The 72,089-nt window shown below is 38.2% G+C and overlaps 1 pseudogene; it reads right to left on the bottom strand.

The window, feature by feature from the left end:
• Positions 1 to 42,465: 42,465 nt before the first annotated feature.
• LOC148511750 (5S ribosomal RNA) lies at positions 42,466 to 42,584 on the bottom strand (annotated as a pseudogene).
• Positions 42,585 to 72,089: the final 29,505 nt, after the last annotated feature.

Here is a 72,089-nt window from a genome sequence, read left to right as displayed (position 1 = left end):
GAAGGCACCAAGGCAAGTAATTTATTTTGCATTTATGTGGAGTGCCAGCCATTTGACATATATATTTATATATATATATATATATATAGGCACTCCTGGTACAGACAACAACTGATAGACAGTGTGTAGAGACTCTACACGCTGTCTATCAGATGTCATCTGTACCAGGAGTGCCGTTTGTCTTTGTATTCTACATGAGTTGTTTACAGAGTGATGGACCTCTGTTGTTTATATATATATATATATATATATATATATACACACATACACACAGTGGTCGAAGTGATAATTTTGAAGTGGGGGTATGGAATATATAAGGTTGTACTTATGCTCCGGAACAGGGGACTTGGTAACTCTGAAGGGGTGTGTTATTAAGATGAGCCCCTTTTCTTCAGTGTAGTGAACCACACCATAGTACCCCTAACGCATATTATGCCACACAACAGTAGTTTCCCTTATAACACATTATGACATTCAGTAGTAGTGCCTCTTATACATTATGCCACAGTAATGCTTCTTATAACACATTATTCCACACAGTGACACCCTTTACAAGTGATGCCACACAGTAATGTCCTCTACAAATTATGCCACGCAGAATTAGTGCTCCTTACGCATTATGCCACACTGTAAAGCCCCCCCTACACATAGCCTCTTTCTACCCCATGTCCCATTAGCATCCTCTCACCTCCATATCAAGCAGTGGCCTCAGACCTCCCTCACATGTGTCAGCAGCAGTTGTGGATTTGGTGCCAGGCCCAGCAGACATCTGTGGAGAGACAGCGGCACAGTGCCACAGTTATTTTGAATCTAGCACTGTCTGCTAGCTCACAGACCGCTACATGCGCATCAATCCAGTCTCCCTGTATAGTTGATAGTAGGTAAGTGAGCGGTAGCTCGGTAAGTAGTAAGGTAGGCAGTCAGAAGGTGGGCGGTAGGTAAGTAGACAATTGATAGTAAGGTTAATAGCAGGTTGGTAGTATATAGGCAGGATGTAGGTAAGTAGAGAGTAGACAGTTAAATAATAAGGTAGGTAGTAGGAAAGTAAGTAGTATGGAAGACAATAGGTAGTTAGGTTTATAGCAGGTAGCTAGTATGTAAGCAAGTGGTAGGTAAGTATGTATATAGTAGACTGTAGATAAGTACTAAGGTAGGTAGTAAGTAGGTGGGCAGTTGGTAAGTACACAGTAGGTAGTTAGGTAGATGGCAGGTAGGTAGTATGTAGGCAGGAGGTAGGTAAGTATAGAGTAGGCAGGTAGATAGCTATGTAGGTAGAAGGAAGGTGGATAGTTGGTAAGTAGATAGCAGATAGGTAATATGTAGGCAGGAGGTAGATAAGTAGAGAGTAGGTAGATAGGTATGTAGGAAGGTGGGCAGCTGGTAAGTAGATAGCAGGTTGGTAGTATGTAGGCAGATGGTAGGTAGGTAAGTAGAGAGTAGGTAGATAGGTATGTAGGAAGGTGGGCAGCTGGCAAGTAGATGGCAGGTAGGTAGTATGTAGGCAGGTGGTAGGTCAGTAGAGAGTAGGTAGATAGGTATGTAGGTAGGTGGGCAGCTGGTAAGTAGATGGCAGGTAGGTAGTATGTAGGCAGGTGGTAGGTCAGTAGAGAGTAGGTAGATAGGTATGTAGGAAGGTGGGCAGCTGGTAAGTAGATGGCAGGTAGGTAGTATGTAGGCAGGTGGTAGGTAGGTAAGTAGAGAGGAGGCAGGTAGCTAGGTATGTAGGTAGTAGGCAGGAAAGCAGATAATATGCAAGAGACAGGTAGTATCGATAGCAGGACCCCTGCTCCTCTGCCCTGAAACAGCAGGAGCCCCAGTGGGACTGGAGAGCAGGAGGCAGCAGCCAGGTGATAGATGCTGGTGGCAACAGGGGGAGTGACAGAGCCAGTGGGCATGGGGAAGGTGAGGGGAGGATACATTTTGGCACAGAGTCTACAACTAAAAATCCAGGGGAAGGCCAACAAGCTGCTCCGAGATGAGTAGCTGCTGTGCTGCACTTCTCCTCCTGCGCTCTGCCAGGTTTCCCAGGCTGACAGCTCCACGAGCTCTAATTGGCTCGCAGACCTGCCAGCCTGGAATCCCTGGCAAAATGCTGGAGGAGATGTGCAGATCAGCTGAAGGACCTGGCAGAGTGTGTCCTGCAGTAGTAGGGACTTGGTCCGTCGGATCTCTGCACCAGGGCGGGAGTCAGCAGCGGGAGAAGGCGGGGTACACTGTTCCCAAAATTGAGCAGGCTGGGGTCAGAGCAGCGGAGTGGGCCAGCCTGTAAAGCACCAGTCAACCCCCCTGCATTCAGCTCACAGGCGCTAATGGCTGAGTCCTGCCCCCACCACGCAAAGAACTCGGCCGCGTCATGATGTCTTGACACAGCTGCACTTAACACCGGGCAGGACAGGAGCCTCCAGCTGCATGGCTGACAGGCGCATAATTACGTCATGACGCGGCCGCCTCATGACGTCATTACACACTGATGTAGCTGCGGAAAAGGTAAATGCTGAAAACTGCAGTGCCGGCCAGGTAAGCCTGTGCTCAGCGGCAGCCACATCGGCCCATCTGCCCATCGGCCCTTCTGGCATTTGCCAGAAGTGCCCGATGGCCAGTCCGGCCCTGGTTATGATGGATTCCAGTGGGGATTAGCTAATATGTTGTGACAATGATCTTAACATAGATGAGGGTGATAATGATAACATCTTGAAGTTTGAAGATGATTAATACTGTTAGCCTTAAGCCCATTGGTCTGTATCTTGCAAAACCTTATTTTTTTGGTGTCTGGATAGTTTATTAGAAATAATGTAGACAACTGAAAATAAATTCCCTCCAAGATCAACTTGGGCTTTTCTATCTCAATCAAAGAGAAATAAAACAAACAAAACAGAGTACTGTATTTAACATTATTACTCTATCATTTTTAATAAATACTGTGATAGTGCAGATATAATTTAGTCTAAATGTACAGACTGATGAGAGAAACAATCTACAGTTGTCTACACTCTTCCAAAGGGTGAAACATAACCATTTGTAGAGGACTCTCAGGGTTAGGAAATGGATGGTCTGTATAATTAAAGGTCTAATAATCAATGTGCTCAGTTTGCAGGTTACATTATAGAAAATTACAATATAGAAGATTACAATTATAATTTTCAGGTCACTCACTTTGGATCGAACAGTGCTAATAATAATCCCTATTTAGTATCCACAAATACTACAACATACATTATAGCAATTCTGCAGAATTTTAGTTACCTTTTACTGTTAATTAGCTGTTAATTTATTGGTAGCAGAGGCAGACAACACAGCATTATAAGAAGTAATATATCTAACATACTGCTGCAGGTTTAATCATTACTCTTATCTAACAGAAGTGACCAAAACTATCCATACAAACATGTACTTTGTAATTTCTTCTTTCTATGTTCGAATATTATCAATTTCTATTGTCCTAAGGCCTCTGATATGTTGTTTGGAGAAGTGCGTTGGTAATATATTTTATTTATTTCTACTAGGCTTTCACTTTTAGGCTATTAGTTCTTGATTAATGAAAACATTTTATAGGGTTGTATAGTTCATTAATGTGCCTTCTTGTCTGCCACTGCTGTGCCACTATGTTTCACTATTTTTAATAAATGTGCTATATTATTTTAAACTGCCATGTGTTTGTGCTGCTGCTTTGTTGCTTAGTTTATCCAGTCAGTTCACTGTAAGCTTTGATCAGTATTGGTGAAAACAATATTGTGAGCTGTGAGGTGGTCAAAATTGACTGTAAATGACTGGAAGTGAATGTTATTGATGTTAATAATACTGATTTTAACTGTTTTAATACATTTAAAAAAAAAACCAAAACCAATACATTTAAGGGCGGTTTTGCCACAACCACAACATGATGAAGATTTAGAAACAATTATTAAACAAGGGGTTCTGCGCATCCCTAGTTTCCACATACACTAAAAATCATTGATACATTTTGATCCTTGTGAGGATATCACACAGATTTACCACTCATTTGTGTATTTAATACTGTTTATCAGTTTGACGTATACTGTATGTGCATTCTGCATTATACTGTATATGACATTGTGTATGACGATGCTCATTTGATTTTTAGGGATGTTGTTGTTTAATTAAAATTTGCGTATCCAATACCTAAAATGGACACCTAAATTTGACCTATGATATATATTTACTTTCATCATTGTATGTGACATTGTGTATGTGGATCATCACTTGTTTCACTGGTATGCTGGTGGTCAATTTATATAAATATTATATAAATATTTGTATAGATATTTGACTGCCTTGCCACTTCTATGCATGGCAATGTGGTATTTTTCTGTGTATTTTTTGGCATAATTGAACCTTTAAAATAATACTTGCTGAGTGGTTAGAGATGATACATTTATACTGTAGCTGATATCACAACTTACTCTGGGTGATCAAACCCACCACTCATGTATATCTCTTTCCTTTAAAAAATCTGAAACTTATCAGTAAGTATCCTAACCCTACTCCTAACCCACTCTCTTACTGTTTAAACCTAACCTTCTCCTCCACAGACTAACCTCCCCCTAGTGCCTAACCCTAACTCTCTCCATAGTGCCTAACCCTAACCCATAACCCGAACTTTCCCCATATCCCCTCTACTTACCATTGGTATGCCAACAGTTGGGATGCTGATGCCGGGATTCTAACTGGTGTCTGGAGTCCAGTGCTGGAATTCTGGGCGCCATCATTCTGACCACGGGGATTTAAACTACATACTGTAAGGTGCACTAAGTGTGAAAAAAAGGAAACTTTAAAGCATAATTGTTATTATATATGATAAAAAGCAGAATGTGTAAACCTATTGGATAAAATTTATTTAAATTTGAGAATACTTAGCCAGTTTTTTTATTAGTCTGATCAGCCCCTGTCCCATCCCTCAAACACATGACATCACACAAGGGAGCAGGTCCACCAGCAGGAAATAGTATAGAGCTGCCCAGATGCTCTGGGCTGCTCTACAAACTGCAGGGTATATGCCCAGAGCATCATTTTGCTGCAGCGCTACTGGCTGCAGGGTGCCTTTCCAGGCACCCTGCTAGCATGCAAGGGCTATGAATCAGCAAAGATGCTACCCTTCGGGCCCTGTCCACCTGGTGATGGCACTTATCACACATTCTTGCCTACATGTCAGAGTCTGACAAAGATGTGGCTAATGTTTTACACTATGTGTAATAATATATATACACCCACAATATGGATGCAGGTTTATGCTGGGTTGATGCCAAAATCCAAATACACTGTATTACATATTGTCCATACTTGCCTACCCTACCGGAATGGCCAGGTGGCTCCTGAAAATTAGGAGATGCTCCTGGCAACCTGGAAAAGTGGACAAGTTTCCTGGATGTTGGAAAAACCTTGCCACAGCTGCCCATTTCTTGAGTTAGGTGGTACAAGTGGCCAATGATGCAATTCATGTTGAATTGAATCATCGTAGGTCCACTCCTGCTTCATAATGCCAGTCATCTTGGATATATATAGTGGGGGGCTGGGCTACAATGAAACAATCACTTTGTCACACCCCAAGAGCCACCAGCTCCATTGCATCACTACCCCAGCAGTGTCAGCCCAACTGCCCCCTTCTGGAGGAGGTACCCCTGGTTCCCCTCACACACTAACCGTCTTCCCACAGTCTTAGATTGGCTTTCCACTTATCCTCTACAACTTATTAGCATCAATGAATCATCCTTTCTCAATCTTCCATTTACTGAGAAGAAGTTCTTAGCTGCTATTAAAGTACAGAAATCCTCCAAAACCCCAGGCCTGATCAGCCCCCAATGTCATATGACAAGTCATTGCACTCTGTTCTACTCTCAGTTATGACTGACAAATTTAATTTAATTCTTGAGGGCCAATTATTGCATCCTCATTTGATTAAGGCAGGTATCATTTGCTGTAACTATCGCCCTATATCCATCCTAAACACTTATCTAAAGATTTTTGCCAATGTGTTGTCAAATAGACTAAATACTCCCTGATCCATCCAGACCAGACCCTTGTCATACTCCATAACATAGTGCAAAATTGATACTTCACATTACATGCGCAGCAAGGTACCAACTTGCTGGCAATTGGAAGCTGCATAACTCCCCTCTCCAAGTAAGAGGTGGTAGGTCGGATATGGTTTATATCCTGAATAGTGTATATTTATAGGCTACACAACAATTTTATTGATAAGTTCCATTTAGTCTGGACCCTGTGGTTCACACATCATCAGATACCCTTGCCTGGTTCCTGCTGACCAGCCCATGTCCCTCCCCATTCCTCTTTTTCACCTTACCCTGGCTCACTCCTCTATACTCTCCTACATTCTACCTCCTTTCCCTGCTTCCTTCCCTTTCACTCTACATGTAACCCTAACATGTAACCCTACATACCTTCCTTTTTCCCCTTTCCTTCTCTCTACTCCCTCCCACCGCCTCTATCTTTATTATTCACTCTCTACATGCTCCCAACCAGGTATTCATTACTCTTGACCATGCATACATTACTATTTGGAAATGTGACTGTTGAGCTTGGCAATCGCTGTTATGGAATGTACATTTCCCTACCCTTTCTCCCTTACATTGCAATACTTGATACTTTTATTGTCTGTTTTTTTTATATATTTAAAATCACAGCAAGGTGAGAGAGGATGCAGCAAAAGTAACAATGGTAAAATTATGAATATCTAGCGGAATGGCATCTCAAAAGGAGAAAGGCTACAAGGGGTAACATCTGTAGTGCTAATGTGAGAGCTTAAACAAAGAATGAACACTTTCAGTCCATTTGTACAAAATAGTCCAGTCCATTTGAACAAAATATAAAACAGCAGTAGTATGAAAGCAGGGCTTCATACAAATAATTAAGTCAGTGCAGTCTCAAGCAAAGAGACAAGGGAACGATATCTGAAGAAAACATGTGCAAGAAGCATAATTATGCTGAACTGGTAACATAAGGTAAACGAGGCCTGGACAGGCAATGAGTCAGCTGTGTATTCACCACTTTCCTCACGTAAATAGGCCATTGCATCTTCAGGTATCATAAAGTCTTTAGGAGAACCATTAATGAACAAGCATAGTCTTGCTCAATACCATAGAAGAAATGTTTGGTTTTCTTTAACAAAGCAAGCAGACATAGTGAAGTAGGCCTGGCAAACATGGGTAACCTCAGCAGAATAATCTTGAAAAAAATAGATTTTATGACTTTCCCAAGTTAAAGACCTCTGTCTCCAAGAAGCAGACCAAATCAGTTCTATGTGAAAGTAATTTAAACAATGAAAAATAATTACCCTCAGTATGGCATCTGCATTATCCCAGATGGGGCTTGTGCAATGCACTCGTTCCACCACAATATTACTACCTTCACCACTGAGACCCAAAATATCATGCAGGGTTGTATGCACAAAATGAGAATGGACAGAACCCTTTAATGACTCAGGCAGGCTGACTACATGTAGATTGTTTTTCCTACTTCCATTTGCTAAATCATCTATTTTTTTGTGGAGATCAAACTTAGATTTCTGCAAACCAATAAAAACTGTTATTTGAAGTCAGCTACATCTTGAAAGGATTCTCCCAGATGTGTCTCATTAGCTAGTACTCTTGTGAGCCAGTTGCATGAATGGGTGTAAATATACCTTAGCATGCTCTTGTAACAAGAGAAACATAGGTCTGGACTGTCAGGTTCAGAGGATTCAAATGGGAATCTCCTACCAGAAGTCATGGCAGCCATGTTGGACTTTCCCTTTTTCTTGTCCCCTCAGGAGTGCTGGTGCTTCAGCAGCATGGAGGAGAAAAAACCTTTCCATATGCCCAGGACATATAAGTGGGGGAGTCAGCTGGTTGTCCGAAGTATTTGGAGGTGTTTAGGCACCTTGAAATAGCAGTATAGCTGTGGCAATAAAAAGCTTCTCACTACATGCCCGCCAAACCCAGAAGTCTAAAGCATATGATTTTAACACAAAGAAACTTTTTAGGTCTTAATATATTTGATTATTTACTACGTTATTTTCAATATTATTATGTATAATTTTTTTATTTTTAAGCAGTGTACAGCTAAATATTTTTTTGCATACAAATTTAGAGATGAGCGATTGGGTTCTACTCATTTATGTTCAGATCTGAAATATGACATCTTCTTGGCCAAACAGCTCTCAAATGTTTTGGATAGCCAATAAGATAGATCTGAACTTGCACTAATTTGGCAAAAAAAAATTACTAGAACCGAACCGCTCATTGCTAAGAAAAATAGGAATGCTGGTGGGAATGTGTGGTACTGTAGATCACTAGTAGTTTTGACACATGAAAGAAGATCAAAACCAATTTTAAGCTGGACATGCCTGGTCTAAGTCAGTGAGCTGATCTTGATCAATGTTGGTCTCTATAAGTCTTCTAGACCTGATTTTAATAAAACAAATATATGGCATTAAATCTTACCTGCATGGAAAGTGTGAATAACTGCAGCCAATCAAAAGTGCTTTGAGAAACATTTCTTAAAGATGTGAAAAAATTAGTGTAAACATCTTTGTCTCAAACAATCATTTCTTAGTTTCGTAGCAAAACATGCTAAACTGATACGAATTCCTATGCAGCATTTTTCATAATAAAAACTGTTATTGCTGACACCTTAAAATATTTTGCAGTGACATTTCAAAAGGCTGAGAGAGAACTTGGAGAAATAAATAGCAAGATAAGTACTACATTTTTATACCGCCTCAGGGACTATATACCGAAAACATGTTGTATACTTACATTGCTAGTTATTAATGTTAATACTGAGTAAAAAGATGTGTAAATATACTTACAGAACTAAATAAAAAGGAATTAAAGTATATTCAAGAGCTAAACAAAGTATGTGTTTTTTAATAAAAACAAATTTTAGTTGGTAATTTTTAACTATATACTATTAATTTCTAATATTTTAACCAGAAGTTCTAAACTACAGTGCAGCATGTTCTTTCTTAAAGAATTTGGAAATAAAAAAATAAAAAAACTTAAGCTATTGAGAGCACCACCTTAGTTATTTTACTTGAGAACCTGTGATGTAAAGCAAACATGCACAAAAGAAAACTCTTAAAATACCACTGAAGCTCACTATTTAAATAAAATTTATGTTCTACTACAAAAGTCATTTGAACTCCTGAGATATCTATAACTTTGCTCTGTGTATGAATCCACCAATACACCCAGCTCTGTGTATGAATCTATCAATATATTCTGGCATCCCAACAGTCAGTATCCTGATGGTCAAAATGTTGGCAGCGGGGTCCTAACAGTGAAAATTTTGGTCAATTTTGGAAAGTATATTCATGCTAACCCTAACCCTTATCCTACTAACACTAACCCTCCCCTTTTGCAGCCTCCCCTCTCGCATCCTAAACCTAACACTTCCTATAGCTAACTCTAATGCTAACTCCAGTACTTACCTTTAGAAATTGTCAACATACTGTCAAGATCCCACTGCTGGAAATGTGAGTGATAGGATTTTGGTTGTTGGGATGCTTTCTACATCCCATACACACAGCAGGAAATAGCACTGTACCTGTACATATAGCTGGAAATAGCACTGTACCTGTAATCATTAACTGTCTAAGAAAAGCCATGAACTACTGTAGCATGGTAACTGTGATTATAAACTTTTTGAAGCCAGGAAGATGGATGGACCAACAATCATCAACTGTCTGGAGCTAGGTAATTGCACTGTACATGCGATCACCACATAGTGTCTGCATTTTGGAACCGTCACTATACCTGTAATTACCAACTACCATAGCTTGGTCTGTTGTTATCAACTACCCTGAGCAAAGAACTAGCACAATACCTGCATCCACAAACTGACTACATCCAATATTACTATATGCACAGTGGCTCTATCTGTAAACATGTTACTATACCTAAGTACAAACATGTTATTCCATGAAATTACATACCAAGAGCCTGAATTAGAGAGACAAGCAAATCATATCTGCATTTGGCTCTCATATATCATGAGCCAGAGCTTACATATGCAACATTGAGCAAGTATGGGTGATTCATAATCATAGACACATCTCCACTTGTGGCTTAATTAGAGTAGCTGAGAGATAACTCATTGTTTACACATAGTATAAGTGTAAATTGTCATGGGTGCATAGAAAGAATTGTAGGCTAGTCAGGTTGCAGGTGGATCTCTTGCACCAAGGATATGGCTGGAACAAGTCCATATTGACAGTGATGATGGCTACTTTCATAAGTTCAATAGATGCAGCCAACTCTGGATACAGGTACAGTAGATATTCACATTTATTTCTAAGCATGCATTGAGTCACACCTAAAAGGGCTATTTATTGTGCAAGGAGTAAAGATGTATGTGAACTTTTTTTTTAAATCATACTTACCAGACCCATGGGAGGTCTCCTCTTGGGAACATGTAGGTATTCTTGGTCTTCAGAAAACAATAAACCACAAACCCGATCAATCTGTAAAAATAAAACTAAGATAATGACTTTGCCCGTGATTCAGAGGAGCTCGCTATTTGCGAATGCTCGCTCTGAATCAGGACTGGCTATTTTTTTTTTACCCTGGCGTCCAGGCCACTCACTAAGCTGTGGGTGACCATCCACAGCTTTAGTGGGTGGCCTGGCACTGGTCGCGATTATTGCGACCATCAGGCTTGCAACAAGACCCTTGTGGTAGGGTCTCGTCCAACCAAGCCCCAGTGAACTTCCTCCTCTAATAGAGCAGAAAGTTCACTTCTGACATCACATGTGATGTCAGTAGGGCCACCCACAAATGCAGACATTCCTAAAGGAATGCCTCCATTTGTGCACTCAACCCCCCCAAGCCATCTACAAAATGGGGCAACCTGTCGATCAACATTGACAGCCACCCCATTTTGCTGCGAGTTAGTGAAGTTCTCACTCATTCTGGGGCTTGCACATGTCCAGTGCACATGCCGCGCATGTGCACTGCCCGACCATCAGCCCACTTGCGAGCACTATGCGCTCGAGAGCGGGTCTGAATCAGGAACAATATGTTTTAGTATTTTATAAAAAAAAAAAATAATTCTTACCAGACCTATGAGTGGACTTCGCTTAAGTACATTAAGCCCTTGCATCTATTTTATATGGCATTGGTATTATCCTTGGTCTTTAGAAAACAAAAAATGGCAAACCCAATCCATATGGACTTGCACTAAACTTACTGTTCAATCACCTACCGATTACTGACAGTCATTCATAAGAACCCCTCTCAGACAATCAGCTCTTCCCTTATTGAATCCTATGGTGTGACCACAAGTAACTGGTCATTCTGGTTAGGCCCTTGTACAGTTAGTACAGTGCAAGTCCATATGGTTTGTGTCATGCCTTCAGCATAGGGTTTGTTATGTTACACTATTTCATATTAGCAGCCCCACCTAGTTGTCAGGACAGCAGCAGTTTAAATCTGATCCATTTTGACCTTCTTAGCATGTCTAGCAATGCATTCGGGGCTAAAGGAGCTGTATTGTAGATCTGCTTAGTCAGTAATGCATGTTAGCTGTACTATGTGACATTGCAGCCTGTACTTTGCATACTGTATGTTTCATGTTGTTTGCATATCCCATGTTATCGGTATGCTTGCCTTGCTTTCCCATGTACATATAGTAATTGCTTTTCATTGTTTGTTTCCTGTACTTTAGAAAACGGACGTCCTTCTCTATTTCAACCATGTCACAATCACTTTCTCATAAAGGAACTACCACACTGCACTGTCATAGACTCTCCTAGTGACAACCACATCTGTGACAGCTACCAAGAACATTTGGCTTGCACAGTCTTCCAAATAAAAGAAGGGATGACCAAGTCGCAATGTCCATAGAGGACAATCTATTCCTGGAAATAATGAAAAAGGGACTAGTCAAAGATGATGCCAACAGTTGGGTTGCACCTCAACCCTTTAAAACACACAGATGGTGCCTACCTAACAACAGAGAACAAGTATTTAAATGCTTCTCTTCACTAAAACGCAACTTCCACAGGAAGCCAGTAAATGAAAGATCACTTCTTCTCTTTCATGGATGTAATATTTGAGAATGGTCTGCTGAGATAGCTCCCATTCTTAAAGACACAGATGAATGCTGGTACTTACCAATGTTTGGAGTATACCACCCAAAGAAACCAGGTCAGATCAGAGTCGTGTTTGATTCCAGTGCCAAGTTCGAAGGTATCTCCTTAAATGATGTTCTCCTGACTGGACCAGACCTTAACAACAAACTCCTTGGAGTACTCATACATTTCTGTAAGGACTCTATTGCCTTCACAGCTGACATTCAACAAATGTTTCATTGGTTCCTTGTGAGGGAAAGTGACAGGAATTTCCTAAGATTCCTTTGGTTCAGAGACCATGACCCCTCTAAAGATATTGCAGAGTACTGCATGAGGGTAAACATCTTTAGTAACAGCCCTTCCCCTGCAGTTGCCATCTACGGACTCACACGTTCAGCTCAAGAGAGCAAGCTAGAGTATGGTTCTGATGTTAGACAACTTGTGGAAAAAGATTTCTATGTAGATGACTGTTTAAAATCTATGCCAACGGATGAGACAGCAATCAGCCTCCTCAAGTGAGCTCAGGAAATGCTTGCCTGCTCTAATCGCAGGCTGCACAAAATAGCTTACAACAGCAAAAGAGTGATGGAAGCCTTCCCTTCTCAAGATCATACCAGTGACTTAAGGGATTTAGATTTAGGAACTGAGGGCCTGATTCAGAGCCGGACTCTATTTGCAGATGGTCGTTCCAAAAAAGGGGCCGGCTATTTAAATTGAGCGCTCGCTCTTTGCGTTTTTTTGATGCCTCTATGTCTGAGCGAGTGAACGAAAAATGTGCTGGCTAATTTGTAAAGACGTTTGCATCACACGTCATCTCCAGTATTTAATACATTAATCAGGTAAATTGAAAGGCATTTGAACTGCTTGCAGTGCTTGTGGGAGGTTTTTCTTACCGCTATCAATGTGAGCAGTTCAGGCTAAAAGACAACAAAGTGACGTGGTCGATGACGCTCCTTTACGAATTATGCACTCCCATTAAATGCCCTTTTGACCGTTAGGCACGCCTGCGTTCGGATCTCCACTCCCCCGTTTTCAAGCACCTTCCCCTGTTACCACCCACAAACGGTACATTCTGTCAATCAAATTAGCAGCCCCTCGCTGTTTTGCGAGTGCACGATTTCCGACTGCTATGACTGGTTTGTGCATGCGCATTACGACCCATATGCATGCGCAGTTGTGCGAACATCGCTCAGAGAAAACGAGCGGCTGCTTACAAGCGGCTTTGAATCAGGCCCTGATTCTCCACCAGCTCAACGTAACCTTTGACTCTTATGGGACTTAAAATCTGACTCCTTTACCTTCCAAGTGAACAGTGGGGAAAGACCCTACACACGCAGAGGTGTCTTGTCTGTTATAAACAGCTTGTACAACCCTTTAGGATTTGCTACTCCCGTCACTATCCAAGGTAAAGCCTTTCTCTGAGACCTAACCTGCAAGTCATCTGACTGGGACGCACCACTGTCTCCTCAGAAAAGAGAATTGTGGGAGGAGTGGAAAAGTTCTCTGTCCACCTTAACCAACCTTTATATTACACGTTCATATGCTCCTGTGCCTTCTACAGAAGAACAAAACCAGAGACTGTGTGCATTTTCTGATGCTTCAATCTAAGCAATTGCTGCTGTTGCATATCTTAAAACTGTGGATATTAGAGGCCAGTGTCATATTGGGTTTGTCATGGGCAAAGTGAAGTTAGCACCACTTCCAGAGCATACCATACCCAGGCTAGAACTTTATGTTGCAGTGCTAGCTGTGACTACAATCCATCCATACCATGATCTCACATTGTCAACTTGAGCCACACAGATTCCAAAGATTCTCAACTTGCGAATCACTTCTTAGAGCAATTACCTGCCTAACTCATACAGCCCGTTCATTTAAACATGCCACATCTCTAAGAGTGAATGAATGTAAAGGTTGGCATCACTGTCAAAACATTTACGCAACTACAAATTCACTCAAACATCAACACTAAAGGTATAGAAAGATACCTCAGTGAGCAAGTTGTACATGGACTTTCAACCTGTCTCATTCTTCTCATATGGGAGGTACATGGGAAAGGATGATTGGGATCATACGCAGAATCCTTGATTCCATATTCCTACAAGTACGTACTGTAAGACTTACTCATGAGAGTTTAACAACTTTCATGGCTGAAGTCTCAGCTATCGTCAATGCTAGACCTTTGACTTCAGTTTCTAATGACCCAGAAGATCCGCTTCTACTTACTCCTGCTACTCTTCTTACTCAGAAGACCGGGACTATCTTTGCTACTTCTGGAGAGTTCACCAACAATGACTTGTTCAAATGACAATGGAGGCAAGTTCAAAGCCTAGCAAACACCTTTTGGGACTGGTGGAAAAGACAATATATCTCTACCCTGCAGCCAAGGACCAAGTGGCAAGTTGCCAAACCCAACCTAAAACCTGGTGACATTGCACTTGTCAGAGCTTGTCAGTCACAATGTAACGAGTGGCCTTTGAGTATTGTCACCAAGACGTTCCCGAGCAAGGACAGAAAAGTTCGTAGGGTCAAGGTCAAGAACTGTAAGCAAGGAGAGACTAAGTTGTTTCTCAGACCAGTGTCTGAACTGTTTTTACTGTTACCTACTTAGAGTTTAAATTTGTGGTATCAATGATACCAGATGGGTAGTGTCATGCCTTCAGCATAGGGTTTGTTATGTTACACTATTTCATATTAGCAACCCCACCTAGTGGTCAGGACAGCAGCAGTTTAAATCTGATCCATTTTGACCTTCTTAGCATGCCTTAGCAGTCTAGCAATGCATTTTGGGCTAAATGAGCTGTAAGCAGCCATTTTCCTTTTCACATGGTCCCAGACAGTCATCATTACATATGTTCAACCTGGTACAGCATCCGATGGTGAGTTCTAAGCTTCAACTATGCCATCATATTGTAGATCTGCTTAGTCAGTTATGCATGTTAGCTGTACTATGTGACATTGCAGCCTGTACTATGCATACTGTAAGTTTCATGTTGTTTGCATATCCCATGTTATGTATACGCTTGCCTTGCATTCCCATGTACATATAGTAATTGCTTTTCATTGTTTGTTTACAGTTTTACCACATCACTTGTCATCACATCACTTATCATTAACATGCAAGTTCCTCTATCGAATAATAACTCAGTTCTTCAGATCACATCTGACTGGATTATTGGAAGATAGAGTATTGGTTATGCTGGCTGCTCCAAATTTGTCAGACACTTAGTGTGGCGCAGTACAGTTTAGGTTTGCCAATTGTTGTTTACGCCTGAGGAAGTCTAGAGGAGAGGACAGAGGGCCTGATTCAGACCCACTCGTGAGCGGCTGTCCACTTGCAAGTGGGTCGATGGTGTGCACTGAGCATGCGCACGATGGAGGGAGCTCCGTCATGTGCATGCGCGAGACGCGACGAGCGAAGGAATTTCCTTTGCTCGTTGTGTCTGATCAAAGGGGGCGTGCTGTCGATGTTGATTGACAGCACGCCCCCTTTGGTGGGCATGCCAGGGGCGTGCCTCCCAGACGGGGGCGTTCCCAAGGGAACGCCTACCGTCAGAAGCCGGCCCACTGACATCACTAGTGATGTCAGTGGGAGTGATTTTGGCTCTGATAGAGCCAAAATCACTCCGGGCCTTGCGGTTGAGAAACTCAACCGCAGGCTCCGGCTCGCAGTGGCGATGGTTGCGATGGTCAAGACCATCGTGAACATCAACCTGCACGCTAGTATAGGCTGTGGGTGGTGACCCACAGCTATACGAGCGTCCTGGAGGACGCTCCATAATTATGGAGGTGGGCCCTGATTCAGAGCGAGCGCTCTGGTCAGAGTGTCTGGCGCTGAATCAGGGCCAGAGTTCAACCTGGATGAAACAAGTTTGGTACTTTGCTGTATGCTGATTCTTAGATAAGCTCTGTTTTACAATCTCAAAAGTACAGGCATTCATATACAATATTTAAGCTCTGAAATTGTAAACTGTGTTACACTATGTATGTCTACTGTTATGTTTTCATCGATTTTGGATTCCCATTAAACTGTGAAAAATGCTACTGATGTCAGTGACCTTATGAGGATCTTCACAAATGACACATGGTATGGGTTCACTCTAAGCCCTCTTCACACAATTTTGGTGTTGTTTTCATGGTTATTGCACTGGGAGGCACCCTTGTTTTTTTGTTTTTTTTCAGATTGAAGTAGTTGGTGTGCTTGACAACAATGAGCTTTGTCTGGCCAATAAGAGTGGATTTTTCTAAGCACAAAATAAAGACTTTTCCAAAGACTTATACCCATATAGGGTGCTTTCTATTTGTATTATTGGTTCATTTCACATTGTTATATACTGGCCTAGTTCTGAAATTAATTTTATTATATATGCACTATTAAACACATTAAATATAATCTGCTATGTGAGAAAAGATATGGAGGGTAGTGGAAAAGAATGGCAATCTTAGTTTGAGGATTTCCCTGCCAACCACCAGCTTCAGCAAGTCAAAAATCTACAGTTTTGGGCAGCAGATAAGTTCCAAAATGCAGTTAACATACTTCCAACCTAACCACAGTTCCTCCAACAATACTGTAAGGTACCAGTGTTGTATTTTTGATGTTTTTCTCAGGTAAGATACATCATATGAACAACCTTGAAGCATTTCTGAATGATTTATACACTTAGACATTCTGTACATATTCTGCAGGATCAGCTCCCACTCCTCATCATCCAGATATGCAGTTCTTGTTCCCATTTTTGTTGAGCTTTAATTTAACTTCCTTAATTGGAGACAAAAGCATCTTATACCATAGAGTTATTCCATGAGAAAATGTAAGTACCAGTGACGGATGAACCGAGCCAGTGTCTTACTTACAAATTTTTATAGAATTGCCAGGAATGGATATTAAATTGGTTTGAAGCTGGGTGAAAAACTTAAGAAACCCACTTTCAAATAAGTCCTGGCAGGTAATAATACCATTATTATGCAAATTAGCCAAGTGGAGGTTTGGTATCTACAGATGAGTCCACATACATCTAGCCTCCTTGTGCATTAAACAGCCCTTCTAGAAATGCAATGCCATGGCATGACTCAGTAGCACAGACCATATTTTGGTGTTACTTTTTACCTTTAAATGCGTCTTTGTCATATAGCAATCCTAATAGAATGCCTATGTTCTGTGTGTGACTGCGGGTGTATCTGCATGCAAAACGCTATGTTACAGTGTCACAGCCGCTTACACTTTGTAAATGTGTATAACAACAAGAACTGTTGGTACTTTATGTAAGTTTCAAATTATATATCTCAGGACTAAATCTTGGATTTAGGTGTAATAACCATGCATTTGGGTGAGGGAGCAAAGTAAAATAAATTCTGGGTGCATGTGATTTTGTGACCTATTGCACCATGCAGCCAAGCCTTTGGGGAAGATTTAATACAGCTTGGAGAGTGCTAAAATTGTGAGAGATAAAGCACCAACCAATCAGTTCCTAACTGTCACTTTACAGTCTGTGTTTGAAAAATACATAAAAACGATAAAGGAGATACACCAATAGGAGCAGAATTCAAGATCTATACTATACTTATAATAGAAAGCCAAGACACAAAACGTCCCTTAGATTAGGGGTATGTCCTCATATGCATATTTTGTTCCTCCTTTGGAATTGTAGACGTCTCTCTCAGAAGCATATATACATTGTAAAAAGAGACATAGATAGCATCAATGTCATGTAATCTTTATGCGATGTCTTGAGATGAGGTGAGTATCAAGTAGTTGGTGCAGTAGGTAAAGCGCACCCTACTCACAAGAGGAACATCATAGTGAATCCTATAAATGTTTCTTTATAAACAGGGAAATCCATCACCCCACGTGTATACCAAGGTAAGAGGTACTGTGTACCGTTCACTCACTCAAAGATAAATGATGGAAATAATACAAAGGTTTCTTTACTCCTAAGAATGATTGTATACCAAACTCACAATTTTCAATGATTAATCTTTCACATCAAGGTTTCTTTTAATCCTTTTATTTCTTGTACACCATCACCACTGATATACATGATCTCAGGGAAAAGGGATCTCAGAGAAAAAAGCTTTGATAGTCCACTTAGGTTCCAAAAGATTTATTCATAGATAATAGAGAATCTCAAAAATATGAAGACTCCAGTAAATGATGGTTCAAAATATAGCATGACATAAAAAAATGATTAAAAACAAACAAGTGTAGATAAAAAAATGTAGATAAAAAATAAAATATAAAATATAATGTGAAAGATTAATCATTGAAAATTGTGAGTTTGGTATACAATCATTCTTAGGAGTAAAGAAACCTTTGTATTATTTCCATCATTTATCTTTGAGTGAGTGAACGGTACACAGTACCTCGGTATACATGTGGGGTGAAGAATTTCCCTGTCTATAAAGAAACCTTTATAGGATTCACTATGGTGTTCCTCTTGTGAGTAGGGTGCACTTTACCTACTGCACCCACTACTTTAAGTTTGATACTCACCTTATCTCAAGACTTCACATTAAGATTACATGACATTGATGCTATCTATGTCTCTTTTTACAATGTATATATGCTTCTGAGAGAGACGTCTACAATTCCAAAGGAGGAACGAAAGATGCATATGAGTACATACCCCTAATCTAAGGGACGTTTTGTGTCTTGGCTTTCTATTATAAGTATAGTATAAATCTTGATTTCTGCGCCAATTAGTGTATCTCCTTTATCATTTTTATGTGTTTTTCTATGTATATGGATTGGGTGATATCCATTTAGATTCAGGAGATCCCTGGGCAGCAGTGTGCATTCAATTTGAAACCAACCACACATTTATCTTTATATTGTGCTTGAAAAATGACAGTTAGGAGCTGATTGGTTGATGCTTTATCTCTCATAATGTTAGCACTCTACAAGCTTTATTAAATCTCCTCCTTAGTCTCAAATGCAGGAATAGCAATGGATTGCAATGTAGGACCTTACAAAGGGCAAGCAGCACCCACAAAACAGTAGTGCACACAACATTACAGGAGACAATAGAGGAAATTGTAGGTAGGCCTCCTCAATGAGCTGGCCTTGTCCTCTTCATGGCTTAGTCCCAGGGCTCACTATTTATCCTAGTGATATGTGCAATAGAACTTATTATGTTAAAGAAATAGCTGATACAAATGTTTACTAGTTAAATTTTATATACTTAGAGGAGCCGCTGTACCATAGCTTTCATTAGGCATTGAATTTGCATCATAGTCTACCAGAAGAATAACTTTTTTGTATTGGCTATTTGGTCACCCAGTGATGTGTTGGAGTTAAAATCAGTTAATTAAATAAATTAATAACTCACATCTCCTATATGCTAAAGGAATAAACCAGATTGTGTTATATAAGAAGAGTTAAAAACACTTCAATAGAGATGATAAACATGTCCTTGAACCAGTATATTAATCATACTAAACCACAAAATGAATTTCATGACAGATAAATGAATCATCAGAAAACATAGTGCTCATTACATACAAATATGCTTTTATATTAATAAATGACACAATTTATAATACTTTTATTTAATTTTTCCTTCAATATATTTTCAAATGTTTGTATGTGAATTTAGGTAAACACATTGCATGAAGAGTAATTTGATTTTGGAAATGTTATCTTTTTATATTAGCTCATTAGTTTAACTATGAGATTGTTATACTCTATATATAAATGTAATCCCTCTACATTTTGAATTCACCCATTGTAGTTGTATCCTAGTTTTATTTTTTTCTTACAAAACTTGTGAAAGCAATATTACATTAATTTCCAAGTCTTGTTCCACACAACACTCCTCTTAATTAGATGTATTAAATTTCTTAACAATGTTCCAGAATTTATTATAAATGTATTTAATGTTGCAACAGTTTGAATAAACAACCCATTGATGGAATGTAACACAGTACTCCTTTACAGATTTCCAATCTTGTATCACATTGCTAAATACTGTATTAGAAAAATCTGCTCAGTGCAGGCCATCACACAAGGCCTGATTCAGATCTACATGCAATGCAGATATTTAAGCAGTTTGAGCAATTGTTAGCCATTGTGCATGTTTAAAAGTGGCACTGCGCTCATGCAGGGATTGTTTCATAATCACGCACACACAGAGGATTCACTCGCAGAGCGAGTGATAGGTAGTCAATGTTTGGGGGAGGTAACGGGGGTGGTTAGAAAATAGCAGGCATGTCTGACCGTTTAAACACTGTTTTCAGGGCATGAATAAATTAGTCACTACATCCCCACTCACAGCAGGAAATCCCTCTGAGTGTCTGCAGCACCTTAAACTTACTTAAGTCTGATGGCTGCCTGGTCTACTTAGAATTATTCTGGTTTTGTGTGTGAGCAGCAGATGTGAGATGCATTCAGTGGGTGTCTCTTCGCACTGGGCAGCGTGTGAGTCATTAGCATATTTTTGCAATTGTGAACCTTGAGATATCGCAGAGGTGATGGCATTTGTGTGTGGATGAATCAGGCCCATAGTGTAAAAAATCATCAACTGGGGCATAGCTCAATCTTGTGGATCTAAACCAAATGGCAAAATCTATGAATTCTCAATGAATGTGTATTTTATTAAGAAAAATCTCTGTAGTTAATACTCTGAAGACCACAGTTTTCATGGTCAATTTAAGCTTTAGTTTTGACTTAATTTCAAAACTAAGAAGTGTACACAGCAGTTTTGTGTCTAAAGAAACAATATTTTACAATGTATTGATTTTGACTGTAATTTAAAATCCACAGTTGATACCCATCAGTTTTAAAGCCCCTAACCCACTGCAGACCTGAAGCAAAACCAATGAGAATCTGCTATCAATCAGCTGTGAATTTCAGGCCCTGCACAGATCACACTATGACACACAAGAGGCTGCAGTGATGCAATTCAGAGTTGAAAGTTCAACAAAAAGATTCCTCCTAGAAATAAATACAAGCTTTCAGTGGACCAATTAGATCATGACCATAGCACAGGATGCAGTTATATTGCCGGCAGTTGGGCCGCCGGCCGCCGATATACCAACACCGCCATTATGCTGCCCAGCATAATGGAGATGATGATATCCCAAAAGATATCAGGATACTGGCGTCGGCCTCCCGGACCACCGTAATACCGAATGTACACAGTCGGGTAAGTATAATAGTTTCCCTGGGGATGAGGGGTTAGGTTTCGTCACCCCCAGAGGTAGGGTTAGGCACCCCCAGGAGGGTTTGGGTTAGGCTATGGGAGGGGGTTGGGGTTAGGCACCACAGGGGGGAGGTTATTGTTAGGCACACCCACAGGGAAAAGAAAAGAGGGTTAGGCACCACCAAGGGAGGGTTAGAGGGGTACAGGAGAGGGTTAGCATACTTACCTTAGTCGGGATGTTTAGTCTTTGGGTTTCCAGAACTATTCCCCATAGGACAGTATACCTGCAAAATAACAGTGAGTTCCTTAGGACATGTAACATATATACAGCAGTGCAAGTCATGGACTGCACCACAACAGGACATGACATGTTATTTAAAGCTGAATAAGATTAATGAGTTTCTGTCAAAAATGTTTAACTATGGAAGGATACAATATAGATAAGTAACAAAAAATAAGGTAGTATCACTGGCAAAAAATAAATTAAGGAGGCAATCATCAGTAGACAAATATGCAAGTCAGACTCCAGGGCAGTCAAGCTAAAACAAATAAAAAATCAGTATGGTTCAAATTGTACAAATCTAAGCAACTTAATAATTCCATGATATTCCAAGCATAACATATTATTGCTATATGAACACCAGGCCTAAACTACAGTTAACTTGCATACACTTACAGTACCAGGGAGGTCAACTACATATCTACATCATCATGCTCCATAGATACTGAACATGCTGAAAACCTCACATCTACCAACTGTTCATGTGCAGTTCCACATGCCCACTAGATAGGATGGGCAATAATAGATGACCAAAGGGACACATGCCTGTCACATTCTGCACTTTGCTCTTTTAGTATAAAAAATACATTCTTTGGGTTGTTGGCCAAATGTTATGGCTGTCATTTTTCTGACAGTATTGTCCATGCTCAATGTCCATGTGTACAAATAAGAAATCTGTCCAGATCAATAGGCACACCTCTTTTACCCTTATAAGAGTAATTTACCATACACATGCTCGGTGGTTAAGGTTCATTCTCATATACTGCCCTAAACATGTCACCTGTGTGCTTGACTAGTGCTATTGACCTCTGGTTACTGTATGTTCTGATTCTCCCTCTATCTCTGCAATTGATCTGGTAATCTGTGTACAAACCAGGCTCATGACTGGACTTTGAAAAATGTGATAACCAGTTTAATTTTGTCTTAAGTATACCCAGTTCTTCGCCAACCAATAACCAATCATATAGAGATGCAATTCCCCAAAATGCAAAATTCCCTAAAATTCTAATTTCCCCAAGATTCTTCTTTACAAATACTATGTAAAATGGAAAAAGAAATGCAGAATTTTAAGATAGTTTTATAAGAATTTTGCAACCCTATGAAATTTGATTTTTACTAAATTTTGACACAGTTTCTGTCATCTCTAGTTTTTATTTGTATAAGCAATTCTGCACTTTGTTAGCTTTCCTATACTACATTTGGTTTGTTAAACTGCTCTTAAATACAATTTACTAAACCTTAAATGGATAAATTGAATTTTTTTTTTATGTTTATATGTTTTTCTGTTTTGCATTGAAGTATTGAAAGTTGCAATTATGTGGTATTACTAAAACAACTAATGTGTTTAAAATGTGCATGATAAATTATTTTATGAAAAATAATTGCAATGTTGACTTAAACTATCAAAGAATAAAAATAAAGGCAATCCATCATCTTAACATGAAAAAGCCTTTAAATTTAATAAAGTTTTTCTAATTAAAAAATAAACACTTTTTGAAACACTAATCTTATAAATCTATTTGAGCAGATTTTACATTATAGTCTGCCAAGATAAAGATTTTCTGTCAATTATGTATAACATCCAAAAGTAACAAATATATTGTATACAAAAATGTCCAAAAATGTTTTAGGAGCAGCTACTCAAAAGAATGGTAGATGGCCATGTTTGTAAACTCTAAAAGTTGGAATAAAAAACAAACAAAATAACAAATTGAAAATATACTTATAAAAAAGTACATATTTCCTAGTTATAGTTTTGCTTGTATTAGTCAAACTTGTCACAGATTTAAAATTATTATTATTATTAATATTATTATTTTTTATAAAATAAATACAGACCCAAAAATATTAGGTTGGGAGAGTTTATTTTGGGTTTTTTGTGGGAAGACAATCTGTTTGTTGTATAAGTAGTTTGTGATGTACTGCTGACTAATGGTGGTTTTCTGGTGTTCCAGTCCTTTATTCTTAGTTGTGCTATTCAACCGTGGTGTATCTGGGGGATGGGTCACTTTGGGTATGGGGAAAAGGTTTGAAAAAAGAGGTAAGTGCAATGCTCCTACCATTGTTTGGTTGAAGTGATTTTTCTGTTTAACAGTGATGAATATATTGGTTATCCTTCTTATACCTGCCCACTACCACCACCCACCACTCTGCCTCTCTCTAAGTCTACTGCATTTAAACTACACAGGAAGGGATATGGAAAGTTTTAATTATACACACCTATTAACTATAACTCTGCAGTTGATACAAATCAGCTTTTGGAGATGTGTGATGGGATTGGGAATACATTTGACATATGTTGAATACACTATAATTAAAGCAGGGCTGGTCAACACCATGCATACTTTTTTATGTTTTGCCAACCTACCTACATGACTTCAGGCCACATGACCAAACCTGATTCATATAAAAACATCATCAATGCACAGTAAGTATTTGTATAAATTACCAGACTACTAGCATTGTTGATTACAACTATTACGTTCAGTACTGATGTTATCATCTAAAAATAAGCAAGCCACATTGTACAATATATTACTGAAACTGCAACAATACTACTCTGAACTATTTTCTCCTCAATGCACTTGCCCTAATTACATATGTCACATGACCAGAATCTATCAATAAAAATCATTAATAGTACACTTATATGTGAAAATAACTGACCATCCTGAAACAAAAGGAGGCTGATGCATAGCTGGACCTACACCAGTTTACATACCTTGAATTACCGTTGAATTACATAAATATAAAACATAGAGAATATACAGTATAAAATACATACAAGATAAATACATACAATAAAAACATGAATACATGCCCATTAAACATACATTTGCAGATTTTCTTTTAACTGACCTTTACAAACACCTGCACCTGGAGAGGAGGGACGGGGGAAAGCTAGAGCGAGATTATTGTGGGACAAATACAGTATGAGCATATTACTGTAATTACTAATACTGCAGACCGGTATATAGATGCATACAGTATACATCTGTCCAAGCTATACTTTTTACTATTGCTTGAAGCACTTGCAAATGTACAATGATGTTGATGATGATGAAGAGGATGTGGAGGAGTAGAAAGATGATGGTCACCAGCACTAGTGTATCACTTTATATTGGCTTAATCCAAAGGTTCTCAAACTTGTCTTCAGGACTCCAAACAGTGCATGTTTTTCACTCTCCTCACAGAAACACAAGTGAAATAATTATTACTCACTGACATATTTTAAAAGTTCACGGGTGGAGATAAATACACCTGTGCACCTGCTAGGTGACCTGGACAACATGAATTGTGTGGGGTCCTGAGGACCGAGTTTGAGAACCGATGGCTTAAACTACTATATTTTACACATAATTTACCTGTTAAGAGCAAATAAAAGAAATGTTCAAAAACAAGTAATTTGCTCCTAGAGAACAAAAATGGGGAAAATGCATTTATTTTTTCATTCAGAGAAAATACTGGTTGCTTTTGCATGTAGTGAACAACTACTATGTAGCTTTGTTTTTACAGTTACATTTAAAATTATGACTGGGACCACCCTTTCTTAACTATAAATCTTAATGCAAATTTTACATTTTAAACCTCTCCCAGCTACAATGCAACATAGTTTTGACAAGGTGTACATTGATCCTTCTATTGATTTGCACTTAACACTGAATCAGCTCTATGGGCCAAATGCAATAGGGTGAGAGTGTAGAAAAGTGAGAAGTTTCTGACACTTTTTAAACTTTGCCAATGTAATAAAGTCCAAAAACGAAGTAGCAGAGCGAACTTGCATGTTTTTTTAGACTTAAAAAACTCTCACGATTTAAAATCTCATTCAGATGTTTTCCCATTTTGAAGATAAAACTCAACCAATGTGAGAGTTTACTGCTAAACTCTCACATTTTCTAAACTCTCACCCTATTACATTTGGCCCTATGTATTTTTTCATTTGCAAAACAGATGGATGAAAACATTGACAGAAAGGTGTATGATGTATGACTGATGTAAACATGGTGTACATGTTAATGCGGCAGACGCGCAATCAACTTGCGATATTTGCTACTTTACATACAGTATGCTCATAACTGTGGACTTTACTAAACACATTTTCACATGTGATTTGTCATGCAACTGTGTCCAAATTCAACATCAGCTCCAAAGCATTTATTGTATAAATCTATTGCTAAAAAGTTTGCAACACATTTCAAGGTGCATACAAGTAAATATTTTCTGGTATAGTATGAAAGCAAATGACAATAAGCAATTTGCTTACAAATGCCAGAAAATGCACAAAAACTGTTGTTTGAACAAATTGTTTAGATCAAACACTTAACAAACTTGTCTGATGACCATTTTCATCTGGTTTCTGGCATTTAGGAGCAAATTGCTGATCATCATTTACCCCCATATGTTACCAGATTTTAATTCCAACCAATCAACTAGTTGTATGGCTGGACAGAAAATCTTTATGTGTGTACCCAGAATTATGTCAGTCTTTCAGACTAGCAACTAAAGCTGGGTATACATTGTGCAATTATTAACCCAATCCATTGTTTATCAGCGGATCAGGCCAATAATTGTATAGTGTATTTTCTGTGACCAATCAGCGATGAATGGAAGGTCGGACATGAAAATATTTCCAACATGCCCGACAAATCCGATCATTGGTTGGCCAAATCTGACATTGTTTACACTGCCCCAGCCAACCACCCAACATTTCTCCTGTTCCTTCAGTGTTTGGAATGAACCTGCACAATTTGCATGAGACCCTTAGAGCTCGCTGATGGGACTCATGAAATAGGCAGAGATCCACAGAGTAATAAACCTGGTGGGCCACTACTGGGACCACTGAATAAGAAGCACTACTGGGAGCACTGCATAGGGGGGACCACTTCTGGGGGCACTGTATAAGGGGCAATGCATTGGGGGACCACTACTGGGGTCACTGTATAAGGGGGGCTGCATTGGGGGACCACTACTGGGGGCACTGTATAAGTGGCACTACTGGGAGCACTGCATAAAGGATTCCAATACTGGGGGCACTGTATAAGGGGCAACATTGGTAGCACTGCATGGGTGGACCACTATGGGGGGCACTGCATAAGAGGGACTACTATTAGGTCCTTGTATAAGGGCACTGTTTAAGGGGCACTACTGGGAGCACTGTATAAGGGGGAACACTACTGGGGACACTGTATAAGGGGCACTACTGGGAGCACTGCATAGGGGAAACCGCTACTGGGGGCACTGCATATGGGGACTGCTCTATAAGGGGAATTACTGGGGGCACTGCATAAGGGGCACTACTGGTGCCACTATTGGGGGCACTGTATAAGGGTGCATTACTGGGGGCTCTGTATAAGGGAACTACTACAGGGGGCACTGCATAAGGTGCACTTCTACTGGGGACATTGTATAAGTGGCACTACCACAGTGGGCATTGCAAGAGGGGAACTACTACTTGGGGCATTAAGGTGCATATGGAATGGAAAGGAATGTTCCCAGAGTGATGAGAAATGGTGGTGTGTCAAGTTGCCATGCCCCATTTTCCAGTGGCCATGCCCCTTGTGGCATGTGACCACACCCACTTTTTCAGCATGAACCTTTGGTGTGCTCACCTACTTGGGAGGGGTCTGTTTTTTTTACTTGCCCTGGGCTCCAAATACCCTAGTTATGCCACTGGAGATCTGACCAATTTTCACTAATGGCATAATAATAAATTAGGTACAATTCTAAACATGCAGATGAACACACACAAAGTGAGCCACCAATAACAAGTTCAATCCTGTCATATGCTTCTCTAGCCACAATATCATAGTGATTGGAGTTACTATAATGACTGTGATATCTAGTAATTGGGTAGGAAAACAGGAATTTCATTGGATTAAATTGTAAGGTATACTTTGTATTGGTTGTAGAAACTACTGAATAATTAAACTGGTGCTGTAAGATAGTCATTGCTCCAGAAATGCAATTGTCATTGCGAACAATTGCAATGACTGATACATAATTTTAAGAAATTGCAGGCAGTTAGTTGACAGTCATATAAAAGTTTTTCTAGTATTGTAAAAGCAATAATAACATACAGGTGCATCCAGAAAGTATTCACAGCACGTCCCTTTTTCCCCATTTTGTTATGTTACAGCCTTATTTCAAAATGGAATAAATTCATTTTTCTCCTCAAAATTCTACACACAATACCCCATAAAAAGTTTTTTTGAGATTTTTGCAAATTTAATAAAAAAAAAAAAAACTAAGAAATTACATGTAAATTATCTCATAAATGTCATATGGGAAGCACTCTGGTGAGCCAGGTGCAGAACACAAGCCAGTTGAAGGGCTGGTCAAGAATAAAATGCTGCCATAGATTTAGGCATATTCTTCAGATCCCCCTCCCCTCTTCCCAATTTTCCAGTATCTAATCTAGTCCTATTAAATTGTGAAGAATGCATTTATATTTCAATACATGCTGTAACATCTTTAGGCACAAAAATATACACCTACATTTTCCTGCATTTAATACATTTTCATGACAATTTTGATTCAGAAAGAAAAACTATTCAGTACTCCTCAGATAATTGTGTGCTATAACATGAGTTTATATAGAGTTGCAGTTTGGGTACTCTATTTCTGGCAAAACATTTCTAAACAGTTTATAACTTATAATTATTTGGAATTCTTTACTCATTAAAAATACCTGTAGTTCAGAAAAGGATTATAGTTTCCAGAAACTCTGTTGCATTGTTTTTTTGAGTGATTTGCTAATTGGGCCTACTGCTTTCTGGGATAAATTGATTGATATATATTTTATTGGTGGTTCAAATTAAAAAAAATGGCAAAACATTTTGAGGCTGGTTCTGAGTTACATATACAGTTAATGTTGTTGCTGGCAGTTGCAGAAGCCTGATTTATGACTTTATGCTAATGTGAGAAGTCAATCAATTATATGGGTGTTCTCGTGCAAGCAGAAACCCATGCCACACATTGATTATTATTGACCAATGCAAAGGTCATCATTAATATCTGCACATGCACCAGCCCCATGGTGGGAGCAAGAAATTTGAAAGACAGGCTTCCCTAACCCATAATTAAGACTCAGAATTGTACAGAACCTTTGATACATGCCCATGGCAGTTCCACAACACTCCAATGACACTCCAACAAGTCAGTATCACTTTGTCATCACCAAGTTCACTCTCCAAAATGCCCCATTTCATACCATATTAGCTCAATTCAGTATAGGATGGATATTCAAATCTGTGCATGCGCTGTATGGAATAACTCGTCATATGTGTCTGTGAACAAAGATTTGTGGAACTCAGAATAAGCCCCTTTAAGAGCATAAAATGTAATTTATTTTTGTAAATGTGATTTTTTTTTACTTAAAGAATGTGTTGAAGAAAATATTAAAAGTCAAATTTATACATATTTTTCTGTCCGAGGCACCTTTGCAAAGTTATTTGCGGACTTTGAAGTTATGTTATTCATTTTACTTTCGTTGATAAGGAGGAACAAGAGATGAGTTGGGAAAGTGAATATTGAATACTTTACTTTTAAAATGATATTTTTGCCCTTTTTTAGATAAAATAACAACTTAATTGTTAGAAAAACTATAGCAAATGGAAATATATTTACAAGTATAGAAAATTCTATTTCAATGGACTGTGCATAAGAGGTATGATATAATTCTATACATTACAGTTTAGTAGACATAATTAAATAGATATGCATCTGATTGCCAAATTGCAAATTTTTAGCTGTTTCATGTTGGGGTTATAAACTATGATTTACTAGAGATGATCCTGTACATCAAACTATTTTATTTCAACATCTGCTCTGTGATTGCCATACAATATTATGCTTTTTACACTTCATGGCCACAGTACGATTTGAGCCTGCATGTTCATAAGTGTTAGTCATTTTCAATGCAATTTTTCCAAGTGTTAAATGCACTAAAAAGGCTGTGTATAACTATATCTACTTCCCTAACAAGAATACACAGTGGCATTTGCTTTCTAAATTCTATCGGGACACTTTAATGTCTTGGGAGCTATAGAGTGCACATATGTTGTTCATAGACCTCCTTGCCAAATAGCAGCTATACATATCAATCACAACCATTATCACTCTCCTAATGTGCAGGTGGTATGGGTTACAAAATACCACATCATTAGTGTAGTAGTAGGATTTACTGGTTCAAGTCATGACTCATATATGTACTTGGCCAGTCATTGCTTTACCTCTCCAGCTAGCTGTTCACTGTGTCACTACACACACAGCAGCATCTGGTTTGATTTGGCCTAATCATACATCTATTACATTAAATTTACTTCAATCAGACAATCTCATTGGATTCTTTTCCAAAGGATGTAAATCTGCGCTGTTTTCAGCACATTTACTCCTGGGATAATTCCAACAACAGCAGATGCCCTATTATCTCATTTCTTACCTCTCTTGCCAACTGATTACTTCCTCCCACTCCTGCCTCCAAGATTTTGCCCATGCTGCTCCCTACTTTTGGAACTCTCTCCCTCTCCCTATCAGACCTAATACTCCAGCCATTTTATCTAAATGGGTATACAGCCATTTTATCTAAATGGGTATACTTTCTTACCATCATTTTTGATATTTGGTTTTGGTCATTATTGTAAATGTTGTTATCATAATGCACTTGTAAGTAATCATTTGGTTATTTTTGGATTGCATGATATCCCTTTAGATGCACAAACAATATCTATTGCAGCTGTACAATCACTAAATAGATTTTCTGGTAGTGGGGGGTATTTTTTTGTTGTGCAAATTGAAATGGCTTGCTTTCAGCAGCATGTGGTGCTGAATCTAGGTCATTCACATGGAGGATAATGTTGATGTCTTCAGCTCTCCATGTGGATTCCTACATATTATTATTATAATCATTTTTATGCGCTACAAAGATTCTGCAGCACCTGACACAGTACATAAATGAGCACACAAGAGAACAGTTATTAGCAGTACAAAACAATGCAGGACAAGGAGGGTTTATAAACATACAGTAGCTGCATAACACAAGCAGCAGGGTGTCAGCAACCAAGTGTTAGGTGCCAATTGGGGAGTTAAGAGTACATGATAGTATAAGTAGGGAAAGGAGAACCATGTGAGGGATGAGGGCTCTACTCATGAGAGCTTACATTCTAAAGGGGAGGGCAGACAGACAGGTGTGACACAGATGGGGCAGATAGTGAGGAAGGAGCATGGAGCAGTGGGTTAGGATATATGCTGCAGAATGTGGTTGTTATAAGATGACCTGATGTTATGTAAAAATTAAGTCCTTCAGTCATCTATCTCTATGAAAAAATTTATTTTGTTTGTGTTATTTACATGAGAGATGTACAAAATAAAGTAGTTCCACTTAATTTTTGTCTGTTACATTTTAGCATCTAAATACATTCAGCTAAAAATGCAGCTATAAAGGGACTGTCCCGCCATCCTAATAGTGAATACTTTAGTCCCAACTGCTGGCTGCTATGCCATGCTCCTGCAAGTGGGTGCTTCTCACATGCAAGACCCACCCATAAATGGGTTCAGCCATGCCCAAGATGCTGTGGTTCCACAGGATGTTGCTGTACCTGGGCCCAGAATTTCTCTTGGCAGCCCTGGAGGTGACAGGCAGAACCAGGAGGGAATTGGGCTTAGTGGTGGGGTAGCAAGGCCATGGAGGGAGGTGGTTGAGAGTGGAGGAACAGGAAAGGTGGGGTAAAGAAGCAGAGGGCTGGAAGGGAGACTGATGAGAGAAAAAAGGGGGAACAGCAAATGGAGGAGTCAAGAGGAAGAGGATAGGGATGGATAAAGTAGAGGATTTACTTCAGCAAAATGCCATTAAGGTCCTGTAAATGGAAACATACTGTATGTGTAAGTAAGTATTTTGGCTAACATATTGATGTATTGGATTTTTATTATAGATAAATTCATCAGGATGTCTGGGTGAGGAACTTGTTGATTGAACAATGAGACAATAACTGTTATTTTATGAAGAGTTTATCAATGTAGAATGTAGCTAAGTGGTGACTATGCTGCTTGGCTTGCCCAAAAATAATCATAACAGCAGACAATATTACTATATTTAAAATACAGTTCTCATCATTGAAGAACCTAATATATTGACCAGATTTTATCAGCTGGAGAATTTCCTCACCAGTTTCTTTCTCTACATCTTCCTGTACCTATTCTGCCACTTCCTTTCCTACTACCCATTCTTCCTCCTCCACACTTTCAGTTACACCTTCCTCTCCTTCTTCTCTTCATAGACCCCCTGTAAACACAAACAAACATTGCACAACATTATGTGGAAAGGATTATATATGTTTTGAGTTCACAATGGTATATCAGTGTTCCTGTGAAATTAATTAAACAGCTGAATAAATTAAAAACATAGAAATAAGATTACAGCATACAACTAAAATGATGAAATACTATTTTTTTTAAATATTTTGGGGATCAATGTTATGGGAGGGGCAGTGATGTAATGCTAGCTAATGTGCAAGTTAGCATAAACACCTTAATGACTATTAATGGCCCAGTAAAGCTATTTATTTAATTAATATTATTATTAATAAGGAAGGGCTTTTAGAATCAGACCCAACCAAAGGAAATTGAACTCTCCACCTGAAAAGGTTATTGAAATAAGTCATGTACATACAATACAACAACAACAAGGCACTTAAATTGCATATCTAAAGTTCTCTGCCAAGCCCAATATGGAGCAATGTCTTCACATGGAATATAAACTTTAGCATTTATATTATACCATTATAATATGGGGTTCATTTCAAGTTTGAATGCATTTGCCTAAAATGCAGATGGAAAATGCATTTTGGAATAAAATGCAATTGCCTAAATATTGCAAAATCAACAAATCCTTAGATTTCTGCAGCTTTGCATCAGCAGACTGTGACCCAGTTTTACCTGAGGCATACATTTTGAAAGCAAAATATGCATTCACTATTACATTATGTTTGAACAAAAAAAAACTTGTCATATCTCTCCTTTCCATGTATGATTAAATATTTTACTAAAATTGCTAAAAAAATCATGTAATACTGTCTATGCAAAAATCACTGAAAAAAGTTACTGTTAGCTCCACCGGTGAATCTACAATTAGTCAATTAAAGTTATTTGCTTCTAAGATGCTTGTAGTGAAATCAACTTAGTGTGTGATTCAGTAGCGGACAGTATAGGCACCATTGCTGCATTTTCGTATACAATGGCTGTGGTAAAATATGCAAAAGCTGCATGAGCCATCTTGTGTTAAAAGACACCAACTGCAGGTTTCTGTGATCCAATTACTGCATCCAGAGATGCAGCATTGAATCCACTGCATAAACATCACCGGCCCATCAGACATCTGAGTAACTCTCAGGTTACTCAGAATGTCTGGTGAACAGTGCTGTTGGGACCAATGAAGCTGCAGTAAGAATGCAGTCATTGGCATTGGCTCACCTAGAAAATGGGGCCAATATTCCCCTATTTTTTGCAACGCTCCTTGTCGCTGTCCCCAAATGCCAGCAGCATGTCAATCACACTGCAGCTTTGGGGACACTGCGACTGATATTGCAGAACTGGGTCTGCACATGCGAAGAACAGCTCCTGTGCATGCCCATATCTGAAAACATCAGAAAAGTATGTAAAAGCCAAAACACTAAACAACTCTGAATCAGGCCCTTAGAAAACAACTGCAGGATTCCATCATAACAGGATATCTATTTCCTGCAAGAGGATAGTGGACAAAGATACATAGAGGACATAGATTAGCTGACAAGGGTTTGTGCAACTAATCTGTGCCACAGATTTTTCTCCCTTAAGATGCTACCACCAATTACTGTCAAAGGTACAGCATTACATATAAAGCAGAGAGTTGTGCAAAATTAAATTTTTAGATTTATTTACTGTACAATCAGTAATTTCTTACAATAGTTCTATGATTTAATATGCAAGGTTAGGTGACTCACATGTATTAATCAGTACAAGAGCTAACCCTCACAAATACATACACAGAAAAGGTAGAGAAATCTTTAGTGCTAGATCTAATTCTCTTAAATAAATACCATTGTTTGAAGATGAACATCTTTGTACTTTTAGTACCTTTCTCACACTTCCATATACATAGAACTGTAAGTAAACTTTTGGGAGAATACATACCTTTTATACAGTACTTCTTGAGAAACTTTAATAGTATAGAAAAGTGTTTACAATGCAGGGTTGCTCAATTCATTATATTTAATTTAATTTATAATCAGTGTATACAATAATATACAGTATAAGCTGTTCAAAGAAAACCCTATTAAATCTATTTTTTCCCAACTTAAAAGCTTATTTTCAGATCAACTTTTGCAAACTTAAATTCAGAGAAATGTAAACTTTATAGCTTTAGTCATCTCTAGTATTCAACCTGTATTAAAGTCTTTCTACAAATCATAAAATATAAGAAAAAAAAGGAATACAGCAATCCACTATATGTATGATAAAAAAAATGATTGTCAGCATTCAGTTAAAATGGTTAAGAGACTTTTATCAATAGTGTTCTGATTGAGATTATAAATTATAGATGTAATTTAACAAATCCAAAAAATCTATCTAAATTACTATCATTTATTTAAAAAATGTTAAATAAAAAAATGTTTATTATTATTATTATTATTATTATTATTATTATAATTATTAATTTTTAAACTTAACAAATCCAGAAGTGGGATTTGCAGAATAGATATTGCAGTTGTACACATACACCATTATACCTGTTTAATAAGCTTCACCGTGGAAATCTTTTCACAGTCAGGGGTTACCACAAGTAAACTCTTTTTTGTAGGGTGTAAAAAATCCCATTTACTAGCAAAAATTATCTTATGGCCATTTGATAAATCTGTCCTTTAAGCTCTTAGTAAGAAAGATTATCATAATTCTGAACATCTTTGTAATCATACATTGGAATACTGCTCATGAAGGAGGATATTAATTAAGATTATTATATTCTGAGTTTTAAGGATTTTATTTAAATTTTATGTATGGAATACTGTATAGCTTTTTGTCACAGTTATAAATTACTTCATTACATTTTACCTTTTTGAGAATCAATAATTCCAATCTATTGTTTTTACATTTACAAAACATATTTGTATTAATAATTTTCTTAACTGTAAATTACTATTTAAATATAAAAAATAGCCAGCAAGTAAACTATAAGATAATTCAAATATCATTATAACTATTATTATAAAAAAAGTACTATTCTTTACAGCATAATCCATTATGAATAATGAAAAAAAATCTTATGGGTATATTTTCTGAAAAGCAGAAATTTGTGTACATGAACTGCTAAGCATGCAAATCTCCCCCACAGGAAATCTTGTAATCCCTATTCTTATATGTTGTACAGATAAAATGTGCAGGTTTGATAAATGTTGCCTGCCTGTGAGTAAAGTAGGTGTTTTAGTATCCATGCTGACTTTGAATGAAATAGATGTCTTATACGTTTTCACATCCATTTATCAGGAGAATCTCACAGCAATGACAGAAGGTACAAACTGTCTTATTAAGGCCGGTGTATTACAGAAAATGTTCTGCTGGCAAGCAGAAAGCTTTTTCTTTTACTGTATTTCTCTAACTAGAGCAAAATGTATTTTGATATATATATATATATATAAATATATATATATATATATATATATATGTATACAAAGCAATTGTGGTTGGCCCTCCATAGGGTTAAGTATGTAATGTGAGCCTGGTGCCTTCCATAATTACCTTTCCCAATAGTGGTAAAAGGAAAAATCTATAGAGCAATAGGTAGCAATGCTAGCGACTTTACAAACAGAGCCAGCCCTAGCCAATTTGGTGCCATAGGCAAAATTTTTACTGGTGCACCCTAGCAGATAATCCCACCACCTATTTTATGGCCAGTACACACTATACAATGTCAAGAGTGTACTGACCTCGTTAACGACGGGACCCAACGGGGTTCCAGCATCGGCAAATGCATACACAATTGCCGATGCTGGCAACAACAAAGTGACATGGGGGCCATGCTGCATTCAGCACCATAGCCATTGCTAACGATGTCACCCATCAGACCTGCATGTAGGTCCGAGGAGCAATGTCGCTGACAACGATCGGGGTATTGAGTATAATGCACTCCCATCACCAATCATCACAGAAGTGGGGTGCACAGCTGCTTACATACACATTACATACATATCTATGTACATGCACATTGCACACACACACACACATATATATATATATATATATAATAAACACAAAATACCCGGCACTCAAGTCCATCCAAATCACCATGCTCGGTGCCCGTCCTCCAATCAATATTCCCACAGTAGCACTGGATGGCACTCTGAGTCCATGTATGCAAAATAAATCTCCAGGACACTGAGATAAGATCAACATTTCAGGGAACAAACCCTTTTATCAAGATACCAAAACACTGTACAATGTATACCTTATATAGTGTGTCACCTGTGCTCACCTCCACCTGTTCACAAATCCTTAATGGAAGCTGGAAGATGTCACTGAATGCGCCATAGCGCAGGTGTCCCGGCATCTCCAAGGGGGCGTGGCTGGCCTGTGTCATCCCGTTACCATAGTGACTCCACTGGATCAGAAAACCCTAGAAGATGCCAGAAGATGTCACTGAATGCGCCGCAGCGCTGGCGTCCCGGCGTCTCCAAGGGGGCGTGGCCAACATGTGTCATCCCCTCACCATGGAAACTGTGGATGAACAATAAACAATAAACAAACATGATAAAAAAGAGGAGAGCGGACAAAGCACAAAACATGCATCATAGTACACAATAAAATAGGACCACTAAATCATCCAATAACAATAGGCCATAGTTCCCAAAATATATATGATGGAACTGCCAATATATGTGTAAAAAAATTATCTTAAAGTTATCAAAAATTATATATTACACACATATATCACTATAAAAATATGGTAACAAGGGACTACTGCTGTCTACTATAAGAAACATGGCAAAAAAATATTTTTACAAAAAGCTAGAAAATGACAGAATCTCTTAGAGACCACTGGGTGATGTGTTTAGCCTATCTGACTCCGATGCCGATAATATTCTTTTTAAGGATAATCTACAAACAGCTGCTGGCAGTGAATCTATTGAGCAATTAACAGCCCAATTACTACGCCTAAAAAAGAGAGAGGGTGATTATTACCTCCATGGTGTCACTCTCTCTGACTACTTCAGAGATAAAAAAATCCCTAGGGGATTTCGAATTAGGAACATTCCCACCATAGGACGTTACAACACAGAGTTTTGCAGGAAATGGGCAAGTATTTTAAACAAATGCTCTTTTGATCTTATTCTGCTAGTGATACAAGACCATGTGGATTCACTGTCTGTAAAGTGTGAATCCACCATGCCTCCCTCTGGAGTAACCTACAATTACGATCACCCCCTCTAGGATTAGGTGGTATCCAATCAATCATTTTATATCTAATAGCTGATAAATTATGTTTATGTTCAAATAAATGTCGAGCCACTGGGTGCTCAGAGACTTTTCCTTCTAAGGCAGCCCGTATATTCAACCTGTGTAAGGCCATCCTCTCCTTTAGTTGTCTGGATGTTTTCCCTACATATAAAGTCCACATGGACATCGAATGTAATATATAACAAATTTACTTGAGCAAGTCAGGGAATGTTTGATCTTATAGATTTTTCCAGAATGGGGATGAGCAAAGGTGTTACCAATTTCCAAAAATCCACATGTTGTGCAACCCAGACATCTGTAATTGCCTGGCTTGTGGGTAAGAAAATGTTCTGTTGCTGGCTGTTTCAACAAAGAAATGTCATTGTGTACAACTAAGTCTTTAATATTATGGCCTCATTGATAAGAAGGTAAGATCTGAAAATCCTTCAGGCCCGGAAGATGACAATCAGATGTTATAATGGGCCACATCCTTTTGGCTTTTTGAACAATGTTTTTACTAGCTCCTGTAAAATCTTGAGTCCAGGGAATCCTTTTATATTCCTGCTTTGGAATATCACTAATATATAGTGCTTCAGAGCATGTCATGTTTAAGGCCAGCAGTTTGGCTTTTTTCAAAATACTGGGTTTATATCCCCTAGTCAAAAATGTATTCATCATTTTGTTTATCTGGACTTCAGCCTCCTGTCTATTACTACATATACATAAAGCTCTCAAAAACTGAGAGAATAGGGAACCCTTTTTTGGCTGCATCTGGATGATCACTTGTACCATGTAGTAGGGTATTGCGATAAGTAGGCTTGGAGCATAAGCTGGTCACAATTTCTTTCTGTAAATTCACAGAAATCTCCACATCCAAATAATGAATATTAGTTTTACTGAATTGCCAAATAAATTTGATGGATTCATCCATGATATTAATGTGTTCAAGCATAGAAGACAAGCTCAGTTCATCATCAAGCCAGATTAAATAAATATTGTCAATATATCAACAATACCACCCGATAGATTTAGCAATGTCTTGATTGGAGAAAAAAATGTTGTTTTCAACTTCTGCCATGAATATATTGGCAAAGCTAGGGGCCACACAGGACCCCATTGCACAGCCGGATTTCTGTAAAAAAATACATGAATCAAACAAAAAATTAATTATCTTTAATGTCAACTCTAATAAAGAGAGAAAGAGTCAATGTCTGGACCTCTATAGGAAGGATTGTTTGTTAACTTCCTCCGCATGGCCTCCAATCCTCTAGTATGTGGTAAGCTGGTATATAAATTGACCACATCAATGGTACACATAATAGCATCATCTGGTAAAGGAGGCAATTTGTCCAATTTAATCAGGAACTGAGTAGTGTCTTTTAAAAAGGTCGATAAAGCCTGCACCACAGGCTGTAAATAATGATCCAAAAATTGTGCCACAACATAATGCAAAGAATTTCTCGCAGCAATGATAGGTCGTCCTGGAGGATTCAAAATATTTTTGTGAAGTTTCGGTATCATGTAGAATATAGGTACAATAGGATACTCGACAATCAATGAATCTCTGGTTTGTTTAGTAATAATCTGTTGTTCCACCGCTAGGTTTAAAATTTCATACAATTCTTGTTTGAAACTCATGGTGGGATCATCGGAAATGTTTTCATATACTTCAAAATTATCAAGCTGTCGATATGCTTCTATTTTATACATATCCAAATCCATGATAGCAATGCAACCGCCTTTGTCAGCGGGGCGAATTACTATATCATGGTACATACTAAGTTGTTTTAAAGCTTTCTTTTCTTTGAACGACATATTACAGTATGACTGTTTAAAATTAGTAATGACCTCTGTAATAGTATTTTCCATATTTGTACTGAATGATTTAATGGCTTGATTCTGTGAGAGGGGGTCAAATGAGGATTTCTTGAGGAAAGGTAAGTATTCACTAGTCAGTGTTTCAGAAAATGTTCTTTGAGTCTCAATCTCCGATTAAACAAATGTAGATCTATTTTAGACCTAAAAACATCAAGTGTACAAGATGGTTCAAATGACAGTCCTTTGTTAAGAACTGTATATTCCTCCTGAGAAAATTGTCTAGAGGACAAGTTGAATACTAATTCTTCCCTCTCAAGGGTTTTTTTCCTTTCCCTCACCCACTGGCCACTCCTGTGGGTCCTGCTTGCTCGCCCGGGTCTTTCTTGGCCCGGGTAGTAAACCCTAAAGGGGGTCTCGCCGTGGTGCCTTTAATTAAACCCTCTGCACCCTCTGTTTCACTGGAGGTAGCAACTCCACTGGAAGTTTCAGTATCAAATGGAAACCTTTATTGACGATTTTTAGGATTAAACCTTCTCACCATAGGTTTCTCTCTATTGTATGCCCAACTATAAACACGAAAATCCTCATAGTCTCGGTCAACTGTGTGTCTTTTGGCTTGTTTAAACTTAATAACTCCGCTTTATATTTGTCAATTTGTAACTGTAAATTCTTGACAAGTTCACCATCTGCTTCTGCTTTGATATTCTCTATATGTAGATTTTCAAAGCTACAAATTTTTTCTTGTACATCACTTAGTTCTTTAGTCGATTCTTGTATCACTAGCAGAATAAGATCAAAAGAGCATTTGTTTAAAATACCTGCCCATTTCCTGCAAAACTCTGTGTTGTAACTTCCTATGGTGGAGATGTTCCATATTCGAAATCCCCTAGGGATTTTTTTATCTCTGAAGTAGTCAGAGAGAGTGACACCATGGAGGTAATAATCAACCTCTCTCTTTTTTAGGCGTAGTAATTGGGCTGTTAATTGCTCAATAGATTCATTGCCAGCAGATGTTTGTAGATTATCCTTAAAAAGAATATTATCGGCATCGGAGTCAGATAGGCTAAACACATCACCCAGTGGTCTCTAAGAGATTCTGTCATTTTCTAGCTTTTTGTAAAAATATTTTTTTGGCATGTTTCTTATAGTAGACAGCAGTAGTCCCTTGTCACCATATTTTTATAGTGATATATGTGTGTAATATATAATTTTTGATAACTTTAAGATAATTTTTTACACATATATTGGCAGTTCCATCATATATATTTTGGGAACTATGGCCTATTGTTATTGGATGATTTAGTGGTCCTATTTTATTGTGTATTATGATGCATGTTTTGTGCTTTGTCCGCTCTCCTTGATCTTATTCTGCTAGTGATACCAGAATTGGCTATATAACTAAGTGATGTACAAGAAAAAATTTGTAGCTTTGACCTTATTAAGTTTAAATAAGCCAAAAGACACACAGTTGTCCGGGACTATGCTGAATTTCGTGTTTATAGTTGGGCATACAATAGAGAGAAACCTATGGTGAGAAGGTTTAATCCTAAAAATCATCAAACAAGGTTTCCATTTGATACTTAAACTTATATTCTTAAGTCCTGTGAGTGCCACCACCTTGTTGGGATATATATATATATATTTATATATATATATATACATATATGCCCACACACATACAGGGGTGCAACGAGAAATTTTTAAGCTGCCCCCACCAACTCTCATGTATATATATATATATATATATATATATATATAGTGTACACAAAAGGTTGAAATGTGAGCGACAAAAGTGCTAAGTACACTCTATTAACTATTTAAATAATTCAGTAAATCTGTGAAAAACGCTTAGTAATTCATATGTAGTGTTTTAAAACAAAGTGCAGAAATAAACACATAAAGTGCCGAGTGAACAATTTAACCTCAATAAATAATATATGCAAGTGAATAAATACGTGTTTAAAATAATAGGAATATATCTAAATATTAAAAAAAATATTTAATTCATAAATATGACACCTACAATCATGAAAAGTACATAAAAACATAGCAATAAATGATATACATAGGATAAACAGGAGGAATAAACTGAAAAAAGCTTATCTTTTAGATAAAAAAGAAATTGAAGAGTTCATGGATGTATGATCAGCCCCCCAACGCGTTTCGTCAATCTATGACTTTATCAAGGGGATACCTAGCTGTTAATGCCCTCTGGCTTATAAACCCCACTAATAGGGACAATTGACACACATTATGACATCACTTCCTGTCAGTAATTTTTTTTTTTTTTTTTAAATCTTCCTTATTACTGATATATTACAGTGAACCTATATATTCTGTAGTCACGTTATGTCCATCAGTCCTAAAAGCATGTAATTTGGTAGTTTTATAAAATATAAATTGAATAACAAACTGCGGGCTGTCATCACTTCCCACCAAAAGTCCGGCCAGTTTTGTCTTGGAAGTCCGGCCACTTCCACCCTGATGCTCAGTCTCGTGATCCCATCATCACCAAACACGCGACTCATTGCATCGTGCTTACAGTGCTGTATAGGTACGCACTTCCGCCCTGGGTTTCGATCTGGTAGCCGCGTCATCAAAGTGCGACTCATCCAGTCACGCTAATAGTGCTTGTCGAGGTGCATGCTTCCGCTCCCAGGATACGGTACTTCCGCTTATCCTTTTGCTCCTGCGCATGCGTAGTGCCTCCTGGCGGCGGCCATCTTTATGGATCCTATTCACCTCAGGATATCTTGTAACCGCAGCCATCTTTCTGGATACTTCTTAACCAGCCGCCATATTTAAAACTCCGGCACTCCTATATTAACCTGTGCAACTCTGGGCAAAACCTTAGGGAATGAATATTCAATTAATTCCAGCTATAAAAAGAAGAAGGGGGAAGGATTAGAATATTTATTAAATAATCATCCTAATAAGGGAAATACCTATATTGTCTTTCACCTATATAAACCCATAGAAACATAGATTTACAAAGCTGATCAAAAACTTTATATAACCAGTCACAACTACTCAGAAAAGCATGTATGTATGCCTATATATAAACATATATCAGGATAATCCACAATGATATAGCTAATTGTTCCAAAAGAATATTTTCAACATATTATACTAAAGGAAAAGGAAAAAGAAAAAAGACAAAAGAAGAAAAAAAGAGAAGAAAAAGGGGGGGGATGTTCTTAAAAAACCACATGGTTTCAGAGAAGGGGATAGCAAATAAAGCAAATATCCTAAATCCACAAAACCTAATAGTGTATTTTATAATAAATACATATGTATAAAAATATCTATTAAAATTTTTTTTTACAAAATATTCTTTTCTAAAAAATTTTGGCACATATATGTATATAAATTTCTTGAGAACTGTATTAAAAGAATCAGGAAAAGCTTTAAAAAATCAATAAAATATTGATAAAATATTAATTTCTTCACTCAAAAAATTATAATCCAGGCTTTAAAGTAGAATGGCTGTTCTTATTGAAAAGTCTCGATTCCAACATTATTTGCTTTGATCTTAGGAGATGCTCATTATTGAGAAGTCTCTGTTCCAACATAATTTGCCTTGATCTTGGGAAATGCTTCTTATTTCATATCTTTCTTCCGATTTTTTACTCCGATTTTACCATGGGATTCCAGGGATTATGCTTAACTGTGCACTTTGCTTACAACTACAGTACCCGGTATTCCCTGGAGGTCCCCCATCCAAGTACTGACCGGGCCCATTTCAACTTAACTTCCAAGAGCAGACGAGATTGGGTGTTTGAAAAATGGTTTGACTGTAGGAAATAGCTTCTACAGTAGCATATCCCATATCACATGGACATTAAGTCGGAGTCATCAATCTTCTTATATAAAAGGTGCGATTTCATAATTATCATTGAATCCGAGTGGTGCCAGTGTTCTTAACTCAAAAATCCAATACATCTCCCTTTTAGATCACTTTTTTGCTAGATCTCCTCCTCTCTCTCCCAAGAGCACCTGTTCAATGGGTTTAAAAGTAAGGTCCTCTGGATTAGAGTTGTGATGAAGAAGAAAATGTTTCGACACAGCATGACCCTCCAGTTTATTCCGGATATTCCTTATATGTTCTTGAATGCATAGTTTAAGGGTTCTTTTCGTCTTCCCAATGTATTTTGTGCCACAAGTGCACTCCAAAAGATAAATGATAGAGGTAGAGTTACAATTCATATGTTGTTTTATTATATATTCTTTAGAGTTATCTGAATTCATAAAAGATCTCCTTTGTGGATGAAGATATCTGCATATATTGCACCTCCCACATTTATAACTACCTGTACACTTCGGTAGCATATTATTATTTAGTGTGATATCCTGTATCATACTTGGGGCTAAAGAATCCTTGATACTCCTGGCCTTCCTAAATACCACCAGGGGTTTTGGAGGGAGAAAATCTTTAAGGATGGGGTCCATTAATAAAATATGCCTGTGTTTATTTAAAGTACTCATGATTGTCTTCTCCTGATCATTAAACGAAGTAACAAAAGGAATGAATTTGTTATCTTGTATATTTCTTTCATTGTAAGTCAATAATTCTGATCTTTCCTTTTGATTAGTCTTCCTTGCAGCTTCCATCAAAAGTTCTTTTATATAGTCCTTCTCAATGAACCTGTCTGCATATAGCCTTATTTGTTCTTCTGCTGTAACTGAATCACTGCAATTTCACTTGATCCTTGAAAACTGAGAATGGGGTATATTATCTTTCCATTTCTTCATTCTTTATAATGGAGATAACTGTTTGTGTCAACCTTCTTTATAAAATTCTTAGTCACAACTCTGTTTTCTTCATGCATAAGAATTAGGTCAAGAAATTCAATAGAGTGTTCGCTGATGTTAAATGTGAACTTCAAATTCATGTTATTCTTCATAATATGTGTGAAGAACATCTCAAAAGACTCCCTTGTTCCATTCCACACAATTAAAATGTCATCAATGTATCTTTTAAATAAAATTATCTGTTCTTTAAAAGGGTTGTTATTATAAATATGTTCTCTTTCCCAGCAGCCCATAAATAAATTGGCGAAGCTGGGGGCAAAAGTCGTCCCCATCGCCGTGCCACATATCTGCCGGTAAAACTGCTCTAAAAATGTAAAATAGTTATGGTTTAAAATGAACTTCATAAGATCACAAATAAAATTCCTATGTTCATTATTGATTGTTGCATCAGCTTCCAGAAACTCTTTACTTGCATTTATCCCCTTCTCATGCTCGATACATGTATATAAGGCCTGGACATCTATAGTTGCCCATAAATAAGAACTCTTCCACCTCAGGGGTTCTATGATTTGAAGGACGCTTGTAGTGTCCTTTAAGTATGACTCCAGTTGCTTTACATACTTTGATAGAAAAATGTCCACGTATTCCGATAGATGTGAGGTAAGGGAATCTATACCCGCTATAACCACCCACAGCTATAGCGAGAGTCCATGATGATGGTTGTGATGGTCTTGACCATCACGACCATCGGGCTTGCGACGGAGACCCTGCGGTAGGGTCTCGCTGCCACAAGCCCTGGAGTGATTTTGGCTCTATCAGAGCCAAAATCACTCCCACTGACATCACTAGTGATGTCAGTGGGGCCGGCTTGAGACGGTAGGCATTCCCATGGGAACGCCTCCATCTGGCAGGCACGCCCCCGGCACGCCCAGCAAAGGGGGCATGCTGTCAATCAACATCAACAGCACACCCCCTTTGGTGCGAGACCCAGAGCGATGGAGAGCCCGTCACTCGCCAGGCCTCGCGGATGCGCATGACAGATCTCCCTCCATCGTGTGCATGCGCAGTGAGGGAACATCAACCCACTTGCGAATGTACTGCCACTCACGAGCGGGTCTGAATGACCCCCATAATCCATAAGTGAATAATTCTCCTCAATGTAGTGGTCCCATCCGGACCATTTTCAAGAGATACACCAATGCAACCTCCTCATCAATATCCAACAAATCCTTATGGATCCCAAGTTAAGCTGTGCATTTCCCACTAGGGCCCTAAATACCCCCATCAATCAGCTAAATGGCGCACAAACATATCTCAAACACCAGACACAAATGGACCTAACAAGCGCCACTTACCACATGCGGTCCATGAGTGTAAGGCGGCATAATCACACCAGCGATTCCTGTGTGTGAGCCGCATGCAGAGGACAACACGGGTAGAGTGATGTAGCTTCCACCATGTGGAACACACACGTCACTTCTGCAGGAGCATCACAAATTCCATTAATCTGCAGCATTCAACTACCAGCACTCTCCAGCGTTGATAGCCACGTTCCACCAGATGTAACAATGACTATCCAGTCACAATCGGTCCTTAAGTCATCACAATGGTAACCCATTGCTATGGGATAATGTTATAGAAAATAAATGAATACCAAACAGGAATTTACCTGTTGGCATACATATACTATATACATCCTGAAAAACGATCCAATGCAGGGTGCTGGTAGTTGTATGCTGCAGACTAATGGAATTTGTGATGCGTCAGCAAAAGTGACGTGTGTGTTTCACGTGGTGGAAGCTACGTCAATCTACACGTGTTGTCCTCTGCATGCGGCTCACACACAGGAATCGCTGGTGTGATTATGCCGCCTTACACTCATGGACCGCATGTGGTAAGTGCCGCTTGTTAGGTCCATTTGTGTCTGGTGTTTTAGATATGTTTGTGCGCCATTTAGCTGATTGATGGGGGTATTTAGGGCCCTAGTGGGAGATGCACAGCTTAACTTGGGATCCATAAGGATTTGTTGGATATTGCTGTGGAGGCTGCATTGGTGTATCTCTTGAAAATGATCCAGATGGGACTGAAACGTTGAAGAGAATTATTCACTTATGGATTATGTGAGGAATAAAGTTTGATTTTTTTATATGTGCAACACTGGTGAGTGCCCCTCATTTTTTCCATGTTTTTGGACTCCTCGAGTGGATGCCATGGGTGACACCCCAGGACATTTTAAGTAATTGCTGATGTGAGTGCGGCTGTGCTTTACAATATATTCTGGGAGCAATCTCCTATGTGGAACATTGTTCTCTGGCCTGACACCCATTTTATGATGTTTTTTGGTGCAATATATCCTATAGTGATCCCCTTTTTTCTGTGTTTTTCCATTAGAGATTTATTGGGAATATATTGATCTGTCTCTTCGGTGCCTTCTCCATTTATATTAATTTATTTGTTTATGATTTATTTACTGTTTGGTGATTTAATCCTTTAAGTATATTTGGGTTGTATTCTACAGTGGTCTAAATGTCTCAGACACCACAGATTGCCTTTGATGAAGGCCTATTACAGAGTGCTGAGTATGGTTTAGTATCGCTCACCAATGATGATGCAGAAAAAATATACTTTGATCATTTAGAATTTGGCAAATTACCAGCTGAGAAACCTATTGCTGTCTATCATAGATTGTTCAGGTTAAAACGGAGAGAAATTGAATTAACATTACATGGTCAATTTTTATTAGACTATCATAGGTCCAAACGGATACCGCAAGGTTTTCGAATCTCTAATGTGTCAACTATTGGTCATACTAGTGCATCTTTTTGTGGTAAATGGTGTGGTGTGCTAAATAAGTGCTCGCTCGATCTGCTGTTATTAGTAATTGAGGAGGTTGGATTGGAACTGGTCAATATAAGAAAAAAGATCAGAGACCTGCAGAAAACTAGTCTCCCTGCTCTAAGAGCAGATCGAGTGGAGAATTGGTGTGACAGGCTGCTAACACAAATAGAATCCTTTAAAGATTAATTAATTTCATTTAAAAGGCAAAAATTGCAGAATGTCAATAATGATTATCTTACGCACCAGGTATATCATTGGTTGATGGGTGAACCATCCAAGGGATGGCGCCAGAGATTCTTCAGTACAAGTCGGAGTGATTGCACTGGGCATTTGGAATCTTGACAAAGGCTCTTGCATGAGCCGAAACACGCGTCGACTAGGAAGTGTGAACTTGTTCTTCAGATCCCTTGTGGTGAGGTATGTCTTTTTGAGCTTTGGAACTTTTGGGAATTTATTTTTCTATAATCTATTTTTGTCAAAGTTCTTTTTATATGACATCACCCACAAGGTAGATCATCTATCAATTTTTGTTTTTTTATCTTATTTAGTTCATTTTTGTTGCATGTTGGTATATGGTTTTAATTTTTGTGAACCAGCTTGTTGGTAATAAATATTTTTTAACCCGGTATTCATTGATTGATTCCATAATTTGGAAAATACATTGAATAGGAAAAGGATAAAGAAACCATTATGGGTATAGAACCAATAAGGAGAAGAGGCAGGCGTAGGAGGAGTTGAATTTAATATTTAATTAGTCAGACCATCAATTATCTACTTATGAATCTGCTTTATTGTCTTTAGGTATGTCATTTGTGCCAACCTCTAGACATGATGCTTTTCATTTAGCTGTAGATCAATTTCAATTTGGATGGAAATTGAGACTGAGGGAACATTTTGGTACAATGGGCCATGATCAGACATTGAATGAGGGCACCACTTTGAAACTACAGAAGCCCAGTCTGTTTGATTCTCAGTCATCAAATCCCAGTATACGTACCTTTTTAAGAATGACATCTCAAGATACTTATTCATTTGCACCAAATAGGACAGCTGATAATTTGTCACCAGAGTTGAGACAAGCTTTGAAGTCACTGCGGAACAACCACTCAATAGTCATACACCCAGCAGACAAGGGCGGGGCAGTTGTTCTGCAGAACTTTGTTGACTATGATTGTGAGATTAAATGTAAATTATCAGATCACAATACCTACTCAAGATGTGAAAGCAACCCAATGCCTAGGATTAAAGCTATCATTGATGTAATCATCAAAAGGGCCATAAATCGTGGATGGCTGACTGAGGAGATTGCTGTATTTTTGAATTTGGACCATCCTGTTTGTCAAGTGATATACATCCTCCCGAAAGTCCACAAAACATTGGTGGACCCCCCTGGCAGGCCTATAATTTCTGCCAGAGGTTCTCTACTACAGCCTTTGGCCGTATTTGTGGACAATGGCCTTCAGGACCTTGTCCCTTTTGATACCAAGCTATATAAGAGATACAGGTGATTTTTTGGACAAAATTGTACAATTAGCTAATCTTCAGAATGATGTCTTGCTAGCCACACTTGATGTGTCCTCTTTTTCTCTGTCATCCCCCATGTGGAGGGACTTTTGGCAGTGAGATCCCTATTGACAGAAAAGGGCGCGATTGGGTTTCCTATTGAGTTCATTTTGGAGTTGCTTGAGCTCATCCTGGTACAAGGACATGTATTACATACAATTGGCGGGAACCGCTATGGGTTCTAATGTTGCCCCGATGTATGCGACCGCCTTCATGCATGTATATGAGACCAAATACATTTTGCCCAGGTTTGGTGACAGGATTATTAATTTTAACAGATTTATTGATGATATTTTTTTGATTTGGAGGGGCACCGAGGTTGACTTTTATTCTATGTTGGATGAGCTAAACCACCTAGACAGTGTGATACGCCTAACTGGTCTATGCAATTGTGATACTATCAGCTTTCTGGATGTCACTATTAATCATAGAGGAACTGGTTTGAGCACTACCCTCTTTAAAAAGGAGACCAATCGGAACATGATCTTGCACGCAACAAGTAATCATCCAACAGTCTCCCTATCTCTCAATTCATGAGGGTCATAAGAAGCAACACAGACCCTGTGATGGCTGATATACAGGTTTGTGAGATGTTTGATCATTTTATTGCCAGAGGTTACAAACAGAGTATAATTGAGGGATGCCTCACCAGAGCACATCAGAAAGTAACTATCAAAGCTAAGAAAGCCAAGTAAAGGCATGATTTTTATCACTCAATATGATGGGGTCTCCTCACAAGTAGCCCACTCGATCCAGAAACATTGGCCAATTATAGCCAGTGATCAAAGTTTGAGGCTTGGATGTAGAGATCCACCGATGATGGCGTACAGATGCACAAGGAATCTGAAACAACTACTGCACCCTAAGAGATCTATAACTTTAGGGGATCATACTTGGCTTATGACACAGAAGCCAGGGTGCATAAAGTGCACGGGATGTACCACCTGCCACTCAATGATTCCAGGTTGCAGTTTTCCACATCCACAAAATGGAAGTCCCATTCGGATACGATATAAGCTTCATTGTCAGTTGGACTATGTGGTATTTTAACTAACATGCCCTTGTGTATTGTCCTACATGGGCATGACAGCTTGTACATTCTGAGAAAGAATGGCTAATCATCAGACATCAATACGACAGGCCCTTTCAAGTGGTACAACAGATAAGCCAGTGGACCACCATTTTTTATTGTTGGGGCATCAGCTTACTTCTTTAAGATGTTGCATCATTGACTGGGTACCACCTCCAAAACAGGGTGGGGATCGTGACCTTATACTAAAAAAGCTTGAAGCAAGATGGACTTTTTGTCTTGGCACAGTATCGCCCAATGGCCTTAATGAGGGTAATCCATTGAACAATTTGTTGTTGGAAACATCAATGGTGGTAGCTGACTCAATTTTAATTATTTAATTTTTGATATACACACTCCCACATTATTGTCATTATGTTGTTATTTTGTCATAAATTTTTTTGGGGGTTTCGCTTTTGGTCTAGGGTATTATATGTAATTATATGCAATTATATATTGTCATTTTTTGTATTTGTGAGGGTTTGGAGTATGCATATCACTATGGTATAGGTCTCTGGTTACCCCCATTGATGAGCACAGTGTCACTATATATATATATATATATATATATATATATAATATTTCTTTATTGTCTGCTACCTGTATGGCTACCTTGCATTGGATCATTTTTCAGGATATATATAGTATATGTATGCCAACAGGTAAATTCCTGTTTGGTATTCATTTAATTTCTATAAAATTATCCCATAGCAATGGGTTACCATGGTGATGACTTAAGGACTGATTCTGACTGGATAATCATTGTTACGTCCGGTGGGTGTGGCTATCAATTCCGGAGGGTACTGGTAGTTGTATGCTGCAGACTAATGGAATTTGTGATGCGCCGGCGGAAGTGACATGTGCGTTCCACATGGTGGAAGCTACGTCACTCTACCCGCATTGTCCTCTGCATGCAGCTCACACACAGGGAGCACTGGTGTGATTATGCTGCCTTACACTCGTGGACTGCATGTGGTAAGTGCCGCTTGTTAGGTCCATTTGTGTCTGGTGTTTGAGATATGTTTGGGCACCATTTAGATGATTGATGGGGGTATTTAGGGCCCTAGTGGGAGATGCACAGCTTAACTTGGGATCCATAAGGATTTGTTGGATATTGCTGTGGAGGCTGCCTTGGTGTATCTCTTGAAAATGGTCTGGATGGGACCGAAACATTGAGAAGAATTATTCACTTATGGATTATGTGAGGAATAAAGTTTGATTTTTTATATGTGCAAAACTGGTAAGTGCCTCTCATTTTTTCTATGTTTTTGGACTCCTCGAGTGGATGCCATGGGTGACACCCCAGGACATTTTAAGTAATTGCTGATGTGAGTGTGGCCTTGCTTTACAATATATATATATATATATATATATATAGTCCAAGAATGTTCTGCACTCACACCTGTTACAACTTTTGTTCAGGGTGCACTTCAAGACGAAAAGTCCATAAATAGAAAAAATCATTTCCTCCAATAAATGTTGGATGAAGGCACTCACTTAAAAGAATTTTTCATTTTATTGAGACATGATGGGTGAAAAAATCTTATTTAAATATTCAGACACCATTCCATATGTGTCGACATTTCGATCTGTTCACAGACCTTTATCAAGACAAGTGTCTGTAACATAACATCACATACAAACATCATAAGACACGCAAACTCAATAATCCTGGCAATAGGATAACCACTGGGAATCGATCTCTAGGAGAAAATACCAGTCTCTACAGGTTAGAGGTAAATCATTCTTTTTTCTTGGCAGATCAAGTTCATTTATCTAAGAATCAGTGTAGGGACTGGCTAGACGGGAATGACCATGAAGCGGTGGCCAGCTTAACAAATTATTGCAATATTTTGGAACCAACATTCCCTATGTTCAAAGGAGTTGCAGTTTGAAAAGCATGTGAGTGCCGAGTTTGTATGATATTTTAAATATATATATATATATATATATAATATATATACATATATATATATATATATATATATATATATGTGTGTGTATATATATATATATATATATATATATACTCCTCTCAAGAAATCAGATAAGACATTCAGGATTTTATAGCACTTTATTGTGACTACTCTTATGTTCTTATCCATGCTTTTATTATTTCATTGTCTGATCTTGTTATATGTTTTTTAAGTGTCTGCAAGTTATTTATGTCTGTACCCTACCTCAATGTATTACTAATAAATTGTACTATTTTATATGTTTGCGTTTCCACTTGCATTACCCAGTTCTTTTTCAATAGGTCACCTGGCACATAAAAACAAAATATATATATATATATATATATATATATATTACATATATATATATTTGGCAAATATGTATGTGTATTTCAACTAGCACTTGCACTTTGTATATATTTTTATATTCTGAGGCACTTTTAGGCGCTCTGATCCAGTTCTGTTTTTTATATATATATAAACATTTAAATGTTTACAGTGTATATAGATATATAGATATATATATATATATATATATATATAAATATATATTTTTTTTGTTAAGATGATCTTCACTCACATCCCACTAAGATAGTATTATGCAGGGTGCTCCAATATAGAAGATACTGATGGTATTCCAATAATATAGTCCAGGCTGTGGTAAAAAAGCCAAAATGAGGGCACTCACTGCTTAGAATGAAATACAAACAAAATGTATTACTTCAACTTCACCAAAGTCGACATTTCAGACCTGAAGGGTCTTTGTCGAGAAAGGTCATAAGAGAGTATGCTCGAAATCAGCAATATAGAGTTTTGCATATAATGGTTTGATATTTGAGCCCATTGCAGTACCTGTAATTTGAGCATAATACATTAAATATTTTTTTGTCAAAATCAACTCAGTCAAGGACATCAGAAATTCAACTGAAGATTTACTTTGTCTCGCTTTCACTAAATTGTCACAAATCACTTTAATTCCATGTACATGCAGAATAAGCATGTATAATAACAGCACTTCAGGTGTTACTAACCATACATCTGGGGACACAAGTAAGACACTTTTAATTTTTTCAAGAAAATTCAGATTTGTCCCTAATATAATTGATATAAAAATATAAACAGGTATGCAATGCAGTCTATATGAGAACTAAATTTGTCTATTGAGTGGGAACTGCAATGGAACTGCAATGTCTACACTAAGTGGGAACTGCAATACACTAAAAAACCAGTAGTGAATATGAAAAAGAGAAGTAGTGATGATAAACAAACAAAAACAATTCATTATAATACAGTGTGCAATATTACAAATCAATTCCAATGATTCAACTTAATAATATATAACAATATTGGTATAAAAAAGATGCTAGTCTAACAATACCAATTTAATAATCTCCCCAGTATATTAATGACACACTGGATTTTTTATACTATTATTGTTATATATTATCAAGTTGACACATTGGAATTTATTTGTCATAATGCAATATGTGTTATAATAAATTGTATTTAATTGTCTATCAGCGGTACCTGTGTCCTTAATATAACTGCCAGTAACTTGTACAAGCAGCTGGAGGAATTGGTCATCAAACACAGCCAGAGGTTGTAATAAAGAGCTCCTTGCCAAGGATGAACAGCCGCTTGTGTATCTTCGAACGTGTGTAAAGTATGGGTGTAATCGGTCAACTGTCAATAAATTGAAGGTTTTTCGGTCAATCCATCCTGCTTCAAAACCCATCACAATTACCTCATCAATAGTTTTCTTAATGGACAAAGTGGCGTTGTAGTCAAGTTTAGCATAAGTATTATTATCCAATAGTTGGTGTATAATTTCATGAATATACTGTACACAATCTTGAACAACCACTGCCCCACCTTTATCAGTGGTATGTATTACAATGGTGCCATTACTTTTAAGAGTTATTAATGCTTTTCTCTGGGCAAGTTACTTATTAAAGTATCTCTGTTTGCTGGAACACTTTTGATTTATTTCAAATTCAGTCATTCTACTAAAGGTCTTAATACTATTATTATATGATAAAGGATCAAATAGACTCACTTTAACACATTTATCCACACCATTTATAGTGGGAGCATGGCTAACAGTTTGAGAATGACACAAGTATTGCCTTCCACAAAGTTTGCTGCTTCGGTTTTTATGATGGCAATTTACATATACTCCAGAGTGTCATGAAGAGTGATCAGATGAATTCCAATTAATTGCAAAGTCCCTCTTTGCCATGACAATGAACTTAATCCCAAAAATAACATTTCCTCTGCATCTCAGCCCTGCACAAAAGGACCAGCTGACATCATGTCATCAATTTTCTCGTTAACACAGGTGAGAGTTTTGGCAAGGACAAGGCTGGAGATTTCTTTGCCATGCTGTTTGAGTTAAAATAACAGACTGGAAGCTTTAAACGGAGGGTGGAGCTTGAAATCATTGTTCTTCCTCTGTTAACCAAGGTTACCTACAAGAAAACACGTGCAGTCATCATTGCTTTGCACAAAAAGGGCTTCACAGGCAAGGATATTGCTGCTAGAAAGATTGCACCTAAATCAACCATTTATCGGATCATCAAGAACTTTAAGGGGAGAGGTTCAATAGTTGTGAAGATGGCTTCAGGGTGCCCAAGAATGTCCAGCAAACACCAGGACTGTCTCATAAAGTTGATTCAGCTGTGGGATCGGGGCCCCACCAGTGCAGAGCTTGCTCAGTAATGCTAGCAGGCAGGTGTGAGTGCATCTTCATGCACAGTGAGGTGAAGACTTTTGGAGGATGGCCTCTTGCCATGAAGGGTAGCAAAGAAGCCACTTATCTCCAGGAAAAATATCAGGGACAGACTGATATACTGCAAAAGGTACAGGGATTGGACTGCTGAGGACTGGGCTAAAGTTAATTTCTCTGATGAATCTCCTTTCAGATTATTTGGGGCATCTGGAAAAATGCTTGTCCAGTGAAGGAAAGGTGAGAGCTACCATCAGTCCTGTGTCATGCCAACAGTAAAGCATCCTGAGACCGTTCATGTGTGGGGTTGCTTCTCAGCCAAGGGTGTGGGCTCACTCACAATTTTGCCTAAAAACACAGCCGTGAATAAAGAATGGTACCAAAACATCCTCCAAGAGCAACTTCTCGCAACCATCCAAGAACAGTTTGGTGATGAACAATGCCTTTTCCAGTACAATGTAGCACCTTGCCATAAGACAAAAGTAATAACTAAGTGGCTCAGGGAACAAAACATTTAATTTTTGGGTCCATGGTCAGGAAGCTCCCCAGACCATAATCTCATTGAGAACTTGTGGTCAATCTTCTAGAGGCAGGTGGACAAACAAAAACCCACAAATTCTGATAAACTCTAAGCATTGATTAGGCAAGAATGGGTGGCTGGGGGTTTTTGTTGATTCCACACAGGAAAATACATTTTTGTTAACTAGATAAATCACTATAATTGTAACAATTAATGACCAGCTTCTATATCATTTGGAGCAGGGTATTATTTCTTGTCAATTCAAAGGTTATGGCTGGTGGTGCACCACAGGAAAAGTACAAGTGGTAACAGACAAATTTGGTGAGAATATTGAAATTAATGAGTTCATCAATTGCAAAACTACAAATGTGATATACTACATCATTTGTCCATGTGATCGATAGTACATAGGAATGACTACAAGAATGTTGAAATCAAGGATCCTTGAACATCTCGGGAACATTAGGAATGCAGCATCAGACTTGAGGAAAAGCAAACAACTTACCTTGGTGGCCAGACATTTCTACCAAGCTCACCCAAATAACATTCAAAGACTTTGGACTCGAGAAGTTACATATGGGCATAAGAGGAGGTGATACCACTAAAGAACTTTTTAAAATGGGCTCATTGATACCAAATGGACTTAATGAATCCAACAACTATGGAACTTTCCTGCCAATATAAGCTCAATATGTGTCTCATGCTATAACTTTCTCTCTCATAACATTATGAAGTAACATTGAGGTTTATATATTGTTAAATGTATTATTTACCTTTTCCCTTTTTCTCATTTTATCCTCTTTTTAGTGCACATATATGTATATTATTTATTGTGTGGATATATTTATGTATATCTTCATTTTGTTTTTATTTTATTTCTGAGTTACAGATATCAGATACTACTATTGTTTCTATTAATCCGGCCGACAAATGTAAAATGAGCTCATATATATTTTTTGCTCGGAGACACAAAATATATGCATCACATATTATTTTACATTATATGGATAACAAGATGAGACCCTTAATTTATTTAATAAGAACTTATAAAGATACTAATTAATTGAAATAATTTTTATATATCTATTACAGTATTTATTAACAAGCATTCATTTTTTCTTCTCATTCACTTTCTTTCTTATATCTTATATAATCTATGAATGGTGCAATTTTGCACTCATATTTATTTATCATAGTATAAGACACATTTTGTTTTTCACTGGCAAACACCATTACATTAATTCTAGCACGTAACATGTTGATTTCAGCTATGATATCACACACTTTTCTCATACACATTTATTCCATTAGGATTCTATTTTCTATATGTGTAATTATATATATATATATATATATATATATATATATATAATGTTTGTATATGTGCATTATTTCACTTTGTTTTTCTTATTTTTCACTTTTAGCACCTACAGTAATTTAGATACACACTTCACTACACCATCTTTTTGAATAGTTACTATTTTCTAGTTCTTATTACAAAATATGATCTGACACTATATTTTAAGCATGTTACTAATATTATATTTCAATTGTTTTGATTTTATTAATTTTTGGTTCTATTTTGTTTTAATATATTTATGGATCCAGTGTGTAATGAGCTGGTCTTATATCTGGATTATAGTTTCAAGATTACTGATGTCTATGCTTGGTCAATTGGCATATTTTCCTAATTATGTTAAAACTGTGTCACTGTAACTTTATCCATACTATTATTTGTTATTATTTATTAACTATTAATCCCTCCCTATGTATTATAATAGGGATGTCATCTGATATTGTGGTACATAATTTATAGGTGGAATAAATCTGCCAACAAATCCTGATCTCAATTGAGCTGAACAGGAAGGATAATCTCCTTTCACTAATCAAGTGAATCATGTAATTAGCACAACCCTTTTGGCTACTTAAGGAGGAGCTGTCACAGGGAGATTGTAGGCTCCGATGTGAACAAGCTCTCCAGTGAAACGTGCGTCATCAGCCAGCACCAGGATCCCGGGTCTCTCAAGGGTGCCCATGTGACCCAGTAGTCAATGGCCTCAAGACTGCTCAATGGGATTTCCTTCCCGCACCTCCCTCCCTTGTCTGACCTTCCATCCAGGGCAATCAAGTACCTCTGTCGGCTATCTCATCCCGCTGTCTCCAGCTGATCCACCCTGCACTGTTTTCTCACAACAGGGGGAACCCGGAGCCAGTTGGAACAGTAGAAACCAACTTCATTTTTCTCTCTCTCTCTTATTTATACTCTGCATCCAGCAGATCTCCTTCTCCCTCTGACCGATCCAATACCTTTTGCTAAATGGGGACAGGGGTGAGAGGTCTTCCCCCATTAGGGCAGAGTTATCTGTCTCCTACAAATATACAGAGACTAGTCCTCTTTAAGTTTTTTCTGCATACATTATGGATGTTTATATACTGTATGTATAAGATCATCCTGCAATTTGGATTAATAATATGTAGATGCACACTCTCATTGTTTGATGTGATTTAACACTATTATTCTCTTATTGAAAGGTTTATGTTTTTCTTTTTAAATGTCACTTGATTGCAGAGATCCACTTACTGATATACATGGCATTGGTCATTATAATTTACCCAGTATCTTAATCAACCAGCATGGACAACAATCCATTTTTTAGGATATTAGCACAAGGGTTACATTTTGAGATTGGATACCAGCGATTGAACATACTTGCACTATATATGTGAGGAACTTTGACAAGGGTTAATTAAGAGGAGGTGATTATTTTTGCAGTAGTCAAATCACTCCTATATATTGATTGTGACTCAGAGAAATTTATACTTTACAACATTACTTTTATTATATTTTTATATATGATACTTGATTTTAATTTACAAATAATCACCCATGTCACAATCTGAGATGGGACTATTAATTTGAAGTGGTTTAAATGTTGTATTTCACCTTTTTCTTGTTCAAGGAATGATCTATGTAATTGGGCAACATGAGATTCACAATGACAAATTTCAATTACAGTGAAAAAGAGATAAGCATGTTGCTTAATTAACAGACCTCATACATTAATTGAGCCTTATTTTTAACAACTAACTTTAATTCTCCCTTGAAGGAGAACACTGCAGCAATATATATGCTTAAATTGCCTGCAGTTATGTCCTGTATGTATACTTATTTTTTCATTTATTTGTCTTAAAAGACATAATTAAAAGTCAAGTTTTATATAATTTTGTGATATGTAATGAGTGCACCCAAAAAGTAAAATTATTTACCCTTTGTTTGAATCATCTCTTTATGATCCAACACCCCACATACAAGAATGGGCGGTCATCAGTCAGTAGGTGGCCCTGAAGTTGATTGTCAGCATGCCATGGCAAATTGCAGAGGTCTTGAAAAAGAAGGGTCAACACTGCAAATATTGACTCTTTGCATAAACTTTATGTAATTGTCAATAAAAGCCTTTGACACTTATGAAATGCTTGTAATTTTATTTCAGTATACCATGGTAACATCTGACAAAAAGGTCTATAAACACTGAAGCAGCAAACTTTGTGAAAACCAATACTTGTGTCATTCTCAAAACTATTTGTACATGGCGATTTGGTATGTTTTTTCAAAAAAGAGTTGTGCTAGTATTTTAATTTTCATAACAGCACTAGTAATTAAATAAAGTATTTACTTTAGTTCTCCTGAAATATTATTAATTTCACGTTTTTATATTATTTGATAAGTCATAAGAATAACTAGCTAATTAGCGTACCTGTTGGTCCAAAAAGCATCAGATTGAAGCCTAGAACAACTGAATTTTGCAATTTAATTTACACATCAAATAATCAAATTACAAGGAGAAAACTGGTAGTGGATCTAGGAACACACCCTAAAGTATTTTTCTATGTGGATAAAATGTAACTTACATTACTGTGCCTACTCCACCTTTTAATATGGAATTTCCAAATGCACCTATAGCCTTCCACCAGAACAAGAATGCTGTAAACTTGCAGCCACCATCATCTTAAGCCATGTTTTTACCTCTATAAATATAAATCATGTACAAATATCAGCATGACATCACAACAGATAATAATGATAAATGCAGTCCACCATTTTTTTTAACTTTATAAATTACATTTTTATACATTGTAACATATTAATAAGACACTTCATTTGGGTGAAATTAATATTTGTGTGTGTGCGATGTAAGTGATGTAGTGAATATAGATTGTAAGCTCCATTGGGGCAATGACAAAAGTGAATGGTAATAATAATAATAATTATAATAATAATCTATGTTAAAACGTTATTACACTACTGTAGATTATAGTGTTTTCTTAGTAAAAGTAGAATTTTTGATATGAAGATAATATTGAGAAAGAAAATCCACTTTGATTAAAAAACAATCTAAAGTGTTATAAAGAATTGGGTGCAAAGCTAAAAAGGAGCAAATTTGCATCTTGGCAAAACCATGTTGCACTGCATGCAGGGAAGATTTAAAATGTGCATAGATTTAGGACGGGTGTCTCCTAGAGGAACTCTAAATTGCAATGTAATAATAAAGCTTTTCACTATTTGTAGGCTAACTGCAAAAGCCGTCAGTATTATTATTTACCCTGCATTAAAAAATAAATGTATTTGCACTTCTTGCATTGCAACAGGGTTTGTCCAGGTGCAAACAATTTTTTTGCTTTGCTCACTACTCAGAATCATCCCCAGTATGTTATTCAGTAGAGACCATGGAGTGAGCCAGTGAGGATCAGTTACTGGCAAAAAGTTCTAATAAACTATTATCCACAAAAAGGGTTCCTGCTAAAAATATGTGGTAAAGGAATTAAAGAAACTGCAACCAGTTTTTAAGTTACCTGATTAGTTGAAGATTAACATTATTTTCATATTCAGGATTATTTGAAAAGAAAATTGAAATATATTGTGCAAAGTAAAGGTTTTCTCTTTCACTATGGCAAATATATGGGTTATGTATCAAGCCTTATAAGAGCGGACAATTAGAGAACTTGCACATAGCAAACAATCAGTTTCTCCCTATTATTTTATAGAATGTACTTGATATATAATAGCTAGAATCTGATTGGTTGCTATGGGCAATTACTCCACTTCTCCACTCTTTATGAGGCTTGATACATATCCACCATAATTGTTTAAGAGGTGTTATGAATACAAAAACTTTTATGGAAAATTAGTTTTTTTTTGCACTATGATGATGTTGAACACAAGTCAGTTTTGCTATTGTATCTTTCAGGTTTCCCCTCTGTTTTAGAGCCAAGTCAAATAAATGTGAATCAGAGTGGTACTCAATTCAGTTGCATCTCCACTTACAACTGGGAGGCCATAACTGGCTGTTGGTGGGGCATTCGCATATAGGCCAAGTTTAAAAAGGGAGATTTATGCACTGATGTGCATACATGGAGATATTGTTTATAGACAGATCTATTGCACCTTTTGGTTTGTGGAAGTGTACACTGACAATAATGTTGACTATAGAATCAATCGTAATGCATAGGGGTGGTGAAGTCTGATAGATGCATACAAATCAACATAGAGGCAAATACCTGCCTTCTCTTTGTGGATGCAACACTTGTGTAATTACAGCCAACTTTCATTCAACTGGCATCTTTTTATAGGGGAGAATGGGGTAAGATGAGAAAGGGTACATATTCAGGGGATAGATTTGATTTGTGGAAATGATCAAAGTGTAGAGAGTCAATTTCATTACACAAAAGCACTTGAATCTTGCAGCAGTTCTAAGTTGAACAACTGTCAGATTGTGATATAAATATAAATGGTGTAGTTTGCACCATGTCACACATCAGTTGACCAGCAGTAACTGCTGATAACATTTGTAAGTATAAAAGTCTCACAAGCCCATCTGAGCATGTTTTTAAAAGGGTTGAATTCACAAATCTTTGTTTTAAGTACCCATCACCAATAAATTCATTCAGGCAAGGTAAATGCAACATATAATTAATTAGGAAGTATTGCAGTAAAGCCTTTGCTATAAATTGGAATAAGTCATGTTGAAGAAGCTGGTAATAACTGCACTTTAAATTTCCAAAACTACCCCGACGATGACCCCTAAATGTCAATGGTAAATTACTACAAAGTGAATATAACAGCACTCTCCATACATAAAGCAAAAAGGATGCCTTTCAAGTTTGTTGAATATGCTTAATTTCAGGAATTGATGACATTTGCAGTATAATTTCAGTGATTACCTTGTCAGCATTATTTTTCAAACAAAGCTGTACATGTTTTATATTTTAATATTGTTTCAAACATAGAGCATTCACACTAATCAGTTGTGTTCAGGTTTAGGCCAGTAATAATATGTAGTAGAGTGATTATATCTGGTGCCAATATTTGTATTTCATCACTCACTAAGTGAACTAGAGTGTTGAAAAAGATGTTAAGCCAAAGGTTCTTCACCATCACCAATTTTATTGTTAACACCATTGTCATTGTGAGTACATTTAGTCAGGGGCAGGCTGGGCTGGGAGGTAGGATGGCATCTGCCCCCCAGGCTGGTACACTTTTACCCATCTTTGGCTGCAGCTGGGAGTCAGACAGCGTATGCTTCCCAGTCACAATCTATCAAAGTGGAGCAATCAAGCAGCATTCTCTACCAGGAACAGCCACACCACAGTCACTGTACACTGTTTTGGCTACCTGCATTGCTGATTGGTGGATGATGCTGGCCATCCAAAAATCACTGTCATCAGCATATCCAATCACTGATTGGTGGATGCCTGAGCTATCCAACAAATCAGAGTAAACTACAAACATGCTGGGAAAGTGATGAAGTTGGAAGGGACTGCAGCAGGAGGAGAGGTAAGAGTACTGGGCCATTCACATAGATCTGAGGTCTCATTGTAAGTGGATATTTTATGGAGGGGAGGGCTGCAATGATGGGGAAATGGCTGTAATTGTGGTGGAGGGGGGCAGTTCTGGTCATGATTAGAATTGTGTGAGGAAAGGGGCAGTTCTAGTCAAAGTAGGGGCAATACAGTTTATAATTTTGGGACATTATTATAATTGTTGGAGGAAGTGTCTGTGTGTGTGGGGGGCAGTTCCAGTTTTGAATATATTGGTGGGATTTGGGGGACATTTTTCAGGCATGATTAATATATTTTGCTGGAGTTGGGGGAACAGTTCTGGCACATAGTTATATTTGAGGAAGGAGTTGAACGATATGGGGTATCACTTTTATTCAAATAAGAGGGGGCTGTCAAATATGTTATACAATTGTAATTGAGGGACAAGGGGGGTTAGATATGGGGTCTGATTTTAATTGGGAGTAATTTATTATTTACTTTACAATTATAAGGTGGACACTATTTTGCTCAAATTGTAGAAGGGTGTTTGTTTTTAAAGTTTAAATAAATGTATTTTTTATATGAAGTTGGTGCACTAATATTCTTGTTTGTTTATACATAGAATTAATCCTACTTTTTATGTTTTTTCTTGGTTTGTGAACAGTGCCAGCACTCACATTTGTTGTTGATATATGTTTGTTGAGATAGTTTTAGAGGGACATGATGGCGAGTTGGACAGAAATTGGGCACATGTGCTCCCGCTTAACATGTATGAAAAAAAGTGTATATTTGCCCTTATGCAGAGTTGTATACATCTTGAGTTGTCCCGGACCCCTATCCATACAGTATGTTTAGTTTGCTACTAATCAGAGCCATAACTAAACTTTTTGGTGCCCTGTGCCAGAGAGAGCATTGCCCCCCCCAATTTTTTAAATAGGGACATAAGATAGTGCACCTGAAAAAGTGCCATAACCTCATGGGGAAGGTCCAGGGAAGAGATGGGGGAGGCCAGGAGACTCTGTGGATAAAAGAAGAGGAAGCTACAAGTGAGAATGATAATATACAGGAAAATTGACAGGCCCAAACAGCGCCCCCTGCCCTGCGCCAAGGCACTGGTTGCACTACCCTAGTTACGGCTTTGCTGTTAATCATGTCATACTGCACTCTGTAGCTCACAGTTCCATCAGCATGTCCTTACTAAGCTTTATGCACGTGAGAATTCCCCTTTACAGTCAAGTTATGCCAAATTTAGCCATATTGTAAGTGCAGATGTGTGTATAATGTGAATGTTGCTGGTGTTTGTTTACACTTGGTACTGGAGCTTGCACAGTGCAAATACAAGCAAGATACGCTCCACCAAGAGGTGTGTTCAACTCTGCATCAGACCTTTTGTGTGCAATGACATAGGTGTATTGTGTAGCAAAGCACACTGGTTTTACCTTATTACCTTATAGCCTCCTATTCTAGGTCATAAGGGTATATTTATCAATTAATATTTGCAGGATGTCCGCAAATATAAAGTAATGCCTAAGTGTATCTATGGAAAGCTCAGATATCTGCTGCAGTCCCCAGTTTTTGCTTGGGGGCTGCTTTTTTGCTCAATTTACCATGTTCTGGAAAGCAAGGCATTTGGAGATTCGCCACCTTAGCTAAAGCCAACTCCAGATGACGTTAGCAGTTGTAGCGTATGGATACAGATTACAAGAGTTACGGGTTATAGTGGTGGTGAATTATAATTATCGGGTCTAGGACTTGATAATTATGTGGTTTGCTTCCTATATTTTATATCTGTCACTAAAATTGTCCTTGTATGTTGGTTACTAAAGTGCTTCTTGAAATTTATTTTATCACTAGAATGCTCCCTGTTTTGTATAGAGATTAGTTTGGTCCATGTACTGTATATTGATCACTAGAGTGGTCCCTTTAATGTATACATACTTGCCTACTTTCCCAAATCAGCTGATAGGCCCCTGAATCTCGTGTGGAACTCCCAGAAGAGTGAGCAAGTCTCACGGAGGCCAGACTCCCGGAAGGGGGAGCTCAAAGGTCGGCAACTATAATTGTATATAAGCTACTAGAATGCTCAATGCATTATTTTTTGGTTACTGGAATTCTCCCTGTATTGTATAGAGGTGGTAGAATGTTCTGAGAGATCACTAAGACAGTCTCTGGTTTGTCAGAAAGGGATAGTAAGTGTTGTAGTTGATTTTAGCTATGTGAAATAATAATTTTAAACCATGCTCAGCCAGTCCTTGTATGCAGTTAATGTTAAAAGTTATTTTACCACAATAGTTGGTCTGACTATTTAAAATATTGAAATACAACAATCAGAGGGCCACTTGATAATTCTCCTCCAAGGATATATGCTCTGTGATTATGTGTAATTCCAGCTAGACAATGGTTGCCTCAACAACAGAGTACACACCATAAAACATTAGTACTAGAGCCTCTAAGGCAGTGCCTCCAAACTCCAGTCCTCAGGGCACCCACTAGAGCAAGTTTTACATATCTCTTTGCTGGAGCACAAGTGTTTTCATTACTGGCTGACACATTTTAAAAGATTTACAAGTGGTTCTAATTATGTTACTTGTGATTTTTTTAGGACACCTGGAAAACATGCACTGTTAGTGTTCCCTGAGGACTGCAGATAGGAAATACTGCTCTAAGTACATAGGTGGAGCATAGTATATTAGGTGGGCCTTCATTATGTTACTAAGTGTAACTGACTACTGTACATAATGCTGGATTGTTACAAGCAAAACACTTGACCTGTGACTAAATGTAACATTATAGCCCTCTACTGAAAGATTGTCTTCGTGCAGAGACTGTGTTAGGAGTAGTGTTAGTATCAGACAAAAGAATATTATTAATCTTAATATTTACACTACTCTGTTTTCTGTTGCCTAGACCCTATATTATTTTTGATTACTCTTGTTTGCAGACAGCTTTGACCCCTTGCTTGTTATGTACAATTCTAGTCATCTTCCCTAAATGTTTATCTGTCTGTGGTTTATATTATATTGTGCTTGCTTAATTATTGTAACTGTATTCTTATGCACGTAGTGTCAAAATATAAAAGAATTGTATGAGTGCTCACCTGGGTGTTGGTGTAGGGGGATGGGTGGGGGAAAAGGTATGTACTGTGTGTGTGGCAGTGGAATTGATAGTATTGTGAGCAAGGGGTCTGGGGTGAAGAGTGTGGGAGTGTGAATGGAACTACTTGGATAAATGTGAGTTATCTTCTGTGGTAACAGTGTGTGCATTAGGTGTGTAGGACAGAAAAATTATGAAAGGAGCCAGGTATGCAGGACCAATCCATTGACTGAGAAGACACAGGGCCTGATTCAGAGCCGCTCGCTAGATGCGATCGCTCGCAAGATGTGTATGCAAATTGCGCAGGCAATGCTACTGCACAGCAATGCATTAGGATGCCCAGTATTTCGTAGAGAGTGATCACATAGTGTATGCAGACAGCCACCAGCCTGTTTTAAGATGTTCACTTGTGCACGTCATGTCTAGGTAGTGTATGCAACCATCAATACATCGGATGCTATTGCAGCGCTTGAGGTGGACCATACCCTGCCGCAAGAACTGTGAGCACTTCAGTGTAAAAACAAGCCAGGTGACATGTACTATGATGCTGTCTTCTAATTATGCACACCTCTAAAATGCCATTGAGATGCTCAGACATGCCTGCGTTTGCACACCACTCCCCCATTTTTAATGGCCAGCCCCTGTTACCACCTACAAATGGCTTGCCCTGTCACTCACTCTGCTGGGCTATCTATGCGCAGTGAGCTAATGCATTGTGAACTTTTGCTTAGGTATGCATATGCGTGCTGCAATGCATACGTAGGCGCACAATACATACAGATTGCATCCCTTTGCAGCAGCGAGAGTATGCATCTTAGTGAGTGGGTCTGAATGAGCTCCACAGTGATTGTCTTTGGGTGATGTAGATGATACAATTAAGTGGGTCCTTGTGTACAGATACCATTTTTCTGGTACAGTATTAATTGTAATCTGCTTCACAGTATGATTATGGTGTATGCTCAGTGGGGAAGGTAGGTAAAACCTTTTAGGGGCACCTTAGCATGTGGTTCTAGACCAGTATGTCTCCCCTGCTGGACCTTTACTATTTTCTATTTATGCACATACTGTGTGACCATGCTGTCATGTACATACTAAACATCCATTACCTATGAGTGTCATCAAGTACAGTGTGTGTTCAGCTTACATTATGTGTTTTTGGATACACCAAGCTTTTTATAAACTTGTACTACCTGCATAAAAGTCCTTGGCACAACAACGTTGATGAGCATGCTTTATTAGAAAGGGGCTGCTTTAGGTAAATACCAAATGATTATTCTAAGGGTTACTTAGAAAAATAATGGCAGTCATTACAGACCATAATTAAAACTCAGCAGAGTTACTTTAACTTTACCAGTGCATTACAAATACACCTTGAAGTTTCCCAAAAATTAATCAACACAAGAGAAAACATGATTTTGGAGTTCAAGATCAAAGACCCACATTTGCAGCTCACCCAGCAGTAAGAAAATTACAACTCCAAACCTTTATTACTCTATAGTCAAGGCACTATCTTCAATTCAATATAAAGCTTACAACTATACCAGACAATTCTAATAAACTATGATCCCTTGAAAAGCTTAAGCTTTGGTACCTCAGGAATCTATGGAAGGACATTTCTTGGATCATTTGGGTTAAAATATGAAATTGATTGACCAATGCTTGAGCAGAACTGTCCACAGTGCATTCTGGCTCTTTATAATATGAGGCCTGGAACTAGAACTACAATAAGATTGTTAGATCTAACACTAGTATTCACCTGTAGCAGCCCCTTTTCCCATAGTGTTTTATATGTTCACTGGCACAATGTAACACCCAAGACTTAAGCATACAGTAGTACAATTTTATTATTGGTGGAAACTGGAATACCATCAAAAATTATAATATAACCTGAGCAGTATTGAGATATGTGGTTAAAAGTCACAGACTCAAAGAGAACAAACTAAACTAAACTAAATATTTATATCCACCCATATGCAGAATTTTAAATATCTCTGCTGCCATACCACTCATATCTGGCGGATTTAGCAGATATTTTGCACTTGTCATTATACTGTTGTAGGCTAATCTAACTTTCTATAAAGTGGGTTATAAAAATATTCTTCTCATCCGCCTTCCCTGAATTTTAGGGAGTCCTACCCAGGGATTCCTTGCTTTTGCACAGGGAGCAAACCATGATGAGTTTGAAGAATATATGGAAGTGGAATGTATCATTGTTGTTCCAAGCCCCCTCCCTACCACAAGTTAATCAGAAGGGTGTCCCACATTAGGGAACCCTCACAATTAGCACAATAAAGATAGCTTATTAATGCCTAAATGGTTATGCAGCATATAATATATCAAATTAAAAGATACAATATTCACCAACAATTAATTATTTCCAAAATATTAGCAAATATCAAAATCAAATGTAATTTGTTTAAGTTTAATCCATTTTAACTTTTTGGTTCCCTGCTATTTTTCTTTCCTTGGTAAACATTATTTTTGCCAATTGTCATTTCCATTCAGTCATACCATCTTTAGTGTCCAGCTGAGAGACTAGGAATGCAATAAACAAGTACAGATTGAAGGATTGTTCACAAGCTCCATCAATCCTTACTGTTGCTTCAAAGATCAAACCATGCCCTAAGGCTGTGCAAGACAACTTACTAAAATAATTGTTTCAGCCTCACTTAGTCTTTTGCACATTGCAATGTCTGGCAAATCAGATAGTAAGGGCTATATGAAAAGTCACCATGTTGCTTATTTGCTGAGTGAATGAAAGCAATGAGATCTTTATGGTCCCTCTTAAATCATCAGACAAGTTGAATAAAGACATCATAATACACTGGATTACCTATGAATAGCACTTTGAATTGAGTCTTTGTGTGCAGTGATTAAAGGCAGCAGTATGCTTAAACAGAGGTTAAGCAAGAACAAATTCTCTCTCTCTCTCTCTATATATATATATACACTGTATATACACAAAACATTTGTAAATTGAAGTATATTAGACAGTGCATTGCTTCTGTAGTCGGACATATTTCTTTGTTAGCTTGGGTTCTGAATAAGGTAAGACATTATTTTGTTGCAGATTAACATATATTGCAATTTGTGGAGCCTATAATTATGTATTATTATTATTGTTATCCTTTATTTAGATGGTGCCACAAGTATTCTGCAGTGCCTTACAAAGTACATAGACAAATTAATGAATGAGCAACAAGTGACAGTACATTACAATGCAGGACAAGGGCAAGGTTTATATACATTGCTGCATTTATCATAACCAGGGGCGGATTGGGATTGAAAACCAGCCCGGGAAGTATCTGGAAGCAGGCCTATTTGGTGCAGGTTCTGATGAGGGGGTGGGCACTATCGAGGGGGCATTATTCCTCCTCATAGGGCCTGATTCTGAGTTGGATTCAACTATTATATATTATAAAATCAAAGCACAAGAAGGGTGCGCCACATTGTGCATCAAATAGTAAAATAATTTATTGCAATCATAAAACACTTAAAAACGGTATGCATACCAATATGTGGTTGAAACCACAACTAGTATAATAGATTCATACAGAGGGGATGTAGTTGACATCCCGGGGGTCTGGATGCCTGCACTCATAATACCAGCGCCACAATCCAGAAGGCATTTTGACATTTTGTAAGAATCTGAATTAACGCGCTATTTGTTTGATATAGCTAGATAATTGACAGGTACTGTAGATAGATGATAGATAGATCTCTCTATACACATGCATTATCGGGATGCAATCGGGAAGCCAGCTGACATTATACCGACAGCCGGCTTCCCGACTGTCATATCACGGCGAGGGTGAAATACCCGGCATCTAGATGTAGATGCTGCTCATTTCACCGACACTGGGAGACAGGCCCCCAGTATCCCAGTCAAAGGGATGCCGGGCACCGCGAGTGGACTGCTGCGGGGGGTAGGGATAGGTTTAGGGCTCCCGGGGGGGACTTAGGTTTAGGCAGTGGGGAAGGATGGGTTAGGTTTAGGCACTTAGAGGGAGGATTAGGGTTAGGCACTTGGGGGGAGGTTAGGGTTAGGCACCCCTAAGGGAGGGTTAGGGTTAGAGGAGTAGGTTAGGTTACTTAATACTTACCTAGGGATGATCGGGATTTCCAGCGCTGTCAGACTGCCGCTGCCGGGATCTGTTCCAGTGTCAGCCTGCTGCTGCCGGGAATCAAACATTGCCAGCGGTATTTCATACTGATTCCAGCATTATCACCTCTAAATAACTAATTACTACACTTGCAACCAACATAAATGTCAGTGTGCACGATACTGAAGTAACACAAGCACAAAGGACACCATATATATATATATATATATATATATATATATATATACATATATATATATATACACATACATACACAGTATATATATATATACATATATATATACATATATATATATATATATATATATGTATATATACACAGTATATATAAAATATATATAAATCTATATATATATATATATTATAGATTGACAGATAGATAGATATACACACATACATATAAGCATATATATGTATATATATAAAAAAATATATATATATATACACACACATATATATATATATATATATATATATAGTGACACAGTCAGATTAGGGGTCCCTCTCCTGGGTAGAGGTCTCCTTCCTTACACACACACACAGCAGCAGGGAAGCAGCACACCAGTCTGGTTGCGAGTACAAGCTGGTCGGCGCCAGTCTTTATTGTACAATGTCAAAAATAACATAAAGAAAACATAAACATAAATCCTAGCCCTGTCGGGGCACTAACTTCACAGGTGGTTCCCTCACTACCAGAACCTGGCAGGGCCTAATGCCCTCACCAGCAACAAAGGCACAGCACAACACTCACAGTTAGGTTTTCAAGTGTCTCTGAGCAAACTCCCTGCCTGCTCTCCCAGGTGAGACACTCAGCCCTAAACACACAAGGCTTATATTGGCCACTCTCAGGTGGGAACCCTAACAAGCCTGTTACCAGGCTGCGAGAACCAAAATCTGGAGTGGCCGTGGGTGGAGCCCTCCCTCTCCTCTCACCCACAACCCCGAGGTCCCAAACTGGCTTTTCAAAAAGCCGAGACTCAAGCCTGCTACACTGCAGACTTTCTCCTGGGGGTTTAGAACACATAAGACAGGATTCTGGGACAAATGTACCTGCCACAGACCACTTTACCAGTGATCCTATCACAACATACATATATATATGTGTGTATACTGTTTGTGTATATATATATATATATATATATATATATTCACTTCACATCCCACAAGTCATGCTAGTGATTTAAGTGATGTCGTGTGGAAAAGTTGTGACTTACACTGTGTCACTGCCGGCCCACTCACTGCCGCTCTCTCCAGTCCTGAAACAGCCTTGCCACCCCTGCCCCTTCTCCCCTTCCCGACTCCTGTTGCTAAGGATTGATGGTGGCTGTTGGAGGCAGAGCCATGAGGTGTACCTCACGTGCTCTGCAATTCTCCATGGGAGGAGATGCTGCTGCTCGGCGTGCATGGCAGCCCTCCCTCTGCCATTTCACTACTGTATGAATTCTTCACATGCACAGAAGCTCATTCATGACTGCTACCCATTTGGAGCTAAGCTCCGATCGTGGTAGCGGCCGTTACAGCCGCCAGCGGCCTTCCTGCAGGGGGGGAGAGGGGACCAGCCCATCAGGGGGGGAGAGGGGACCGGCCCAGTGGGAACTTTCCCGCAGTCCCAGTGGCCCAAGCTGCCACTGATCATAACACTAAAATAAGGGCAACCAGGTAAGCAACCAGGTGTTAGGTGCCCGAGTGAGGGGTAGATGACAGGACTAGAAGACAGTATAAGTAAAGAGATGCACAAGAGGGTAGAGAGCCCTGTTCATGAGGGCTTACATTCTTAAGGGGCAGGTAAGACAAACAGGTGTGACACAGATGGGATAGACAAGGAGGAAGAAGCAAGTTGCACTGAGTAAGGATGAGATCTTGAAGGCTTTGATGAAGTAGTGGGTCTTGAGAGCCAATTTTAGAGTAGTGGAGGGCCTGCATTTTTATCTACCAATTCAACTACTTTGTTGACTTTGACACTATTTATAATTCTTGCTAAAATACAGCTTTTCATGCTTTACATACTTAACTCTGTTTGATCGGTTGTAAATTTGTAATACTTGTAATGCTGGTTTCTGCACCTCTGGGGCATTTAGAGATTATTCCTAGGCAGTCCCTGAGGTCACCATTCCCTTCAGATCAATGGTAATAGGACTGAAGCAAAAGATAGGAAATGGCCTTGCTCTCTTAATCCTGGAACAGCATTGTAAAAACATGTACATCTACCACATACTTGCTGGCTTTTTGGATGCCCCCACTGGTAGGGAGCAGCCAGTTTGGCACAGAAGGGGTGTGATGGCATCACAGGTGGACATTGTGGGGGCACGGCATCATGATTACATCATTGCAGCCCCACCCTGCTATACAATGCCAAGATTACCAGCATGGCAAAGCAGCGGGTATGGCAATTCAGCATGAATCATGTCAATGGCTCCTTCCGAACTGACCCCTTTCAGGTGGTAAGTGGGGGGTGCTGGAAAGTTGCCAAGTGTGATCTAACCCTATATGTTTTTAACCCTGTGGCCACACATACACAATTGGGTTCACTTTGTCAATTAATCTGCATGCATCTTTACAATTTTGGAGGAAACTGGAGCACCCAGGTGGAAAAAAAACAAATATTGGGAGAACATAAAAACTCCCCATAACTTCCAGCCACTAATGCTGAGGCAGCAATGCTAAGAATTGTGTTATGTTTCTGCCAACCATTTTCCTCTGCACTGTGCAAGACAGGCAATGAGTACTTCAGTCTTCATCAATTGTCAGGGAAAGATCATGGCCCAAATGTAATAGGGTGAGAGATTAGAACATGTGATAGTTTAGCAGTAAACTCTCATGCTATTACATTGATAAAGTTGTATCTTCAAAATGGGAAAACATCTGGATGAGAGTTTAAATCATGAGAGTTTTTTTAATTGTGAAAAACATGTGAGTTTCCATGTTCTCGAACTCTATTACATTGGCTGAGTTTAAAAAGTGTGATAAATTCTCACATTTTCTAAACTCTCACCATATTACATTTGGCCCCATATCTTTTATCTATTTTTAGTCAACTTTGAACTGATCAGAGTGAAAGCACTTCAACCACCAAATATAAGTACTGTACAAATTTCATACCTGTCTATAGGGCACACATTTTCTACTGTATATTTACATATGTACAGTTTCATGTCAACTGTCAGATCTGAATGCAGTGCTTACTTTAAGCTTGATGTGTGAGGCAGTCTGATTCACTTCCTCACTGTCACTTTACTGAGGAGCTCTTAAGCTGGAAACACACTATACGAACCATCATAAAATATATCGCTCCATCATGGATCAGAGCAATGTATTGTGTGAATCATATAGTGTGTACACCCAATTGCATGTTCATAAGGGTTGTGTACAGCAGATGGGATGATGACATAAACAATGCTATGCTGTATCATGCACCATTGAATGATATATTGCACAGTCATATAGTTCATACGGCTCCTAACTGTAAATTTTCAAACAGCCTATAAAGTGACAGGAGCTGATTGGTTGGTACTTTTATCTCCATTCACTTTATTTCTCCCCAAGGCTTAGTACATCAACCCATAAGGGGTTTATTTAGTAAGCCTTGGATGGAGATAAAATTAACAGTGATAAAGTGCCAATCAGCCAGCTCCTAACTGTGATTTTTCAAACATAGCCTATGACATGGCAGTTAGGATCTTATTGGCTTGTACTTTAACTCTGTTCACTTTATTTCCATCAATGGTTTAGCAAATAGACCCCTAAATCTCTAAAGTGATACATGATAAACATTTCATCTCATGAATGAAAATGTCACTGTTGCTGTGAAATCCAGAGAGCCACCTTATTCTTAACAAAGGTCAAATGTGATTG

The sequence above is a fragment of the Taudactylus pleione genome, unplaced genomic scaffold (assembly GCF_031769625.1).
Source record: "Taudactylus pleione unplaced genomic scaffold, aTauple2 ptg000296l, whole genome shotgun sequence".
In the NCBI taxonomy this organism is placed as follows: Eukaryota; Metazoa; Chordata; class Amphibia; order Anura; family Myobatrachidae; genus Taudactylus; species Taudactylus pleione.
This window is presented reverse-complemented; position numbering and strand designations above follow the sequence as displayed.